The sequence below is a fragment of the Mustela nigripes genome, chromosome 7 (assembly GCF_022355385.1).
Source record: "Mustela nigripes isolate SB6536 chromosome 7, MUSNIG.SB6536, whole genome shotgun sequence".
NCBI classification, from domain to species: Eukaryota; Metazoa; Chordata; class Mammalia; order Carnivora; family Mustelidae; genus Mustela; species Mustela nigripes.
In genome coordinates this window covers 4,134,625-4,204,945 of record NC_081563.1, presented here as the reverse complement: position 1 = coordinate 4,204,945, position 70,321 = coordinate 4,134,625, and the positions used below count along the sequence as shown (strand labels likewise).

At 49.8% G+C, this 70,321-nt stretch overlaps 3 protein-coding genes across 3 annotated transcripts in view; 1 reads left to right on the top strand and 2 right to left on the bottom strand.

Annotated features, from left to right (window-relative positions):
* RNF144A (ring finger protein 144A) overlaps positions 1-16,909 on the bottom strand; it is a 107,127-nt gene extending 90,218 nt beyond the window's left edge. Inside the window, exon 1 of the mRNA XM_059405102.1 lies at positions 16,802-16,909. The gene's annotated coding sequence lies outside the window, so the exon portion shown is untranslated. The remainder of the gene's footprint in view (positions 1-16,801) is intronic.
* Positions 16,910-30,301: 13,392 nt separating this feature from the next.
* Positions 30,302-47,285, bottom strand: RSAD2 (radical S-adenosyl methionine domain containing 2). Its single transcript, XM_059407529.1, has 6 exons — positions 46,671-47,285; positions 40,307-40,468; positions 37,669-37,898; positions 35,092-35,241; positions 34,297-34,329; positions 30,302-32,134 (listed from the first exon to the last, which is right to left on the bottom strand). Exons 1-6 carry the CDS (start codon positions 47,023-47,025, stop codon positions 31,970-31,972), a joined length of 1,095 nt encoding a protein of 364 aa, XP_059263512.1. The 5' UTR covers positions 47,026-47,285; the 3' UTR covers positions 30,302-31,969.
* Positions 47,286-51,544: 4,259 nt separating this feature from the next.
* CMPK2 (cytidine/uridine monophosphate kinase 2) lies at positions 51,545-64,537 on the top strand. The gene is made up of 5 exons (XM_059405101.1): positions 51,545-52,346; positions 53,706-53,820; positions 54,866-55,067; positions 61,196-61,429; positions 62,840-64,537. Exons 1-5 carry the CDS (start codon positions 51,675-51,677, stop codon positions 62,955-62,957), a joined length of 1,341 nt encoding a protein of 446 aa, XP_059261084.1. The 5' UTR covers positions 51,545-51,674; the 3' UTR covers positions 62,958-64,537.
* Positions 64,538-70,321: the final 5,784 nt, after the last annotated feature.

Genomic DNA, 70,321 nt, shown 5'->3' with positions numbered 1-70,321 from the left:
AAGAATTGCATCGCACTGTGAAAGTTTTTGTACTGCTAGATTTTTTAATTTTTAATGTAATATATATTTTTTATTGACGTGAAATTCACATGACATAAAATTAACCATTTTATGTCATTCCGTCTCTATGGTTTTACCTATTCTGGATATTTCATAGAAACAGGATAACACACTAAGTCACCTTTTGTGTGTGGCTTCTTTTGTACTTCACTTTTAAAGACTATCAGTTAAATCGAATATTTCCTGGAAATATTCTATCCAAGTCACTCATTGTAATTTTTTTTCAAAAATATTTGAAGGCCTAATATCTATAAACCAATTATATCATGGCCCATAGATGATAGAGAAATGAAACAATCCATGCAAAGATTATCCAGATAATCATTTTCTGCTTACTAGGGCAAAGGTTATCAGTAGACTGAAAATTCTGAACACACAATGGCTAGTGAATATCCTGCAAGCTATTGTAAGTCATCAAGAAGAAAACATTGGAGCCAAAGCTGGAAGGGACTGGAGGGCTCATTACATTTTACTTACAGGTTAGAAAGTCAAAGCCTACATGCACAGAATTGGCCTGCTTCATGCTATAGAGAGAGCCTATGTCCACTACTATGGCGAGGCCTCCACAGGGCTCATAAGTGGACAAGAGCAAGGAAGAAGAGCACACATGGGTATAAAATGCAGGGTGGGGGGGCCCCTGGGTGGCTCAGTGGGTTAAAGCCTCTGCCTTCAGCTCAGGTGATGATCTCGGGGTCCTGGGATCGAGCCCCACATCAGGCTTTCTGCTTGGCGGGGAGCCTGATTCCCTTTCTCTCTCTCTCTGCCTACTTGTGATCTCTGTCTGTCAAATAAATAAATAAATAATCTTAAAAAAAAAAAAAAAAAAAAGGAATGAAGAATGCTTTTGTCAGGCTCACCAGAATACTGAGCACATCTGATGGAAAAAGCAGTGAGCCTGAAGAGAGTTCAACAGAAAGTTCCCAAACTAAAAGACCAACAGAACAGAACATCCAAGAACTGTAGTAGGATAATTTCAAAATACATAACATATGCATAATGGGAATGCTAGAATAAGAGAGAAGAGGGGGATTTTTTTTTTTTTTTTGAAGTGAGAATCATGGTTGAGAATGTTCCAAAATCAATGACAGACATCAAACTGTGGATTCAGGAAGCTCAGAGAACATAAATCAGAATAAATAACAAAAGAAAAAGAAAAAGTACACCTACTCATACAGTGGTGAGTTGGAAAAATTGAAGACAGAGTGCAATTCTTTAAAAAAGCCAGAGCAGGGGGAGGTGGAGGGTAGAACACTGTACCAAGACAGGAGCAAGAAAAAGAATCAGGTCTGATTTCCCTTCAGAAACCATACAAGCAAGAAGAGAGCAAAGTGAAATAGTTAAAAACTGAAAGAAAAATACCAACCTAAAATTCTATTTCCAGCAAAACTATCCTTCAAAACTGAGATAGAAAAACACTCTCAGATAAGCAAAAACTGAGGCAGTGTGTTACCAGCTGTTCTGCACTTCAAGAAATATTAAAAGTTATTCAGAGAGAAGAAAAGCGATTTGTCAAAAATGCAGATCAACGTAAACACAGGAAAAGAAAGAAGGAATAAATGAAGTTAAAATAAAATATGTTGGGGGCACTTGGCTGCCCCCAAGTAGGAAGAGAATGGGACTTTCGATCTCAAGGTCATGGGGTTCAAGCCCCATGTTGATTGTAGAGATCATTATAAATAAATGAATGAATAAATAAATAAACTTAGAAAAATGAAATAAATACTTTATTTTTCTTATTTTTAATTGATCTAAAAGAAAATTGTTTAAACACTAACAACAGCAATGTATTGGGTAATTATAGCATATGGATAAGAGAAATGAGAAAGTCATAAGGGAACAGAGAGAAGACCCCACAATACTGTCTAAAGATAACATCATTACATATCAAGTGATATAGTATTATTTGAAAGTGTGCTCAGTTTACTTAACAAACATATATTGCAAACTCTGGGGCAACCACCAAAAATGTGAGAAAGTTAGAAAAATGTTAGAAACTACCAAAAATGTGTAACTGCTATGTTAACAGGGGAGATGAAAAGGATTTATATACAATATTAAGAAGCAAAGAAGTCAGTGAAAGAAGGAGAAAAAAGACCAGATGTAATGACCAAAACCAATTATGGGACACCTGGCTGGCTCAGGGGATGGAATTTGTGACTCTTTACTTAAAGATAAAATCTTTACGGTACCTGACTCAGTCAGCGGTAGAACATGTGACTCTTGATCTCAGAGTTGTAAGTTCGAGTTCCACTTTGGGTGTAGAGTCCTGGGATCGAACCCAGAGTCAGGGTCCCTGCTCAGCGGTAAGTCTGCTTCTCCCTTTCTCTCTGCCTCACTTCACTACTCATTCTCTCTCTCTCTCTCTCTCTCTCAAATAGATAAAAAAAGGTCTAAGGAAAAATAAAATAAAATCTTAAGATAAATAAACACATAAAAATAAAATCGTAGGGACGCCTGCCTGGGTGGCTAAGTCTGTTAAGCAACTGCATTCAGCTCAGGTCATGATCCCGGGGTCCTGGGATCGAGCCCCGCATCGCATTTCTCCCTCTCCTCTCCCTCTGCCTGCCACTCTGCCTACTTGTACTCTCTCTCTCTGTGTCAAAATAAATAAAATATTATAAATAAATAAATAAATAGATAAATAAAAACTTAAACAATTATGAGCACTATGGATATTAATTCAACTATATCAGAATCACTTTAAATGTAAACAGTTGGAAAATGTTGGATTAAAGTTAAAAGAGGGGATTTTCAAGGTGAATAAATAAGCCAGACTCAACTATGTTGTTTAAGGAAGTCCACAGTAAATAAAAAGGCTCCATTTAAAAGTGAGAGCTGGAGAAGGATACAGCATGCCAATGCTAATCCATGAACCAGAGTAGCTATGTTAATTTCAGACAACACTAACTTCTGAACAAGGCAAATCACTGCAGATCAAGAGGGACATTACATAAGGATACAGGGGTCGGTTCTCTAAGACACAGTAACACTAAATGTATATGCAACTAACAACAGAGTATCCAAATACAGAAGCACAACCTGGCAGACCTGCAAGGAAGAAATACACAAATCCACAGTCCTATGGGACACACCATTCCGTTCAGGAACTGACAGATCCAGCAGGCAGGCAATCAGTCAAGACACAGCTGAGCAAAGCAGCACCAACAAACAACTTGATTTATCTGACACATAGATTATTCCAACTAAGAATAACAGAATATACTTTCCTCTAGCTAACAGGGAATGTTCTAGGCCATTAAGCCCACCTTAACAAACAAACAAAAATAAATAAATAAAATCAAAATCATTAAGCTATGCTTTCACATCTCAATGGTCCTAAATTACAAGTCACTGACAGAAAATTGGAACATCCCCAAATATCTTTTAGATAACATTTGGTGCAAGGAAGAAGTCTCCAAAAAAAATAAGTAAATAAATAAATTAATTAAATAAAAAAACAAACATTTTAAGTGAATGAAAATAAAAATAAAAGTTACCAAATGAGTACAATATACCAAAAGCAGCACTTATACGGAAATTTATAACATTAAATGCATAGATTAGAAAAGCAGAAAGATCTAAAGTAAGCCCTCCAAGCTGCCTCTTTAGGAAATGAGAGTTAGAAAAGCCAATTTAAGCCCAAAGCAAGCAGGAAAAAAAAAAAAAAGAGAGAGACACAGTAAAATACTGGTGCAGAAATCAATGAAATCATAAACAGGAAAACAATAGAGAAAAACAACAAAACCCCTGGGCTGGTTCTTCAGAAGATCCATAAAACTGATAAACATCCAGTCAGGCTAAAATCGTAAGAGTAAGATGGGTAAGATGGGTCCAGATGTCCTGTGCCTACCGGCAATGTCACATTTTGGGGCATCATCACCGAAAACATACAGCAAAACAGCAATTAAAAGAGGAAAGATAGCAAAAAGAGGAAATATGGCACTATTTCACTTAGGTTGTCCTCATTTTAGCTGAAAAGTTCAAGAGTAGACATCTTGATAGGTCTGATGGTTTTGGTTTTCGAAGACCAGAGGGCAATATTTTATTCGACCAGGATGTGTTTTCCAGAGGGAACTGGGGTACAGCAGGCAGCATTCCCCACTCACTCACGTCTCACTCCCGTGAAATGTCGAAGGGTTACTTGTGAATCTGCCTTTTGGTTAGGCCTTCCACCGTTTCTCTAAGTTTTCTTATTCACGATCTATTCAGTCCCGAAAAGGAAGGAATCTGAGTACTGTTCCCTCTCTTTAGATGAACAAAAGGAGAAATTTACAGACAGTCTCAAGGTTTGCAGAAGACCTAGTGGGATCTGAAGCCTGGAGCAGGATTTGGAGCCCCCAGCCCTGCAGTCTTGCGACCCTGCCCTCAAGCTGGGACCACACCTGCTCGGCGGTAAGGTGCTCGGCGGTAAGGTGCTCTGCTGGCCCCGCGGTCCGTCATGCTCCTGACGTTAACTGCCCGTGGTCAGATGAGCAGAGCTGGGACATAAAAGTGCCCTGAAAGAGGGCCCTGCAGGAAAAATGTGGCAGTTTGGATGGCTTGTGTTATTTATCAGTAACAGGAGCCTTCTCCGTGTTCGTTACCCATTCCTCTTCCAGCCCCCAGCAGCCATCAGCCGCTGCAGATATGGTTCATTTATCTGCTGGAAGATAGCTTCGTTGTGCATGCATATACACAGGATCATGACCTGATTATATAAATAATAAAATGTGTGTGTGTCAGCGGGCAAAATTTATAATTAATTGAATTTTAGAACGAAAATCATTTAGTTCACTGTAAAATATAACTGCAATTAAAAAAAAAAAAAAAAAAAGTAGGGGCACCAGGGTGGCTCAGTCAGTTAAACGTCTGACTTTGGATCTCAGCTCAGGTTACAGCCTCGGGGTCTAGGGACTGAACCCCATGCCGGGCTCCATGCTGGGCCTGCAGCCTGCTTAGGAGTCCCTCACTCTCTCTGTCCCTCTCTATTAAAAAAAAAAAAAATCAAAAACATTAATTGCCACAATCCTTGGGACTTAGGATCCCTTTTCCTCAGCATATTTTCTAGGTTTGAACCACTTGGCATATGACAACTGGGTCTCACAGTTGTTTTCGCTTGATGATATAAACATTTTCCCATGTCCACAATCTCCAAAAATCTTATCTAATTAGAGCAGGATATTTACTTAACCATACTTAGATGTTTTCCATTTGGGACTGTGTAGATGTTTTTCCATTTTCCACACACTCACACACTCACACACACACACTCACACACACACACACAGCATTCGTTCAATGCTTATTTAAATGCTATTTCCTTCTTTTTCCCTACATTGAATATCATATCCTTGAGCTAGATTCCCCAAAGCTCAACTGTCAGCAGGATTTGTGGCTGCAAATAAAAATCCAGCATTGATCCATCTGTCCTTAAGCCATCCTCCCCCTCAGCCGGCCCCGGTCAGGCCTACAGACGTTTTCCTTCTGCGGAGCCAACTTGATTTACCCTCGACCACTTCCTGTTCTGCTGGAGCCTTCATCAGATTAGCGTCCTATTAGCCAATGTTCCTTTTACCTAATTCCTCTTAGAAATCCTTTCAAATAACAATGTCGTGTTTACCGAGAAAAATCTTTCTTACTAACCAAGGTACTTATGATGGTGTCATGGTAGTTACATTGTAACCAGACTGGCTGGAGATAAACAGAATGGTATTGATAACGTACAGAGGGCCGGTACAAGGAGAGAGCCATACACAATTTAAACTAACATCATACAAGCCACGTTTGCAGCTTCCAGATGCTTATTCTTGTCAGCAGCTCATTTAAGGCGTTTACCATTTGGGATCAGCTTATAGATGTCATCGGGTTTAAAAACCACCCTGTGGGGATGCTTCAGAAAGAAGAACACATAACACTTCAGGCAGATCTGAAAGTCCTGTATTTATTTATTTTTTTAAAAGGATTGCGTTGAGTTAAATGTTTAACACCCTGAAGCAGTGGGTACCAGGTCCTGTGTTGGGGACAGGAGGAAGATGTGTCCTTCCTCCAGGACCCCAGACTGCCACAATGCACCCTAAGAAAGCGTGACAAACCGACGTGGACATCTCAGCCTCTGCTCTGCGGCCCAGGAGAGCGGCACAGAAGCATGGAGGGCAGTACTTCGGTCAGAGAGGTTTTACTTCCCGGTAAACAATGCCGTCTTTTCAGGTTAAATGTTATTTCTATAAAATTGTGCCTTGAGTTTCTCTTGACTAAATGGCAGTTATATTTTGTTGACATAAGAGGACACATGTGTCGACATCAGTTCTCTGGGTTTTGGGGGGTATTTTTTTTTTTTTAACACTCTGGAGCTAATACTGGCTTCCAAGATTTAAAAATATTTTGTTTTGCAAAGCTCATAGGCCAGAGGCTCAGGGCCTGCTGTGTCTGGTGAGTAAAAGGATGCTCTCTCCAACCACGTCATCCACAAAATGCCAGAGCAGCTCAGGGACTCCATGAGGCCTGAGGGGCCACGCGGAGCTCCCAGGAAGTGGCAGAGGGAGACTGGCAGGGTGCCTGGCAGAGAAGGAAGCAGGATGTGGGAGAAAACAGGTGATGTGGGGGCACGGGTACCCTGGGATGCCCTGGACCATGGGGGCAGGTCAGGTGACAGCCGGAAATGCAGCCGGCCAGGGACAACTGGCCAGAGAATGGAACCGGCCAGCAAAAGACACAGGCTTCCAAGATGCTGGAGAAACACGAAGCAGCTATGAAAGCAGGGGTTCACGGATGAAGGCCCCCGTCCAACAGCCTTCCCTGGGCCTGAAGGTGCGGGGCATGCGGTGGCACACTTTACGTGATCCCATTTCCCACGGGGGAAAATCAACGGTGGGGGAGGGGGCGGCTGGGAGACACACAGGGGCAGCTGGGGGAGGGGGGATGCGGCGGGCCTATAGCGATGCACTCGGTGCCAAGGTCAGAGTCAAGGCAAATCTCAAAGATCAAGATGCTGTTTGTCCAAACCGACCTCCTCACCTCATACACTGAAGAAAGCACAGTCCAAGGAGATTTCTAACTGAATTGATACCGAATTGAGCTCAGTCCCTTGAAGAGTCGACGCCGAGTAACACAGGGCGCGGAGGGGGGTGTAGGGATGGGCGGGAACCTCAAGCATCAGGCCTCAGCTCTGGACACCCGGGGGGCGTGACACCGAGAACACGGCCGGAGCAGCACCAGGCGCGCTACTGAGCGGCCGCCAGTGGGTGACCCCCGCCGAGGCTTCTACCCAGGGGTGCGGAGGCTCGAAAGCCCAGTGAACCCCCAAAGAAACATGTGGGGACCAGTCCCTCTAGACCAGTGCTACGGCAAGGAAATAGATACAGCGAGGAGATACAATGTATCTGTGATTTTACATTTTCTGGCACTTTTTTTTTTTTTTTTTTAAGATTTATTTATTTGAGAGAGAGAGAGAGAGAGAAAGCAGGGGGAGGAGCAGAGGGAGAGAGAGAAGCCCAAGCCGACTCCCCAGTACGCAAGGGACCAGACACAGGGCTCGATCTCAGGACCCTGAGATCATGACCTGAGCCAAAATGAAGAGTCAGAAGCTTCAAGGACAGCGCCACCCAGGGGCCCCCTGCTCCATTTTTTTAAAAAGTAAAAATAAGCAAGAGAAATTAAGGTTAGTAACATTTTATTTAAATAAATAACATCACATCAACATGCAATCAATATGAAAGTTATTACTGAGGTATTCTGCGTTTCTACTCCGTGTTTCACACGAGATCCCGGAGACCTGGTGTGCTTTCTACATGCACAGAAAGCTCCCTCAGGACTGGTCACAGGCTCAGGAGCCCAGGTAGCCAGAGGTTATGGGCTGGACAGTCCCGCGCCCCCCACTGCCCCGGTGCTCTCCCGCTTCTGCCCGGGCTTGCTGCTGCCGCACCAGCAAGAGGGCCTGCCTTCCCCAGATAAACCTGGTCTTGTAGACAGCAGCCTTCCCTGCCGGGCTGGCGGGACACAGCCCCAGCCGGTCCTGAGCTGGTCCCCACGAGCCAGCCTGCGCCCACAAGCCTGCACGTGGCCAGGAGCTGAGAGAAAACAAGGTCACCGCCACGGAAGCAGGGCACTGGGCCACAGGAGAAGGAGTCGTGGGAGTGATTAAAGTATTAACAGATAAGAACTGTCCCCTCGGCCACTCTGCGGCAAGGGGACTGCTCATTGAAGAAGGAACTGAAAACATTTCCTTCTGAAACATGCTCACGTTTGCCTATTCCAGAGCCCAGTCCCTGGGTGAGGACTCCGTGACGAGTCAGCATTAAAAACAAAAGAAAAAACACACACACCTTAAATTCTGAGCTATTGCACAAATGGGAAAAAGCAGAAGATGAGTGTCATTGCCACAGGATAAGGGACTCCTGGGTGTCCCAACTGCTGTTTTTCCTGGAGCAAAACCGGAATTTACAAAATTCCAAAAGTCTAAGAGGGTCACACCTGCCGGCTGATTACAGAACCCCGTCCCCTGTCTCGTTCTGGAAAGACCTCCCCAGCCCCCTCCCCTCCCCCCAGCCCCTTCCCTCCCGCTCTCCTCGCCCTCATGGCGTACCCTTCCCCCGCCTTGGAACCGAGGAGGTTTGCCGGAGGAAAGGGCAGACCAGACGAGAGGAGGGAAGGAGGGGCGCGTGAGCTTGCTCCGGGACTCCAGCGTCTTCGGAGCGGAAAGAGGCCTACGCAGTTCGACCAATACTCACGGAGCACCTACTCGGTGCCAGGCACCGGGCCGGCTGCCAAGGGGCACAGAGATGAGCAGGACAGGTCAGTGATTCCCTGCTCCTTGCCGCGCCCGGAACAACAAGTAACTCTGGGAAGGTTCGGATGTGTGCACGCGACACGGGCAAGACCCCGAGACTACATGAGCCACATGCACACAGGCCCCGACCTCGCCGGAAGGATTCCCGCCTTTCAAAGCAGAGCGGATGAGCCAAGCAAGCGAGGGCAAACCCACACGGGCAGCGGGCTTCGTGCTCCGCGCTGTCCCGACCGCTCCAGGACCGTTGTCCCGGCCCCCGTGGCCTCTCCCTCCCCCAGCGCCCCGGTTCACCTGCAGCCACGGTGTGCTCTGAAAAGCCCGTTCTTCTTGGACAGAAGGACAAGTGTCACCACACTCCCGCCACCCTCTTGCCACCTGAACAGGGAAGGGAGCCTGCAGCGCGCGGTGCCATCGGGACCCCGGGGCGCCCACCAAGTCAGAGGGTGCCGCGCCAAGGACAGAGGAGCCACAGAGCAGAATGTGGCCCTCGTGAGCAGCCCCGAGCTGCCAAGCCGGGGCCAGCAACGTCCCCGCCCGCCACCACAGAGGAAACACGAGCCCGTTGCTCCAGTCCTTGCTCCTGAGCCTTCTGCGTGAGCCCAACACACGGGAGCACACAAAGACATAAAATTAACATGTTACAGGTAAAATCGTGTCCCCAAAAGGCATGCTGGGCTCCTCAGCCCCCAAATCTATGGCTGTGACCTCACTAGGGTCTTTGACAATGGGGGGGAGCCGACACTGGGACAACGGGTGACCGGCCGCTGCTGCCCACCTGCACTCACCGGAACTGCCACGGTCACCGTCCCAGCGAGCGGGTAGCTTCTAACCAACAGACGTCTGTTTCTCACAGTGGAGAAGCCTGGAAGCCCAGACCCAGGGGCTGGAAGACTCGGTGTCTGCTGAAAGCCCCATGTCCTGCGCTGTCGGCCGACCATCCACTTACTGTGCCCTCACCGCAGGGGCGCTCAGGGGGCCCTCCGGGGTCTGTTTGTCAGGACACCCACCCCATTCACGAGCGCTCCCACTCCTGACCGAAGCACCTCCCAAAGGCCCCACCTCCTCACCCGTCCCACTGGGGATGAGGTTCGGGGGCGTCCGCTGGCTGCAGAGACAGCCCCCGTGGGGGACGGGGGCGAGTCAGGAAGGCGTCGGTGCCCAAGCCTGGAAGGCAGACGCTCCACCCCGACACGGAGGTGGTTTCTTAGGGTCCCGCCAGGGGAGGGAATACAGACACCTTCCTTCTTTCTTCCGCTACATCCGGCCCTCCCGGCCGTGCCGCGGGCCTCCCACAGCCACACTGTCCTGATTCCCAGGGTCTCCGGCTGACGCTTCATTGAGACGCGGAGAAGAAAGAAGCGACTGTGATCTCCGCAGAGCGCCCGGCCTGTCTCATCCACACCAGGCACCGGGGCTGCCGCGCCTGCCAAGCCAGGAGGAAGGAGACACAGTTTTAGCCAATAAATCCGCACCCCAAGGCACCAGCTCCAAACGTCCTCTTTCTGGAAGCTCTTTCTCTTCCACGGATACCGAGCGCCGCTGCGTGTGCTCCCAAGGACCACTGCGTGGCAAACGGGGCATTGGGAAAAATCACTTTCTGGGACTGTTGGTTTCAGGGGCCCCGGAGCTCCCCGTAAGCCTTCGTACTTCGCGAAGCTCCGGGAGCACGCGGCCTGTGTGAAGCGCGGGAACGGGAACTGGAACCAGAGACAGAAGGAGAGCGTAAGGCGCTCAAGAAACAGAATCCACTGGGTACGCGTTACCCCGCACACAGGCTCTGGGATCTTTGCAGCTGATCGTTCTGGTTCCTCTGTGGGGAGAACCGCGTGACTCAACGGCCCACAGTGTGTCTCCCCGACCCTCTTTCTAGGAACCCCGACCACCTCTCCACCCAGAGCACCTCAGTCTCCCACTGGAAAAACCCAAACGGTAAGGCGGAAGGAGCCCACCTCAGAGGGTCTGACCACCCCCGGGAGCTCAGGATCCTCTAGAACAAATCTCGCTGGGCCCGACCCCGCGCCCCTCGGCGTGCCGCACGGGGGCTGCCTTGTCAGCACTGTCGGCCCTCCAAGTCTGCGCTCACTCATGCCCGTCTCCAGCGTTTGCGTGACACACGCTAGGAGCCACACACTGTGGTCCTCGTGCACACCCACAGAGCAAGGCCCACGTCTGCCTCATGGTCCCCAGTGTGACAGAGTGCCTCCAGGCAGCCCAGCGAGCCCTTGTCTGAAGCTGGAATGGACCTGGTCTGCTGTCAACACAACCACAGCTCAGGACTGGCGAGGCCTTCTGTGCTGCACCCCTGACCCACCGGGCCGCGTGCTCCGGCCTTCCTCCTCCCGCCCAAACCAACACTCCCGCCTCCTTTGTGCTCAGCGTCTTACGGTCCTGCGGGGCACTGTTTAGTGGACTCGGCTCCGAGAGAACCCTCTGGAGTGGCTCAGATCAGAACGTGAACTCGAGTCCCATTTCTCGTTTCCCTAGTGAGCCACGTTTCTCCATCTTGTTTGCAACCACTTAACACACATGGACTTAGCAAGTGCAGATATGCACTAGGGGCAGGCAAAAACGAGTAAGCTGTTATCCTTGTAGGGCTTATGATTTAGCAAAGGAAATCAAACAGTTACATAAACCACTAAAATTAGAGGAGAGAGTTTTAAGTGCAGTCACAGGTTGTGAAGGAGAAGTTGCTATGGAAGCACCTGGAGGAGAGAATGTTTCAGCACCTGACGGGAGAGGGACAGCCAGGGCTTGGGAGGGAAGGGGCTGGCCAGGACCCAAGGCCTGCGGTTCCGGCCTGTGCTCCGGACAAGTCCAGTGTCCCATGACAGGATGCCAGCACCCAGGGAGTGGACCCACCTCTAGCCCCACGTTAATGACCCTACAGCTTTGAGAGAAAGGCGGTGCGTGTTCCCAGACTGGAAGGACCCCTGGGAAGGGGGCACACGGAGATGGCAGGAGGATGCCCAAGACCCCCGTCGGAAGCCCGCTGGGAGAGCCACCCCGGAGAGATGGGCTGGGGCCGCGCAGTGAAGCATCCCAAAGGCTCCACCAGGAGGCACACTCCATACCCAACAAGCAATGGCGGTAGCTGAGGTGGTCCCAGCAGCAAAGTGATAAGAGGTCCACGGAAAGACGAGGAGGGACTCCACTGGGGTTGACAAAATACTTCCCAAGAAAGTCAGAAAGTACCTGTGTAGACCTGGCTTCAGAACAGCTGTTGAAGAGAATGTTTTACCTCAAGGAAGAAGAGGGTGCCTGATACAGGGGTCTACATGCTTCTGGGAAGGGGACCTTTCCCATCACCCACAAGCTGGGGGAGAGGGCCGGCCTCTCTGCCCCGCCGGCTGCCCTTCCTGCTGGAGAGACCGGCATGCCTGACGGGGGGGGGGGGGGGGGGGGCGGCGGGGAAGGCGAGGGGGGGGGGGGGCGGGACAGCCCGCAGACAACCCAGCCACGGGGGGCAAACGGAGAGGATCAGAGCGCACCGGTCAGTACCGGTTAACACATGTCCCAGAGGAAGACCATAGAGGAAGGGCTCCCGCACGGTCCAGAGACCAGCAGGAGGGCAGTGGAAGTCTGGGAGGCATTCTCTCCATGCTAGAGGCAGCCTGCACGGGCCCACCTCCCTCCAGAGAGCCTTAAAATGCTGCCCCCCCTAAAGTCACACATGCCCTTTCCAAAGAACTGCTTGGAGCCTGACCCTTTGGCAGCCATAAAGGGTCCCAGGAAAATCACGTAAGTAGGAGGTGTTCCGAGGACAGACACAAAACCTCATTTAGCCAATAACCCAGCTAGAGACAAAGTCAATGAGGAAGCTCCCCTCTGTTCTACTGGGCCTGGGCACAGGCTCCCCACGCCCACCCCACAGAACTGTGCCAGTTGGGGCAGAAGCTACGGGAGCCGGCAGCTGCACTGCTGGGCCCGACTCCCAGCTCTGAGGCCCTCTGCAGCAGGCCATAGGCCACGACAGGCCTAGGGAATCACAGCGGCCTTGCTCAGGGTACAGCAGTGCAAGAGGACAGGTTTCCGGATGGTAAAAATGATGGCTGCCGCCGTGGTTCTGCTCACCTTCTCGGAACCCAATCTCCTCCAGCGGACCTGGGGCGGGGGGCGGGGGTGTCACGGGGTCACGGGGGGAGGAATGAAAGGACAGAGGCTCCAAAACCAAACAAGGAAAACCCCACACTGGCAGGACCTTTTAGAAGACACCAGCCATGAAAGCTACTGTTGACACTCGGGAATGCCGGTTGGAACGGCGATCAGAGACAGCCAGCCTCCTGCAGAACAGGCCCGTGGCAGCACGGCCGGCCCTCAGCTCCCGGCACACCCTGGCTGCGACTTGCGGTTTCCAGGCCCAGAATCTGACCTTGACCCTCCCATGTGGTCCAGCTAACGGGGACTCTGGCACCCTCAGTTCCAGTAGACAAATCCCGCACTGCGGCCCGCGGCTCTCTACACACCAACCCCCCCAAAGAACAGTCTGAGAACATGCAGGCCTCCCCCACCCCCAAACTGTGGCCTCCATAAGGTCACAGGATATATATATGCTTTCCTGAGTCCCATATGGGCTTCAATAGTTACCATGTGCCTGGCCTTGGACAACCCAACCACTCTCTGTTTCACCTCCATCCCCTGCAAGGTGGGGACAGGCACAGTGTCCGTCGTGGAGGGCCCTAGAAGAACGGGGGCCACAGCCAGGGCCCCATCAGGCAACAGGACCTGCCAAATGACTGCTAACAGCTGTGTCCTCTCTCCTGCGGCCAACGCTAGGTGAACTCAGAAACGTTGGCTGCTACACTACTTCCCACCCCCGACGAACTGATTTGTCCTGGTAACACTGCATCTACCTTGTCAACTTGCTTCTCCAGGGGAAGCCCGGATCTCAGACTCCAGGCCATTGAGGAAATATGCTCCAATTCAGATTTTAGATTCCAGGAGGGAAGGCAGATGGACAGTCTCACCCCCAAGAACCACCACCTCCAAAGCCTATCTCGCAACACATCATTTGTAGGCAAAAACACTCTTCTTGAAAAATCCCTAAAATTGATTGCATTTGGTAAGTTACCCTGTAATGCTGATTCTCCTGGGAACCACCGTTAATACAGCACATCATTATTTCTGGATCTTGGAAATCACTTCAGCCAACACCTGAGTTTTACAGTGCAAGATCTGGGGCCACGCGAGAAGGCTAAGACCTTGCCATTGGTCCCTGGCTGGGTCAGAGGCTGTACAAGCTCCGTCCTTCCGGACTAATCCCCAGCAAGTATGTGAACAGTTGCTGCAATTCAATTTCTTCCTCTAATTAAGAAAAGCTATTCATGTGTGTCAGCAACGCCGAAACAGAGGACAGAGGAAGCCGGTCCTGAGAATGATCACCTCAGATAACTTTCCTAGCCGTTAAGGGAAGGCACCTTCAACTTAGTTCTTGGATCTCCAAGGTAGGAAGCCACCCAGGTGAATACAGAGAGGTTCTGTCCTCCTGGGAAGCAATCCATTCTGCTCACAGCCTCCTGGCTCCCTCTGGCATGCCACACCCAGAGATCCAGGGACAGGGGGCGGTCCCTGCGTGGTCAGATGCCCTGCTAGTGTCTGAGGCCTCAGTATCCCCAGGAGTGACTCCAGACCCCCAGACCCCCGGAGCAGCTGACACATCCCCATTCTCACTAGCCCAAGCACAGAGCAAGAGAAAGAACAGCTTGCAGTCAGGATCGCTGAGGCCAGGCCCAGGCCCACCACAGCCCTGTGGGGGGGTGCCCAGGCTGGGGTCTCTGGGGTCTCTGACCTCTCTTCCCTCCAAATCCCAGTGAGTGGCTGGGCTAGGAATCCGCGGTGACCATCTAGCTCTGTGATTCTCAGTCTGCAAGGACGTGCCTCCTCCGGTCTCACCACCAGAGAGAAAGGCTCTCAAGAGGAGGGGGAATTTGAACAAAAGAAGGCAGCAGAGCCAAATTATGAACCACAATGGGAAAAACAAGCGACGTGGCTCCCAGCTTCTGGCCAAGCCCCAGATTTCCCCGCTAGACGTCAGCAGCTTCGACTGAAGTGTGTGTGGGGTCCCGTCCAAGTCCCAAACCGCACCAAGTCCACAAGAGAAGCACTGGCCTCTAGGGCAGATCTTGCCCACGGGAATGACGCGCTACCAGACCAGGGGCACTCCGTGTGCTCCTAAAGCACACGCGTGTCAACGTGCTCTGCCGGTTGTCCACCCTCCCCCTCCATGCACGGTCTGTGGGTGCCGGCCCAGGCGCTCCTCTCTGTGGCTCCGCCCCCCGCCTCTGAGTTCCTAGCTCTCCCCAGCTACTAGCTTTAGAATCAGGGCCCCTTTAAACGTGTAAACCTCCAAACTCCAACTGTGATGGATCTGGAAAATTCCCATCCCATTAAAATTAGGTTATTTGCATCCCATTTTCTCCTGAGATCTGCAAACCACGCCTGACCTCTGGTCAGGGGTACAGGAAGCGCAGGTCCCAGCAGGTGGGAGATGGGGAAGGGGTCAGGCTCTAGAGGCAGCACTGGCACAAGGCACGGCAGGACACCTCCTTCATGACACAAAGCAGGGTTCAGCTCACTCATTCTCCTCTACTCTTCCACAGTCATCCAGGGCTCCCACAGCCACCGGATCAAGACCCACGTCAGCCTGCAGTTCAAAGACAGTAAGTTGTCCCCATCAGAAGTTTCCACTCACATTTCCTTTGCACTCTTGACAAAATAATAAAAACAAACATTATCAAGTCACTAGAAAACCACAAGGGACCAGGTCCCTCATCTCAGTATTGGGGAAGGGAAGCTCAGACCCACAGGAAAGGTCCTGGCCCCACACACCTCCTGTTCCCAACCCCTCCTCCAGCACGCAGTTCCCTCCCAGCAGGTGCCCTTACTAGGACACCTCCCCTGCCGCACCTTCCAGCTTTGACTCAGGAGCCCGCCCTCACGGAGCGGCCCTGACCCTGTCTGCACGGACTTACTTTGTGTCCTGCCCTTGACCTCGGAGCACAGCTCCTCCGCTGGCTGATCTGGGGCGGCGGGGTGGGGGTGGGCGGGCACCCCCTCCTGTCCCCCCTTCACTAGAATATCTCCTTACCTATCGCCAGGCCCCACTCCCAGGGAAGAAGCTTCCCAGCAGAACTGTGCGTCAGGGCACAACTGTGCATCGCGGCATGTCCAAGTCGGAGGTCTTCCTAGTGCAGGGGCCACACGCCCCTTCCCCGGGGCAGGGGCACCCGCTCCGGATATCCCCTGGGGACTTTCTCTAACCCTTTTTCAGTCACCCAGACTTCTTCCCCGCACAAGACAAGCACAGGGTATTTGTTGGACATTTTTTTTTTTTTTTAATTCACTGAAAAGAAAGGCAGGGAGGGAACTTTTTAAGTGTCCATCCTAGAACTGACCATGGAGATCATGAGGGTACAGTTAGGAGCCCCTTCCTCCCTGTAACCCGAGCCTTGCCCAAGAGACCAGCGCTGGGCGCCCAGGACGGTGCCAGGACCTGGGGCGGCGCCAGAGGGCGGATGCAGAGACCCCGCAGGAGCGGAGGGCTCCGAGGGAGGGCAGCGGCCGCGGCCACCGGGCTGCGGGGATGGGCGAAGCGGGGGACGCGCGGCACCCGGCCGGGCTGACCTTCCCGCCGCCTCCGCGTCCGGGCGGTTCGCGCTCTCCAGACCCCGCGGCCCGCGGGCCTGCGTTCGCCCCCCGCCCGGGAGACACCTCCGCCCGCCCGGCCGGGGCGCCGGGGTCACAGCGCCGCAGAGCGGCTCCCGGCCCGGGAGGCGACGCGGGACCCGAGCTTCCCGAGCGGCCGCGGCGCTGGGGCGGCCGAGGGGCCGGGCCGGGCCGGGGTGGCGCCCTCGGCCGGGAGCCCGCGCGGCCCCGCCCCGCCCCCAGCGCCCGGGACCCCGGCGCGGCCCCGTCCCTCCGTCCCCGCTCGGCCGCGCCCCGCTCCCGCGATGCCGACACAAAGCGACGCGCGTCACCCACCTGGTCCCGCGCGGCCGGGGCTCCGGGGACCGCCGCTCCCGCTCGGCCGCGGGCGGGGCTCCGAGCGCTGCGCCCAGGCCGGGTGTGCGGGGCCGCGTGCGGGGCGCCCTCCCTGCCCGCGCCGCGCCCGCCGGAGCCGCCCTTTCTGCCCAGCCCGGCCTCCAGCGGGGCGCGCCGCCGGCGGGGGACAGTGGGCGGCGGCGAGCGGCACAAAGACGCGGGCGCCCAGGCTCGGCCCGCGCCCCCGCCCGCCGCGCAGCGCCCCCTGCCGCCCGCCGCGCGCCCGGCCGCCGCCCTGCGCCCTCCGCCCTCCGCCCTCCGCCCGCCCTGGGCGGCGCCTCTGCCCGCCCCGCACGGGGGACTGCGGGGTCGCCGCTCGGCGGGGCCGCGGGGACTCGGGCCGGGACGCCAGCCCTCGCCGTGCGGGAGGCGCCAGCCGGCGGCGCAGGAAGCGGGCGGCCCCCGGCGCTCCCCGCCGGCCGATGGGGTGCCCTGGGCCGGGCAGCGAGGCCGGGCTCGAGTCCCCGCGCGGCCCCGGCCTGACCCGAGCCCGCAGAAGCGCAGCCCGAGCCCGGCGGTCCGAGGACCTGGCTGCGGGGCTGTCCAGGCGTCCCGGAGGGCTCTTCTCCCAGCACCTGGCGGCTCTGATGGACGGAGGGAGCCAGCCGGACGGTCGGGGACCCGGGATCCGGGCGCAGCAGCCCACCTCCTGTTCTAGGCTTCCCGGCTCGGTGCAGTCCGAGGCTGTGGAGGGCAGAATTCCTGCAGGATTTATTTTTGCCACTTCCTCTAGGAGCTAGAAGTTGGCCAAGTGTTGAATTGTGTGCCTCTCGGGCATGCACCGCTGAACAAAACTTGTTGGCGTCTATGAAACAATGCCGCCTCCAACGCCTGGACTCGGCTCCTGAGTGACGGGGACGCAGCCGAGCGGCCTTCCTCAGCACCGTCCCCTCCTCTGCGGGCTCTGAATTCGAGTGCCCCCACCTGCCAGACCCGCTTAAGCGAGTTATGTCCCTGTGCTGCCCTGTTTCTGGCTGGGAGACACAGGTGATAAGAGGGCGCGGGTCATCACCTTCTGGGGAGGGACCAAGGAGGTCAGACGCGCACAAAGCCACATCGACATGGCGGATACACCAACTCTCGGGACTCTGCGGTCCTTACCGATTATCCCTCCCATTTCCGTCCGTTATACAAGGTTCTCAACTACCTGCAGGCTGTGAAGGAGTTATCTTCCCCTGCTACATACTCATCTTTCCTTAAAGCATAAATGTGTCTCTTCTCCACTGAGAAGTTGTTCTGGTCAATATCTCCCCTCTTCAAAGACACGAACAGGCGCCTGACCTTGAAGGTCTCTCAAATTCTTCACAGAAGTGTTATTATTGAAGAAAAAGGCACCATGAGGGGCACCTGGGTTATTCAGTTACTTATCCCGGAGTCCTGGGGTCCAGCCTGGGTCAGGCTCCCCGCTCAGCAGGGAGTCTGCTTCTCCCGCAGCCTCTGCAACCCCCCCTCACCCCCAACTGGAGCGCACTCTCTCTCTCTCTCTCTCAGTCTCTCTCAAATAAATTTTATTTTTTTTTTTAAATGAAAGAAAAAGGCACAGTGAGAAAAATCCTAATACTCGGTTGTTCTGACCTCTCAACAGGAGATGCAAGTGGATCCTCACAGAGCCAGTATTCGCCCCTCCTGGAATGTGGTCAGGGCACCAGACGGGACCCAGCGATGAGTGGGCAGATGGACAGATGTCTGCAAATCCACCAGGGATGGAAACAAGCCACGGACTCCATGCCGGATGGGTCCATACTGGGTACCATTTCTACCGCAAACAGGGGCATAGGGTTTCTAAGGGAGAGAGGGGGCGGGGATTGGTAGGGAGTGTGCTCTCCCTCAAGTGCATAACTGAGACCGGGGTGTGCTCACGAGTTGACCTGTGTCTGACTTCATTCCCACTGTCTTCACTAATGACGTCAGTCAGGGAATGAGGACACCATGAGTGATCATTAAATTTACATACAATACATCTCAAGCAATTGTTTTCTATGATGACCTCGTCCCCTATCTCCAGATCTCTGAACTTGTCAAACATTAAGCTTGTTTCTGTGTCGATCACGCCCTCTGTCACACTTCATGTTTTGGATATTTACTGTCTGGTTGTTAGACCTCAAGATTCTGTAGAAGAGTGATGAAGTCATTTTTCTATGTGTCTCCCATAGGGCCCTGGACAGGCTAAGCACTCAATAAATAAAGAGTGAGATCATCTACTGTGAGCTTTGCCTTGGAGCGACCATCCTGGTTCTCTCCAGGGATGAGCTGCCTGTGTCTCTCCAGGTCACGTCCACTCCCCAGTCCATTGCCTTCACAGGTCATGAGCTGGGGCCATCTTCCCCAGAGGACTTTTAGGTTGAGCCCATTTTAAAAGATACCCATTGTTCCTGTTTGTGACTCATCATTCCCTCACAGAACAAGTGTCGCTTTGATTACCTAGTAGAGGCAAGGTTCTGTGCCCGATGGTTAAACAGACTGCCACCATACATGGTCCCAGACCGGAGAAATGGACTTCGGTTCTCAAGTTTCTCCTCTCCACAGAAAATGGGGGGAAGCTCCAGCTTCACACTCACGGCCTAAAATAAAAACATTTTAGACAGTTTGTATGAATATATAATCACACGTTCTGTAAGTACAGAAAATTGGTCGTTCCTTTTAAAGTCCGTTTAAAGCACCTGGTTGGCTCAGTCCGTTAACCGTTGGCCTCAGGTCACGCTCTCAGCATCTGCCCAGGCTGGAGCCGTGGTCGGGCGCTCTGCTCCTCCCCTGCCTCCTTCCTCTCCTTCCATCTCTCTCTCTTTCTCTCTCAAAATGGATAAATAAAATATTTCTACAGAAATCAAATAAAATCAACTTAGATGCAATCCCTTGTTTCTAGAGAGCCGCCAGCCACTAAATGCCGGTTATTGTTCGGACTCTCTTGGCTGGGATACCCAGGAATCAGGAGGGTTTCATGGTTCTGGAGATGAGGGATGTGACCTGTATTCACCCCCAGCATGTGGCCATGTCCTCCGGCAGTCTCCTCCAAGACACGCTAGCCCTTTTGAGCAGGCTGGCCACAGTTTCTTGTCAAAGGGCTCAGTTCCCCAGGAGGCCCAGGGGGCCTGAGAGGGACAGGGCAAAGCCAAGTCTCTGCCACTCTCAGAACTTCATGGGAAAGCTCCCCAGATCCGCACTCCTGCTTTCTGCCTCTCAAAGGCCTCCTTGGGGTGTCCGGGTAGCTCAGTAGGTTGGGTATCGTCCTTCAGTTCAGGTCATGATCCCAGGGTCCTGGGATCCAGTCCCATATAGGATTCCTTACTCAGCGGGAAGCCTGCTTCTCCCTCTTAATCTGTATCTCTCTCTCTCTCTGTTTTTCATGCATAAATAAATCATATATATATACACACATATATATATGTATATATATAATCTCAAAGGCTTCCTCTTTCTTTCCCAGCCTACACATCCCAAATAATCCCATCCATGCACAGAACGTCCACATAAGACAGGATGAAGAAGGATTGTCCCCAGGCAGCTCTGCCATCAGCTCTGCAAACACCCCTGGAGCTAGAAAAAAATGCAAGGTTCCAGCAATTTTCCTAGGCAGTTCAGAGAGAAGATTCAAAAAAAGGAAGCTTACATTACTATCACATGAAATATGTGGTCAAAACAACCAGAGTAATAGCTTGAGGAAGAAAAACAAAACTTCAAGGAAGAAAATACAAGTGAAGAGAAAAAATGCAGCCCTGCTGTCGTTTAAGAGCAGTGCTGTGGATTGATTTGAGTGCCTCCAAGGTCTTAGGGTGAAGTTCTAACCACCTCATGGTACAACCTTTTATGGAAACGGGGTTGTTGCCGAAGTCCTTAATTCAGATGAGGCCATCCTGGAGCACAGCGGGCCCTAATCTAATGTGATTTATAAGAAGGGTAGACAGACATACACCTACAGAGGATGCTCTGTAAGCTTGAACCCAGAGGCTTGGTGATGCTTGCACCAACTGGGTCTCCCTGAAGTTTGCCAGCAAAGCACTGGAAGCTAGGAGAAGCCTGGGAAAGATGGTCGCTCCCAGCCTCAGAAGGAGCCAACCCAGCCAAGCCCTTAATCTCAGACTTCTGGCCTCCAGAGCTGCTAGATGATCCATTTCTGTGGTCTAAGGCTTCTGGCCCTGGTTATTTTCTTTTGACAACTCTAGCTGACTGATACATGCAGCTGAAAATATGCCCATGTGTGACTACAATGTAGGGAATAAGTGTCATGACAAAATTAAAATGCAATATACAAAGGCAGTAAAATAAACAGTACTGTGAAAATTAATAAGGGGATACCTCACTGAAGGGGCGTCAGGAGGAGCTCTCAGACCCTCTCACTCCTGGTCAGTCACAAATCCAGCAGGAAGAGAGGGACCTTGCAGGTGGAGGCTGCTCTACTACACACGCAGGAGGAAGGAAGGCTCTCCTTGAGGCCAACAGCCCAGCCCATGAGAAACGGTCACAGCTCAGCCAAGGAGGAGTCGCCACATCCCAGCTCTCAGTTTACGCCAATGGACCTTCTGTGGGTAAGAGCCTTCCCACCCTCCCGGTTTCCTTCACAAAAGAGCGTTCCTCTCCTTTGCTGGGTGGACTTGTCTGTGGCTTTTGCCCTAGCTTCCTTGTCCCAGATCGCAGTTCTCTGCTATTCCTAATAAACTCATTTTGCGGGTAAAATAACCAGCAGCCTTGTTTTTAAGATTAATAGTCATAAAGAGGAACGTCACTATGCCAAGAACAAAGTAAGATCACTTTTCTTGGCATCTTTTCCAGAAGGTAGAGACATTTTCTGCCCTGTTCACCACCACACTCTGCTCAGGCAGGACAAGTTCTGGGCACTCAAAGAGTATCTGTTGAATGAAGTAAATGCATCGTGTCTTCCACGATTCTTGCAAACTAGTTCTTCTCTCTGGCTCAGACGGAAATGCCGTAGATCCTCAATAGATGTTTAGAGCAGAGAGAAGGCTGAGTTTAATCTTTTTGTTGCACATATAGAAACACTGAGGTTTAAAGTGGCCTTTGACAATTCTAAGATCACCGCTAGCTAGTGGCGTAAGCGCTGCTATTACTCAAGGTTCTTGGCAGATTCAGAGGTCTTCTGACATTTTATTACACTGCTTTTCTATAGCAATCAATAGAATATGGCCCTTGTGGCTCAACAGAATTTAGAGAGCCCTTTTCAGTTCTGAAGGGATGATTAAATTATATTCAATGTTAGTTGGACTTAATTGTGGGCAGACATTTAATGCTCACTAAATATCCATGTGTTTCTCCACATTTCCAAGCTCGTTTGCAGTTAGGCAGTGACATAAGACTCATTTTCTTCAACAGACTGTGGGTGAGGCGGGACATCACTTCGGGGCTGAGGCAGAGAAGTATTTCAGAACCTGACTCGGCCAGCCCTATCGTAGTGATTCTCGAGCCGCTCCCTGAGCTGTCTGGGTCACAACATCAGCCTGGGTCTCTAAGGTGCCTCTGCGTAGGACAGTTCCCCAAAGAATAGAAAACCCAATGTGTCGAGCTCCCGAAATTGCTAGATGTACTTGTTACTGCAGCTTCATGGAGTCTCAGCCATCGAAGGCATGCATTATAGACACGTTTCAAAGAGCAGGGAAGAGAGTCAGTGTGCATTGCCAAGTAAGAACTGGTTGCCAAGTGTTAGACATGAAAGCTCCCCTGAGGCAGGTAGCAAAGGGCCTGGAAAATAAGGGGACCTGGAAGGAATCCAGTACCAGGTCGACAGGAAACACAGTGTGCAAACCAGGAGTGTGTCAGGACAGGAGGTGGGGGGCCCAGAGCACATTCATCGTGCTGTGGCCGCATGGTATCGTGGGTTAGAGCTGGAAAGGATGGTGGGGCAGGGTATGGTACCATAGCCACGGATCAGGCATCGGGTGAGGTGTCACAGGTGTAATGAATGAAATGCCTCCTGCAGACCCATCCACAGAGTCAAGGCTCTCCCTCCCCCAGCTGCTGGGAGTTTGGGATGCTGACAGCTCACCTCCCAGGCATTATCCTCTCCCAAAGGAAGTTCCTGCACCAAATTTCTACCCCCTTTCTAGAGGCAGCTGCTTCCAATAGCTGGTCTGTCGTCCAGGGTTAAAGACCAGCTCTGCCACCTTACCCGGAGCCAGACCTGAAGGGCCCCAACCCACAGCTCCCCATCCACAGATGATCCACGGCAAATACATCCCAGACCCCTGCTCGCCACTCTGGTCTGACAGCATCCTGGCCAGCCAACAGCCACCTCAGAGCCTGCTTCCCAGGGCCCCAACCACTGTACCTGAAGACCAGAGAAGAGTTCTAGCTACCACGATGGGGAAAATCAGGTAACACCTTCCCCAGGAAAGATTGTCTGGCTCGACAGAACAGAGGGTTTGTCTCTTAGAAATGAGGGTGGCCGCTGGGCCTGGGCCTCGGTTCCACCTGGGAGTGGAAAGGTCTGGGGGGACCATGGAGAGTCAGAAGAGAACTGGGTCTATGCAGACCGTTTATGGACCTAAACAGATATAAAGACCTCTTTAGAGACTGTTTTGTTTCTGTTTCTTTCTTTCTTTTTTTTTTTTTTTTTAAGATTTTATTTATTTGAGAGAGAGAGAGAGAGAGAGAACACAAAGAGAGAGGGAGAAGCCAACTCTCCACGGAGCGCAGCGCTAGACTCGGACCTCGATCCCAGGACCCTGAGATCACAACCTGAGCTGAAGGCAGACCCTTAACCGACGGAGCCACCCAGGTGCCCTGTCTCTGTTTCTTTCTAAAAACTGTTCTGATTGTAGTTAACCTATTCTGGTATGATTTTCAATGTACTAGTCCTGGATTATTCAATCTCCTTAATTACAGACAATTCATAGAAATCTTTCTTTCTCGCTATGAACACACACACACACACACACACAACACCATCACCACCGCTAACATGGCGAGGCACACACAGGGATTCCCTCCTCACCTGGTAGCCTGGCAAGCCTCTGCTCGTATTTCAGACTCAGTCCTTGATGATGTCTTTGCTAACACTTCTGTGACTCCTTCGGATGTTTTTGTTTTGTTTTGTTTTGTTTTAAGACTTTATTTATTTGAGAGAGAGAGAGAGCAAAGGAGAGAGCACAAGCAGGAGAGAGGGAGAAGTAGGCTCCCCGCCAAGCAGGGGGAGTGATGTGGGGCCGGATCCCAGGACTTAGGGATCATGACCTGAGCTGAAGGCAGAGGCTTAACCGCTGAGCCACCCAGGTGCCCCCCTGCCTTTGGATTCTTTAATCTCTTTTGCTCCCTGCACTTCTGCAACTTTTTCTTTTTATCTGTGTGTCTGGCACTGGATGGGGCTGAGAGCAAATTTAGGCTGAAGAATGCGGCTCCTTCTCCATCTGGCGCGCATCTGAAGGTCCATCCGTCCACCTTCCCTCCCCACCTCCTGTCCCATAGCTGGTGTGAATGTTGGACCGACTGGGCCACACGGGAACCTACTCTTCTACCTCTCTCTTCGGAGAACCTACTCTTCTCCCAAGGATGTAGTCTGGGGATGTTGGTGAGGTCTGGAGCCCATGGCCAAGAAAAATTCTTGAGACATCTTTGGTGCAAAAAATGTGGTCTTATTAACGCACGGGGACAGGACCCGTGGGCAGAAAGAGCTGCTGCATGGGGCTGCTGCTGCTTGAGCCGTTCCGAACGGCTGATGATGCCCTTGGGGGCCGGGGGCGGTGAGGAGAAACGGTGGTGTCCAAAAGGGCTTTCATATGCTCAAGAAGACTTGCAGGATGCTGGGGGTGTGGCTACGGTCAAGCTTAGAGAGTTTTTTCCTTCCAGTAAAGCGTTAGCATTAAGGACTGTTATACATTCCCTATCACAGGTCCTTGTCAATGGGCTGCAGGTCGTAAGGAAATTTGATTTTATTTATGTTCCCTTTTGCCTCTGTTTCCCACATCACTGTGGAGGCAAGGGTGACGTCCGTGCTCCAGGAAACTGAGCTATGGCTTTCTGGAAGTTAGGCTATTGTTAAGAATGTGTTTTCCGTGTAAATCACTGGGATGTTGGTGACCTGATGCAGGCTCCTGCGGAGCAGGACTGTGATCTTGTCACCGTCAGTTAACCATTTGTTCGTCCTTCCCTTTGTTTTAGGTCCGCCAGGGGTGCCTGGGGAATGTCCCATGCATCCCACTCCAGAACTGGGGGCTGGAGGTTGTGGGGTGGCCTCTGCTTGCCTCCTGTTCCCTCATCACCAGGACCACGAGCTAAGGACAGACCCCGGTTCCCAAAAAGAAGACATGCATTCACAGTATCTAACAGTCAAGAGGCGGCTCCACAGCTCAGCATAAACAAACCAAACCTTTAGGCAATATTAGAGAGGGCACGGATTGCATGGAGCACTGGGTGTGGTGAAAAAATAATGAATACTGTTTTTCTGAAAATAAATAAATAAATTTTAAAAAAGCAAAAACAAAAAACCTTTAGGCAGCTGTGGAGTCTGGGTGTCCTGCAGTTGGGAAGGAAGAAGGAACAGCTCTCTGCTCCTCTTGGCCCTGACATGGTCTGAACTCCAAGCAGCCCCGAGGCTGCAGAACGGCGGTCTCTGCCACGTGAGGACAGACCAGTGGGGATTTTACCCGTGTTAAAAAACAAGGTTCACAGAGTGAATTTGAAGATCAAATAGGCTTTCTTACGTGATTCATGAATCCGGTAGCACGCGGAGAGCCGCTAGGCCATGCACAGGGGAAGGTGTTTGGGGAGGGACGGTGGGCAAGAAGCCAGCAGCAGCAGCAGCAGGAAGAAAGGCTTGTTTCAGGCCAGGGCGTCTTCTTTCCAGGGCGAAACCACAGCAGGGGTTCATCCTGCAGATGGCCTCACCAGAGCCCATTAGGACCTTCCAGAAGGACGTGTAAAAGGTCACGTCCCAGGGAGAGGCTGAAATTATCCTCAGTCTTGTCAGCTGTACCAGGGACAAAATGCCTCCGTTGAGGGCTTGATGTTTCTTTCTTTCTTTCTTTTTCTTTTTCTTTTTTTTTTTTTTAACACCCGGAACCAAATCAGCCAGCACCTTGATCTTGGATTTCCAGCCTCCAGAACCGGAAGAAACACGGGTGTGTGCTGGACCTAGTCTGTGGTGGTTTGTCGTCCGAGCTGAGTCGGGCCAGCTCCGTTCAGACAACACTGGGAGGCTTACCCTCTGTCAGGTTTCCTGGGAAAGGTGACAGCTCTGACTCAGGATGTGAGGGGCAGCAAGTTATCCCTCCTGTAAAGACAGGGCTCTAACCTCACAAATTCTGTTTTTCTGACTCCTCAGTAACTACTTGCTTGTGGGAGAGAATTCTCAGGAAGTTGGTTACAGCTCAGACCTCAAGAGAGAGCACTGATTAGAGGTCAGAGGAGCTAAGCAGGGTCTCAGGGTGTGAGACTATGATTTATAATGAGATGTACCTTTTGTCTTTGCTCTACTTCCTGGCAGAGAACTCCAAAGACCCCTGCAATTTCCTAAGTGATAAGAGCAAGTGGATGTTGTTATGCTAAAAGGTGACTTTGGAAAAGCCCTCAGGATGCAAGCTCATTGCCAAGAGAGACAACCTGGTGATTTGAAACTTGCATTCCTACCCCCAGACCTCTGGGAGGGGAGAGAGGCTGGAGATTTTCAATCACTAATGTCATATAATTTACTCAATCACCCCTCTGTAATGAGTCCTCCATAAAAGCCCAAAAGGTTGGGGTTCAGAGCGTTCCCAGGTTGGGAAGAAATCTAGATTTGGGGAAATCATGCCCCTGGAGTCAGCATGGGGCTCCTAACCTTTTCCCCATACCTGGCCCTACACATCTCTTCCTTCTGGCTGTTTCTGAGCTCTATCCTTTTATAATAAACCTCGCTCTGTCCTTTTATAATAAACATCTAGAAAGTAAAATGTCTGAGTTTTCATGAGCCTCTCTAGAGAATTAATTGAACCCCAGGAGGAGTTGTGGGAACCTCTAATCTATAGCTGGTCCGTCAGGAACACAGGCGATGCCCCGGGCTTGGGACTGGCATCTGAGGAAGGGAGTGTGGGGCAGTCCTGTGGGCTGAACCCTTAGCCAGGGCACCCGCCGCTATCTCAGGCACATCCATCAGAGTGAGGTGAATTATGGAGCACCCACAGGTCCTGGAGAATTGCTCCGTGGTAGGAAGAAAGCTTGCATCGAATTAAGAGCAAAATCAGTCAGGGCCAAGTCAAGATGGCGTTGAATGAAAACATAAATCACTTTTGGGCCCCATTTCTCAGACTCTCCAGGAATGAGTTTGCACAGAGAAGCTTTATTATTATTATTATTATTATTATTTGGATAAAGTGGATTCTCAGAACATGAGATATAGTCACATTCATCAACAAATGTGTAAGCAACTCAAAAACCAATGCCAGTGATTTTTTTTTTTCAAACCAACTGTGGTTTTTAGAAGGACATTAAATGTCTTCTCATCTATTAGTGTGAATCGTGAGGAACTGGCTGTTCTCATTAAAGTATAAGAATGCTAATTGGCTTTAAAAACCTTCAGATGATTTTATGTGGGTAATAAAATTGAGAATGAACTCAATTCTGTTAAAAAATATGCCTGACCAGAAAGACGTGAAGTAAATTAACAGTTACCTCTGGGTGATACGATTATGGATAATTTTTATTTTTTTCATTTTGCTTTCCTCTGTTTTCCAAATGTATGCCAAAAATGTATTATTTTTAGAATCATGAAAAAAAAAAAAAACGTTACAGTCTTTCGGGCTTTTCCAGCCCAACTCAGTAGCATCTGAGCCGGACTTGCTGTGTGGGCTTTCTTTGTAATTCACCCTCCCCCCAGCCCCGACTGGATAGGGCACTTGGCAGCAGGGGTTGTGTACCCAGAGGTGGCCCAGACACAATGATCAAGGACTCAAGCTGCCTCCTGAAGACTCTTTCCCTGTCCTCAAGGCCCTGATCTGACCCGTTCTCTGGGGCTGGCGCCCAGCGCTGGCAGGCATCCAGGAGGATGAGGGTAGCTGAGGTCGCATCTCTCCCGGAGAGGTGAGTGCCCTAAGCAGAGGTCAGGTGAAGGGGCATGTCTGAGAGAATGCTGCATGCCCAAGGGGACCTATCCAAGTCTGGAGGGCATGAGGTGAACACTGGGGCCAGGAATGCAGAGCTCTTGGCTCTAGGAGCCAGAAACTGCGAGCAGAATCAGACAGGAACAAGTTGAGATGCTCTGAATGAACAAATAAATCAGTTATGGGACGGATGAGAGGGAGGAGTGTTCGACTGCAGCAGGGGGAGGGCTCGCTGTTCCCACACTCGTGGGGCCCATCAGGACAGGTGGATGGAGGTAAAGGAAGGGCTCGGGAACTGAACCCACAGCTGGGAACCAGGGTGCCAGGGTGAGCTCTGCACCTCCTTGGACTCCAGTGCAAGGCACCTGCCTGCCCCTTGGACGTCTGACCAGTTCACACTCAGAGCGTGGAGCTAGGGCCCCCGGTATGGAGGCCAGTGCTATCCCAGGCATGACCAAGTTTTAGATACCCGGTCCCCCAGATGCTGGCTTTCATTTTAAAATAGAAAGGGCATTTCCCCAGGGATTCATCTATACTCTATCTTGTTGCTGATTGGGTTGCTTAAATATACTTAATTATTGATAACCTTGATTTTTAAATTGTACTTGCCTTTAGCAATGGCATTTTGTAAAAACACACAATTCCTTTAATTATGCACGAAGGAGGGGCTTCATTACATCGACCCACCGAGAGAGAGGGTGTTGTACAAAAATATTTTAATATATTATAGCATCTTACAACACATCAGACCGGTATTCAGGAACATTACATAGGAAGAAGAAAATACATTTTTCCCCCAAATTGGGACCTGTATACACTCAAGACAAAGACTTAAAATCTCACAGCATGGCGAGTTTCCCCCTAACCCCAGCTGATTAAACGGTCTTTCAACAAGTGGGCAGCCAAGGAGAAGTATTGCCTGACGGAGCCTCATCGAGACTTCTGCTAGTTTTAACATCACGGTTCTCTCTACCAATCCTACGGCTCGAGTCCAAACACGGGGAGATAGAACAGGAGCCCGAGTTCCAGATGATTCAGCTGGATGGCCTCGCCATCTTCAAACTTCAGAGAAAATAGCCAACTTTCATGTCCTTTATCACTAAATGACAGCGATGCTTCATGCTTTTTAAACCAATACAGTGTTACTCGTGTCTGACTTTCATGGGTTTCTTAAGGCAGAATTCTGTTCTTATTATTACGGTGTAAACTTACTTAAAAACACCACAAAACCTTTGCACTCAACACTTATGTTGAGATGCCTCAGATAAATTACATTTGATACTTCCCTTTCTTTTTTCATTAATTATGATGATTTTCTTAAATTCCAGGTAACCCAAAGTGTTGTGTTAGTTCCTGCTGTACAATAGAGTGACCCAACACTTCCATCCACCCCCGAGCGCCCATCACGGTGAGTGGCCTCTGCTTGCTTTTTCAAAAAAAAAAAAAAAAAAAAAAAAGTGTTTCACAAAACTGCAAACTCCTATTTAGAACTGAAAACATAAAGCAAAATGTTAGTTAGGTAATCCAAATCTGAATTTTACCCTAATGCTATATGTCCATATCTCTCCCCTCTAAGAAAAAGAAAACTTTTAGGTATTTTAAACATTGCAAATCCTGAGTGGGCACGAGACTGTGGAGCACTGGTGTCCAACTGGTTGGAAAAATATTTAAAATATTTCTCAGGTGCCATTGTTTTATTTTTCTATGCTTTAGACTTCCCTTTGGGAGAAGAGTTATACAATTCCCCGCATTTTGAATTTGAGTGAATTTGAGAGAAATTCATTCCAACTCAGAGGATGTGGGCTTCTGACCTAGATTTTGTTTCAAATAATGACGACTGAGGCCCCGCTGTCTTCCAGTCAATGTCTGCAGGGCTTCCACATCTGTGGTCTGTCTTTGCTGAACTCGCTCTTGCTGAGTAATGTGAGTATCAGCAAAGTGTGCTTATGTTACATTAAAGAAAAAAAAACAAACAAAAAACCTTTTATATTTATACAGATTATATTAAGGTAATTCTAGCTTAGTAGCTGTCAAAACCCAGACAGGAAAAAAGCTTTCTAGTTCATTTTTCTCTTAAAACATAACATAAAGTAAAATGGAAAAATACATGACGACCTATCCTGTTTTTAAAAAGGCTTTAAAATTAATTTAATTTAATTTAAAATTAATTAATTAATTTTAAAATTCATTAATTTTTTAAAAGTAAATGAAATTTAAAATTAGTTAATTAATTTTAAAATTTCATTTCATTTATATATTTATATATTTATTTTACCCATTTATGTTACCTTGTTTGAAATGAGACACAAAAATATCTCAGTTGAATTATAGCCTTAAAATTAATTAATTAATTACTTTTAAAATTAATTAATTAATTCTAAAATTTCATTTATATATTTATATATTTATTTTACCCATTTATGTTACCTTGCTTGAGATGAGACACAAAAATATTCAGTTGAATTATAGTGACTTAAAATATGAAGTATAAATATGTTTTCTGACAAACAAACAAAAAATTTTCAAAAACCAAACTTTCAAAACCACCGAGTCTGGAAAGTAGATTAAGTGGGATTGTGTGTCGCTGCTTTATGGACTCAGGCGACATTTACTGCCACCTAGTGACCCGTACTGGTATGGCAGCTAGATTGAAACTTGCGCACTTGAGCAAAAAAATTTTCCATGATTTTGCTTTTCTGAAACAATGATAGGAAATTGTTGTTTTCCAGGCAAGGAGATACTGTCTAAATTACATAAACCAGCTGCACTGATATTTCCACAAGGAGACAACTTTGTTCCCTGACCCAGTTTAGGTGACATTTCCCAAAGAAGCTGAAAAAGGAAGGCCCTTCTCCTACTGACTGAAATTATGTCCTTCCTGCCAGTGATTCAGAGTTAGTGCAGACCTATGAGATGGTGCCCTGGCTTCACTGACATAAAATCCAGGTACATTCCAGACGCTTCCATACGTGCCTTCCTACATCCCAGTCCAGTGCTTTTCCTAACACAACAGGTCCATCTAGTAAGATGCCCACCTCCCCCCCGCCCTTCCTCTCTTTCTTTTTCCTTCTTTTTTTTTTTTTTTAGATTTAAAAAAAAAATCACTTTGAGAGGGAGAGAAAGGGAGGAAGACAGAGAAGCAGAGGGAGCACAAGCAGGGGGAGCGGCAGGCAGAGGGAGAAGCAGGCTCCCCGCTTAGCCGAAGCCCGATGCAGGGCTCGATCCCAGGACCTGGAGGTCGTGGCATGAGCTGAAGGCTTAACCATCTGAGCCATAAGGCATCATTTCTCAGAGATGTGCGGACAACTGTCTATTCCAATGAACTCATTTGGCAGAACTCACTTGGCAGACTCAGGTGGCAGGAGTAAGAGGTTCGTAAGGCAACCCAAGCACGGACCCTGTGTCAGCTTTGTCACGAAGTGCACAGGGTTTGCTGCTTTAGCTGCGACTCTTGGGAAGGAAGGAGAGCAGCAGAGATGGCTCACATTCACAGAACAGTCGGCGTGGGCCAGGGTCGCGCAGAGCACGGGAAGACCGACCATCTCCTTCCAGGTACTTACTGGAAACTGGAAAGGTGATCATTGCCTACTCTTTGAAACATGTGCTGACCATTTCTAGACCTCTGGGTAAAGAGTCCAAGACTTCAGCGGTAGAAAGGCAGAAAGGAAAGAGCATTACAACAAGCAGAGCAGTTGGGGGAGAGATTTTGTACTGGCTCTAGGTGTGAAAATTGGCATCTTCGTATTTAGCAGAAAAACAAAAAACAACAACTTGACTCTATGAAATGAAAGGATTGGAAACAGAACATCAAAACTGGGGAACCAGGAGTCCCAGAAAACACTGCTCAAAAACCAAAATTTCAAATAAGCAAATTAACTAAAGTTAATGGCTTGGCATTATATGTGGGTTTTGATGGCCCAAGTGATTCGTGTGTTCAGGTACCACAGATAATCGGAGAGCCTGCGCAACAGAAAATCAGCTCTGGGGCCATAGCAAAACGCCGACAGGAAGTGCCGCTCCTGGAAGTTGCCACACCTGGAGTCTGAGAGTCCCCACCGGTGGGGGGATGTTGGCTCCTTGTCCAGCTCTACCAGTCCAGCTTCAGATCTGCCTTGCTCCACACATACTTCCCTCCTCGCTTCAGAAACATCTTTTCATCAAATCCACTGAATTTGATAGCTTCTTCTACACCAACATCCAGGATTGACTTGGAAGGGTCCTTCCGTCCATTCCTACAGTTTAGGAAGCGCATCTAGAAAATTCAAAGACAGAAAGGAGATATTTTTGTATAATCGATTCCTTGAAACTCAATTCTGGGAATTAATTCAGAATGATCTGTGATAGTGCTGTCATCTCAACAGACATTTATTGAAGGCTGTGGGCCAGATACCATGTGAGGACGCTAACCTCCTTGAAGACACTTTCTCTGCCCCAGTAGCTCACTTTAACTAACAAAAACACATCTGACCAATTAAGTGCACGATCAACCGAATTTCACGTGTGCCACAGCTGGTGCGTGTGCCTCCAGGCGGGAGGGAGATGTTCAGAAATCGTAGTCTGGAGAGAACAGTGGTATAGAAGCACAGATGCATGAAACAGGATGGTGTCTTCAGGAAACTGCAGGTAGATGATGTTGCTGGAGTGAAAATCGTTTATAAATATATGGCATAACAAGAATAAAAATCTCTTTTGAGAAAAGGAGAAAGACAAATAAGAAAGGAAGTTCAAAGGCAGGTATGAGGCCAAGAAGCGTCGTAGACGCCTACTGAAGGGTCGCACTTTTCCTCCTACGTTAAACACCTTACAGGCAAGAATGAGGTCTTCACAGGTCTTCTGACCCACCCTGTCACTACGCATCTTGTAGGAATACCTTGAATATTCCTAAATTACCAAAAGCAACTTTTGCAGTCAAATGCTCTGCCACTGAGCTATACCCCCAAAAAGCAACTTTTGGTTCACGGTTTGTGGCAACTGTGTGGACAGCCGAGAGTTTGTTGAAGAGAGAGTTTGGTCAAAACAGCCCGTCATGCCGCTCCAAAAATAAAAACTGGGGTGCCGGGGTGGCTCAGTCAATGGAGCGTCCAGCTCCTGACCTCAGGTCGGGTCACCATCTCAGGGTCGTGAGATGAAGCTCCGCCTTGGGCCCTACACTCACCGCGGCGCCCAAGATTCTCTCTCTCCCCCTTCCTCTGCCCCTTGCCCTCCGTCCCCTCCTCGCACGCATGCTCTCTAAAAATGAAATTGAAAAGACAAAAATAAAAATAAATTGTTTGACCTTTCCTCTCTACCTCAAACCCACACGCAGAGCGTTCGCGTCACTACCTTTCTTATGAAGAATGCTCATATTGAGAAACAACGAAATGGTTATGAAGCGTCATTGATTAATTTGAAAACACTAAAATACCAAAAGTCAAAGCAAGTATTTCCCAAAACACCAAACTCCATGTATACACTGAATCATTTTTCTGTTAGAGCTCATTTCTTTCTTTCTTTTGTAAAATAAATAAATAAATATAAAATAAAAATTATTTTTATTATTTTTTAAAATTTACTTATTTTTTTGAGAGAGAGAGAGAGAGAGACGCAGGAGCTGGGGGTGGGCGGGGGGGCAGGGTGAGGGAGAAACAGGCTCCCCGCTGAGCAAGAAGCCGGACGTGGGGTCGGATCTTAGGACCCCCAGATCGTGACCTAAGCCAAAAGCAGGCCCTTAACCCCTCAGTCACCCAGGTGCTCTGAGCTCATTTCTTAGAAACATCTTTGAATGGACTGGTTCATCCTATCCTAGAACAATTGGCAATAGTTTATGAATCTGGCCCTTTCCCCCCCAAAAAAAAAGACAAAGGAAAGAAAAAAATGATTTGTCTTTCAAATTTGAGAAGGGATAGATTTTCTTTTTCTTTCTGAGGCAGAGGGTAGCAATATAATCCGGGGCTTTGGGAGAGGAGCTGTAATGGATTCTTACCTGGACTAAGGCTTTGCTGTCAGAGACAAGGAGCATCAGAGGTGTGAAAGGTAATGGGAAGTGTGATAAGACCTTCCTCCAAAGTTCCCTGGGTTCCCACTGCCAGGAAACTCCCAGCCCAAGACTGTGTGACACAGGACTGTGCTTTCACAGTGTCCGATTTAAGGTGACATCCAGGGACCCATCACCTAGGGTCGGTGCAAACACGGGGCCCGCGTTCAAGCAAAGCCCTGCCCACGTGCGTAGCTCGGAACCCACCCAGTGCAGGAAGGGCTCTGCACGGACGCCAGTCAGTGACCACAAAAGCAGGACGTGCTGGCTCAGAAGACAAATCGGGACCAGTCAGGCTCATGATAGCACAACACTGACATGGCGGCTTAATTAATTTTTCATTTTAAAAATTATTTTTATTTAAAAGTTTTCAAAGTTTATAATCCCTTACTAATACTTACATACTCATCCAGAATAAGGTAGGAATCCTTCATCTGTGAAAGAGAAATGGAACACAAATTTAGTTTCAACTGTATTTCTCAGTGCGCGCACTCAACGTTCTGTCCCTCAGTGTCTGTATGTTTGTGCTCTACTACTTCAGTGGCTTTGGGTGTGTCCCTTCCAAGACAATCCATCGGCTGGCACCCCTAGCCCCCCTAACATGCATCTGTGTCTGTTCAGATTCTAGCAGAGGCCAGGCTTCTCTGGGTTTTCCACCCCAAGCTGGAAGCATCAAATGGCCTCCACTGACAGCTCCTCTGACAACCATCCCCAGGAGAATTTCCCCATTTCCTCAAGCTGTGGGAGGGCCCTGCTCTTCACTTGGTATTCCCAATGGCTATTCCGACCCTACACTGAATGTCCCCCTTTATTCAATCTGTAAAGCTTTAATGTTATTCCCTGGGAGCTTCCCTGAAGATTCTACTGTGACTTCATTCCCTGTAACTAGTTATACCTTCTCTAGGTATGTGGAAGGTGCACCTACCCTCCTATAGGAAGCTATCCCTGCTCAAGGCCGTGTCCTTGGAGCAGCTCCCATTGTGGGAATAGTGGGGGATACATGGTCAAGGATGGGGAGGGGGAAGGGCCACTGAAGCTCCTCCAGAGGTCCCCCAGCGGGAAGGGGACAGCACTCCTCCCAGCCTGCTCTAGAACCCTCTACAAGATCAGTGTGTGAATCCCTCCGGGCTACAGCTCCTGTTTGGAATCAGTCTCAAGTTGTGGTGATGAACCAAGCCATGTTTGCGTCATACAACCTTCTGGTTGGACTCGGGCACCAGACAGGACACCTCGTTGTGGCGGTCTAAGAATCCTTCAAATTCTTCGTCGCTGATAACGAATTGTTGCGCTTCCCTCAGAGCTTCCTCTCCGGAATTCTCGCCCTCAATCAGGAGGCACTGGAACACCTGGAGGACAAGGATGGTGCCTGCTTCGCCAACAGGCTCCCACCGTTTGCGCCCGAACCCCATCCCCCAGACCCAGCGCCATCTCTTCTAAGCAAAGAAGACTCCACGGACTCAGGAACAGTCTAGAAAGACATTGCTCTGGGGCCTTCAACATCAGGAAGTACCAACTGTCTGAAAATATAAGTTTTCAGTGTATGCTTGATTTAGTCAGACACTCTGACTATTCAGACCACCAGATAACAGGTGTTCATTGCAGGGAATATGGATGACACAAAAGCATCAAGAAAATAAACAAATCACTTGTGATCCCCAAACCAGGAAATGATATTTTCAAAACGTTGTTTTTGCTGACTTCATTATATTCTTATTAAGGCCTCTCGACTATGGGGTTTATTTTTTAGTTATTAATATACAAGGACAGTTTCCAAAGGCATTAATAATAGTCTTCCAACATTCTTTTAAGTCAATAATTGTGTGTGTGTGTGTGTGTGTGTGTGTGTGAGAATGTATCATTCCCTTGTACGGAATACCATCATCTGAGAAGGAACAACTCTTCTCCAGGGACCTGCTCAAGGTGAAACAAGACGGTTGCTGATGACACATACGGGCGCCCGCAGAGCCCGGGGCTGTGGGGTTTTCATGGGAGGGGATCATACATAGTATTTAATTAACATTTTAGTCAGCTTAGATCTAACTGTAAAGTTCCCTAACATTGCCTTCTTTGCTCACTCTATGTCCACCCCCTTCCTCTGTGCTCCCCGGTCCTCACAGACCCTCGTCCCACAGCTTTCATGGTTGTCTTGCTCAGTAGGCTGGCTTCTAGGGAGGGGACACCCCTCACTGCTGTCCCCACGGCACTGGAGCCCAGTCCAGGCCACAGGGTGAGGAGAGTGGCCTGCCAGGGAGGTCAGGGGAGGTGTCCGCACGGGTTGGAAGCCCACGCTGATTTGAACATCCGGCAGGGGAAGACTTTGGTTCTAGAATCCACAGCTCGAATGGAGCTTGAGAAGCAGAATGGGGGGAGGAGGGTGAGATAGGCTGAGCCAGGTTAGGAGGGGCCACTCTCTTGTCACTACGGCCAGCCTCCAAGTGACCACAAAGCCCTCTGTGGAGGAGTCCCAGGAGGTCTACTCCGGCCCGTGCATGGTCGGTGCTGGGTACTGCTGATGGGCTGCGAGCCCAGGCCCTCGCGTGGAGGAGGCAGCCTGGGGGGCCACACACCGAGCCACGGACATCGATGGTCATCCGTTTGCAGCCTGCAGACACCCGTGATCTGAGCCGAAACCTGCTCTCCAAAGAGGCAGCAGCTGATCTGCTCCCTCCAGAAAACTCGGGGTTTTGAACGGGCAGTTCTGGAGTGGATCCGTGCGTGGGATCGGAGAAGAGAGCGCTGAGGTCGAGAGGCCACGAGGAGGTCCTGGCAAACCGGCGTCAAGAGGAAGAATGTGTACACCGACGCAGGGACGCTGAAGAGAGTATGAGGAGCAGAAGTGGGACGGGGTGAGCGTTGTCAGGGAAAAGGAGGGGGTGGGCGGGTGGTTCTAGAAGGAGGATCTAAGAACCCGGAGTCTGCCGCAGGCCCTCGCCCTCCCCCTTCCTGGACCACAGCCTCTGTTCCTCCCACCGGCCCACCTCCAGTGCCTTCTGGGCAGGGGGTGCAGGTCCAGGAAGGTGCTTTTTAAACAGTTCCCCAAGTTGATTCTGAAGGACAGCCAGGGGCAAGAATGACTGACCGTATTTCTGAATCCTGCTCATCGTGGGCCGTAAACACGCCCTGAGTTTGAACTTTAGACTCTGTCATAGCGGACCCAAGGGTCAGTCCTAAAGCACTGATCTTGGCATTAAGCTTTGCCGCAACCTGGGAATACTGTTGCTCCGGTAACTTTAAATAATTCAAAGAAAAATGTATTAACAACAGAATTTATGAAGAACATGTATCCATTGATGACTAAGCCGAGAGTTTTAAAAAGAAATCCAGTCTTAATATATTTAATAGATATGTCCAGGTTAGGTTTTCTACGGGCATATTCTTCAGAACCTGTCCAAGCACTGACTGTATCTTTTCTTTTTTTTTAAGATTTTATTTTGAGTCATCTCCACACCCAACATGGGACTTGAACTCACAACCCCAAGGTCAAGAATCTCGTGCTGCACTGACTGAGCCAGCCAGGTGCCCCCTAACTAGGTCTTTTGACCTCTACCCTCTCCATATCGCAGAAGGGAATCGGGTCCAGTTCTCAGAGGGGAGATTGGGACAGAGAGGGTGGAGGCAGGTTAAGAGAGCTGGAGGAAGGGCCAAGGACCTGGTTTCCCGGCCGGCTCGGTCGGAGCAGAGTCCTCTCTCACCTAGACATTTTGGGTTTCAGTGTCAAAGTCTCTCCGGAACATTTTCTGAACTCCCCTCCGCAAAGGGGACCCGGTACTTACTTTCCAGCGGACAGGATTCAAGGCTTTAATGGGCTCCCTCATATCCTCATCCACGTTGAATCGATTAATGACAGAATTTATCTTGAAGGCCACTCTGTAATCGCGACACCACGCCCTCAGTTTCTGAAGATTTTCCACATGGTTCTTCTTTCCTTGACCACGGCCGATGAGGACATTGACTTGTTCATCGAAGCTGTCACAGGAGATGGCGAGGATGTCCAGATACTCACCTGAGGAGAAGTGAGCACCTTTAAGCTTTTCTGTTCAAGGACAAACACTTTTAGACCATTTATCTCTCTTTAGGATAAAACACATCTTGCTTGTATCTAAGTTCTAATGCTTAAAAAGACTTTTTTTTTTCATACCTACAACATTCACAGAAATGTCAACGATACTTGGTATTTGTTTAAATAATCTTGGAAAAAATATGCGTATCATGACGTCACGGAGACGATCTGGAGGAGACGGCCCTTTGCCCATCCTAGAGCCACACTTGCATGTGTGCGAGCGTGTATTGGTATATTTAAATGAGGTCCTTCGTTAATTGCTACATCTGGATTATGTCCCCTCTTCCTGCTCTCAGACTGCCTTGTAGGAGCCCCTGTGAAGACAGAGTTAGCGCAGCAGATCTGTTCGCGGACTCCTTGTGAGTCTCTGGAAGGGCACGGAACGATGATGAGGTTTGGCCAGTCCCTGCATGTGTGGCCTCCAGAACGCTCTCTGTCTCCCGTTGATGGTGTGTCTATGTCTGAGCAATGGGGCACGTTAAGTCAGCTTGTCAAGAGTCGCTGGGATCGTTGCACAAGATTCGTGATGTAGCTGGTTTTGCAGCTAGGCCCTACATAAAGGCCTCAGACCCTAAGACTCACGTGAACATTCCTCAGCAACAACGTTCCAGAAATGTCCCTATATATAGCTCACCGCGTGAGAGAAAACACATCTTCTACATCCTAGAAGGGAAGGACTCAGAAGCCCGTGTCTCTGGCCCCCCGTGATGCCCATCCCTGCTGTTTCTGCACCACGGCCTTTCCCTGATGAACCTCAGCCGTGAGTCTACTGGCTGCTGAGTCTTGTGAGCGATCCCAGAAGACTGTCAATCTCAGAGACGTGGCGGTCTCTCCAAAGCGGCTCTTGCAGACCCCGCGGTCACACATAAACTTTGCTGTCGTCTTCCCTCATGACGTCCGGCAATATTCCAAATTATTTGCAAATATTTCCTTGGGAGATTTCACATGGAATGTAGGTTTCTGAATTTGGCAACACCAACCCTACGTTCCCACAGAGGATAGACGTCCACGGAAGCTCAGGGCTCACGGGCCGCCCGTCCGTCCGCCAGGACAGGGCATGGCGCTTCCTGTGCCTCATGGCCTTCCACCTGCTTACGGTCTCCCTACGACTGAAGCAGGTTTTTCTGCTGTAGCTCCACAGTCACTCCCTCCCACGGAGTCTCCCACACCAGCATCTGAGCTTCTGACCCTGGACACTCTGAGCTTCTGACCCTGGACGCTGTGATCCTTCGTGCCGCACGGGGCATGGGGAGCCAGTGCTGGAGGGAGAGCATGGCTCGGGGCCAGCGCCAGCAAGCCTGACCGATTCTCCCTGCTCATACCGTTCCCTCAACCCTCCCTCCCTCTCCGAATCCGGCTCCCAGAGTTTATTTGGAAACTTCTGACCCCATTTCACTCAGTGACTCCCTTCACAGTCATTTGGGTTCTCACAGGTCGTCTTCCGGCCTCCCCTGATCTACTTTCCCCAGAGACTTCCGCGTTTGTCCTCCTGCTTCCCCCCATGAGACAGGCTGCCCTGCCCTCACCCACGCATCCCTCCCCACACGCCTCTCTCCGCCGTCTCAGCAGGGGTGTGTGGTCAGAGACTTCCCGTGAGCGGCCTCAACAGAGGGGAAAGGCAACCCCTCTCGCAGTGATGTCCAGGCTCCAACAGCTCCTACAAAGTGAGGACAGAAAACTGTGCTCTGAGAGGCTATGACTGTCTACGAAAATGACAGTAGAAATAACAGCTAACATTCTCCACTGCCTCCCCTCGTTCCGGTGCTGCTCTAGCCCTACGGAAACTCCGCCGTAAGGTCTTAGGGTCTGTGGTTCGCCATCCTGCGTGGAGGGGAATCCCTGGGAGCCTCCCAGGTTGGTCTGTGACACAGCACGAGGTTCTGATGTAATTAGTCCGAGCTCCAGTCCCCACGCAGATATTTTACTTAACTTTCTTCAGCAGCCAAATATAGAGCCAAAGATAGGAAACACAGTTTTGGTCCAGTTGCTTCATTCATGAGACTAATGAAGTGAGGGTTCCTTCAATATTTAAAAATAAAATATCAGTGGCAAACAATGAGGTAGAGGTTGCAGAACGTGTCGGTGCTCCCCGCTAGTGGCTAAGCTAAAGCCATTGGCCTCAGCACCTGCTGAACATAGTTGCGCTGACTAACATGCTGTTACCTGTCCTGCCGCACCTGTTCGTCAAGGAGCACAGGGCTCTAAGCGTAGAGTCCCGCAGAAGCTTGCGGGCTTGCAGAGGGATTCGAGTTTGGTGTCCCCTCCCCCAGCAAGCCCGGCTTAAGGACCACGGTGTTTGGAACCACCAGTCATTGCGGTGGCGACCACAGCGCAAAGGGCGGGAAGCTCACCGTAGTTCTGGAACCAGCGCTCGCGGATCAGGCTCCCGTTGCTCACGATGCTCACGCTGGGCAGCCGCAGCTCCTCTTTGCAGAACCTCACCAGCTTGCCCAGGTACTCGCCGCGGTCGTGAATAAACGGCTCTCCGCCCGAAAAGTTTATCTTCTCCATCCCTGTGAGAGGCAGAACGTGAATCCTTCCGTCCCCCACCTCCATTGCACAAACACCCCTTGTCATTATTTTAATGACAGAAGGAATGTTTTCTCAAAGTAACAAAAAAATGAAGTGAAAGCCTCCCATTATCCCCAGCCCCCACCCCCAACCTTGGCTCCCCATGCCCCCCACGGGGCTTGGAGGGGGGGGGGGAACAGACCATATACATGACCCGGGGCCAATCCTTCCCCCTGCTTTGAAATACATACACTTTAGGGCACCTGGGTGGCTCAGGCTGTTAAGCATCTGCCTTTGGCTCAGGTCATGAACTCAGGGTCTTGGGGTCGGGCATCAGGCTCTCTGCTTCTCTCTCTACCCCTCCCCCCTGCTCATGCTACGCTCGCTCAAAGAATTAAGTAAATGAAATCTTTGAAAAATAAAAATAATGAAATAGATGTGCTTTAAAGTAGGGAATCAGTTACAGAGATGGAAAGACAGCACAGGGATGTGCAGAAAACCCCCTCCGCCGCCCCCAGATCGGTCTTGCTTGGGACTCTAGCCTGAGACAGCTCCATGCACCCAGCCCTACGGCCCCTCCCTCTCCCACGTGCTCGGTGCCTCTTGGGCTGGAATTCCTGCCCTTTCCTCTCTTGATGCACTCCCTGGTTTTGGAAAAGCCCTTAGCAGTTTCCTGGGGGGGAAAAATGCACAATATGAACCAAGGTGAGATCTTACTTATATGTTTCAAAATTCATCTGTGATCACTGGTTTGGACAGGTATAGTATTCTGGGTGAAGTCATTTTGAGCTTGGAATGTTAAGGGCATGCTTTGCTCTCTTCTAGGTTTTAATATTACTGTTCTGAAGCCTGATAACACTTTGATTTATAACCTTTTAAACAGCATAACTCTCCCTTCCAGAAGTTTTCTTTCCAGTGTCCCCAAATTTCAAGGTGAGGTGCCTTAGCCAAATCTGTCTCTACTCATTGTTCTGGCCACTTGGCAGGTCCTTGTTAGAAAAAGACCGCTTCTTCTGGTACGGCAAGTTTCTCATACCATGTGTTTGAGAGCTCCTACCCCTCCACCACTGTGCAGATCTCTCTGGAGGTCCTATCCAGGGTTTACTGGCGCTCTGGCTGGTAACCACCCGCCCTTCCTGCTGTGTCTCCTGCATCCCATTTTCCCAAGACCTTATCTTTTAGTCTTTGTATTAAAATTTTAATTTTAGAAATCCCAGTTTCCGTTCCCCAGACTTTCCCACATCTTATTTTCTTAGTACCACATCGCTATTTCTTACATGGAAATTTTCCCTTATCTCTCTGGGATTATCGGTTAAAGAGTTTTGAAGTTTTCCTATATTCTCTTTGCTTATTTTGATGTCTGCCTTTTACTTCAGTGTTTCTATTTGTCCTTTCTTATTTAAGTGATGCTTCAAAGAGCGGCAGGGGAATTCCTGTGATTGAGGAAGAAACCCCTCACTGGGAGGGTTCTGTTGAAACTGACTTCCTCCCTGGATTACGTCCCACATGCTGGGAGCCTTGGTCATGCCTCTGGGCCATTCTGTTCTGCTCCTGCTATGCCATACACCCAGGTGTCTGCACCCCGGAATGTGGGCTCTCACACCCAGCAGGCAGACTCTCACTCCCCCATCTTCACTATGGTGCTTTTCTTCTCCCTGCTTCTCCTGGGGTGGTTGAGCCCAGCCTCCTGTCCAGATCCTTCTGAAAATATGCCTTCTATCATGCGCAGGAGGAGGGGCTCTCCTTGTGGTGGGGGCAGCAGGGGATCTGCCTTGGACCTGCTGTCTCGCTCCTGCCTCACTCCCTCCTTGATCAGTGCTGTCCTTCTGTGTGATACGCTGCATTCCACGGGGCAGGCTGGAGAACCCGGGCAGCCACCACCCTGTGCACACAGGCTGAAGATGCCCAAGTGCCATCCACCAGTTCCAACAACTGTGTTGACTTCTTTTTGCGTTTGTTCCCCTGTTTTCAGTGATGCTACTGGAATTTCAGTGGAGCGAAGGAAAGATTGGAGGGAGTGTGGACATGAACTAGAAGGTCCAGAAGTTCATGAAATACAGACTTTATACAGTGACATTAACCTGGTGGAGTTCATTTTGAATTCAGTTCAGTTCAATTCGGTTGGCTGAGTGAGTCTTTCTTAGATGCCCGGTGCTAGTGGCCACATCAGAGTGGGCCATTTCCAGAATGAACTCGTAATCAGGAAGCAACTGCCTCCGCTAAGAGAAGTGTGAGATGCCCACTCCAGTGGATGTTGAGGGTGTCGAAGGCACGGGCACCGGACAGCATGCTCAGATCAGAGACAGACACCAGGCGCCTCAGAGCATGGCAAGGAAGGACCCGGGCTGATGAGCCACAGAAACAGAAGCACATGTGAGGTTAAAGGGGGAAGCACGAGACTGGTAAGAAGTGCAGACAGATCTGGTCATAGGAATGAAATAATTAGAGACACCAGCCAGGCTGGCAGAGAGGGCTGGGGAACTTAGTAAGGGGCAAACAGCACATTATGCCGTAAAATTCCCTGAGAATGTTATTTGTTGAGATTTGTTCAATAAACTTTGTACCAGCTAAGTAACAAACACTGTGCGTGGAAATCTAAGCTGTGCAAATTCCCCGTAGCGCAGCCTTCGGAATGCTGCCCTGACTCAGTCTCCAGGTCCCGGCTGAAGGGTGGTCACCTCTTCTTGAGCAACACCCCAAGCTCCTGATCTATGAGGGTCTCTCTCGGGGCCATGGTCCTCTCTGCCCTCTGAGTCCCAGAGCCAGGTCTCAGACAACCGGGACATCCCCGGCACCCAGGGCTCGCTGAGATTGTTCAGACTAGCCTGTGCTAAGCTGGCTTTGCCTCCCTATCAGTTCCTGTGAAAACCACATTGATGAGGTCACATTTACAGTCCCCTCCTGCCCTGACCTGGGACTTCCTGTGAGGCGAGGGCAGTCCTGCCCCAGGAACAGTGAATAGCAAATTACACGACTCTTTCCAGTTTTTCTCTCTTGATCTGCATCTGGCCTCCCCAAACCTCACCCAAGGTAACATGGTTCAGGCAAGCATTTAATCCTGAAACCCATTCAGCAAGGAAGAGATTATCATCCTAGTTTTTAGCTGCTGGCATCAAAGCTCAGGAAGGTTCAAAGGTTTATTCAGGATCATAAGACTAGGGAAAAATGGGAGTGAGGATGGGTATCGAAGCTCCACAGCCTCCGTCTCTATCAGGGGCACTGCCCTTCTGCCAGCGCGCCCAGCACAGCCCCGCTGTGTGGCAGACCAAATGCCATCTGCTATGGCTTTCAACACCGTCTTTCTCTCTCAGATGGGTCTGTGACTGGACAGTGGTCCACTCCGTCATCTCACTATTGGAATCCAACACGCTGGGAGCCTGCCTGTGTGACAGTGACTATCGTTCGGTAGAAACATCATTTTTCCCGACAGTGAAGTAGGATCAGATTAACCAGAGAAGGTGAGACGGCGTATTGGCCAGCGGCCCTTGAAGAGTTTGAGGGGAAGATGTAGACCGGATGAAAGGAACAGAAAGTTGAAGGAACAGGATGCAGGTGCGTAGTTCAGATCATAGACGAGCAACGACTACTTCACAATGAAGTCAGCCTACGAGGAGCGATCCTACCATAGCACCGATCAATAACAGGTGCTCACAGAGGCCAAATTCAGCTCGATCTTCTCCGTGTGTACGTGAGAGAAGTAAAAAATATGTTGTAAAAGCACCTCCCACCTGAGTAGCTCATTTTAAATATAATTTACATTTAGCTTTACATTCTTAATCATCACCAAAATAGATTTTCCTCTATTAACCAGAAATCTCACTTAGAAGTTATATGACCTATGTTATACCTTGATCATTTTAGTTGACTTTGACTTTATTTACTTAAAACTGAGAAATCATTATATAAAAATATTAATTATAACCATAATAGTTTATACTCGCTTTAAAAACCCCTGAACATTCACTTATTTGTGCCATGTGGCAACTTTTTCAGGTTGGTATGGGCGTTATCCTTTTTTTTAAAGATTTTATTCATTTGAGATTGAAAGTTTGAGAGAGAGAGAGAGAGAGATTGAGAGCAGGAGCGGGGGGCAGCAGGCAGAAAGAGGAGAAGCAGGCTCCCCACTGAGCAGGGAGCCTGACGTCCAGCTCCATCCCAGGACTCTGGCATCAGGACCCGAGCTGAAGGCAGACACTTAACCAACTGAGCCACTCAGGTTATCTTGATTATCTACATTTGAAAGATTGTTAAACTGCTACTCAGAAAATTTAAATGTCTTCACAAGTCTTTTAAGTGTTAGGGCAAGAGCTCAAACCCTGGCCTTGTAAGTCAGGAGTCTAGGTTCTTCCCATGACACTAGACCTCCCTTTGTTCATTCATCTATTAATCCATCTCTCCAAAAACATTCATCAACCCCCTTTTACACTCTAGATATCCTGGTAGCCACAAAGATACACAGAATGCTCAAATTCTACCTTGAAACTCAAACTCTTTGGGGGATCCAAATTTTAAAAACAAAACAGCAAAACAAAACATAATGGCATAACTTTAAAAAAAACTACAATAGGGGCACCTGGGTGGCTCAGTTGGTTGAGCGTCTGCCTTCGGCTCAAGGTCACGAACCCGGGGTCCCGGGAGCGAGCTCCATGTGGGGCTCCCTGCTCTGTGGGAACCTACTTCTTCCTCTGCCCCTCCCCTGCTCATGCTTTCTCTCTCTCAAATATATACATAAAACCTTTGTAAAAAAGTGTTAGAATACATATTTGTAATAGGCTCCAAGGGGTCACAAATGAAGGAGAGAGCATTCCAGAAACCGAGGACAGCATGATCACAGCCTGGATTGATGCAGCTGTTGGGAGAGAAGGGGTGTAATACACTGTGCCTAGAGGCACTGGGGTGCAGGAATTGATGTCCCAATGGGGACCTCAGAGACAGTTATATGAATTGCAGCAATCCAGGTGAGAAATGGGGAGACCCTGAGCTGAAACCCACTGGGACCAGTGAGGCGGGTCTGTACTTGGATGAACAGCTGTGGATGATTGTGCAAACGTAATGGAGAACCAAATAAGTCAGATCCAAGGCAGTGCAATGATGTAATTTCATTATATAAAGTAAAAAACCAGGCAAAAACTACTGTCTGTTACAAGACAAACTCATGGTTACCTGGGCAGGGCAGTGGCTGGAAGGGAGATGTTTCTAGATGCTGTGATGTTCTCTCTCAGCATCTTGGGCTGTTTATGTGGGTGTGGTCACCTTGTGAAACTCGCCTAGCTAAACCCTCAGGATGTGTGCAATTCTGTGCATGCATGGTATACTTCCGTAAAAAAAGTTAAGCAAATTGAGAAAAAGTTGGCAAGGCTGCTAAGTTACTAGCTTGGTTGGAGCTCGAGGAAAGACAGGAGGAGAAGGTGAGAAGGGACAGGTCTGGTGCGGAAGATGTTGCCAGGCTGAGCTCTCCCGAAGATGCCTTCACTGTACTGCTTCGGGGAAGTTCAGCAAACAAGCCTAGAGCAAAGTCATTGCCATATTTGTATTGTAAATAGCTTCTTTAAAGTTTCATGTTAGGAGCACTTACATGATTCAAAATAAAAAACTCAAACATGGTAATTCTTTTATTTTTCTTAAGATGTATTTATGTATTTTAAACAGAGAGCGAGTGAGAGCATCTCAAGCAGAACAGCACCCCCCCTCTCCCCGCCCCCGAGCATGGAGCCTGACGCGGGGCTCCATCTCACAACCCTGAGATCATGGCCTGAGCAGAAACCAAGAGTCAGGTGCTTAACCGACTGAGCGACCCAGGCGCCCTTCAAACGTTACAGTTCTTAAGTCAAAGTTTGTGTCTTTGTTTTCAACTTTCCTCTTTTACTCTTTTTGGAAAGCTCCACTCTATCAGCACTTTGGACCAACTCAGAAAGTGACACGACTTCCCATCCTGTCCCTTGGCCCACGCTGGGTGCCCTGGAAGCCTGGCAGGTGCACAGACTTCTGCTTACTTGGTGGCTCCAGGAGGGACGGGTTGGCATCTCTTACCGTCTGTGCCAGCCAACTCTGGTTCCGAAGGCCTAAGCTCCCACCCCAGTTCACCCTAGTACTCCCTCGTAAGATGGGCTGGGGAGCATCTCAAATTCTGTGTGAGCTCTCGCACCTGTGCCTGCCCCCAGCCAGCGGCTGTGCCCTGATTCCCTCCCAAGACTGGGGACTCACCGGCTGCCTGCAGCATCCGAAGCCCTCGCTTGGCCTCCGCCAGGGGCAGCACGAAGGACGTCTTGGCCGTGTGGAAGCAGAAGCCACACTTATAGTTGCACTGGCGGGTGAAGTGGTAGTTGACGCTGGTCGGGGTGGTGGGCAGGTCTGGGCCCTCCTCCTCCTCCCCTCGGCTCTCCTGCCGTTCTCCCTGGCCCCTCGGAGGTGGCAAGCGGGTGTTCTTGCCCCCTGCCAGCCAGAGTGCTGACCTGAGCCAGAAGAACCAGGGGACCACGCTGCCCCACAGAGAGCCTAGTGGCTTCCGGAGGGCACTCAGCAGCTTTCCAGCAAGAGCAAAGGGCGCCAGCATCCACATGGTGGCCGTGTGCCCCGGGGCTGCACGGCACCCGGGGATTCTGTTTATATGCACTGGGCCAGCCTATCACACCGGCGAGAGGGACACACCTCTGACTGAGTCTCAGCTGAGCTCAAGTTTCGATTTTCCTGCTCATGAAATTGAAAGCTGGAACAGCGCCAAGACGTGCGGCTCAGGATCAAGGCCGGCAGCTGCCTCTCTCGGCCTCACCTTTCACCTATCTTCTGGGTCACCGGTGGCTTCTAATTGGATACAGACCAAGGCCTTCGGTCCATCTGTATCTCGGTCCCGCAGACAGCGGCAGCCTGGAGAGATACCGTCCCCACTTCGGATGCATTGCTCATGCATGATACCATACGTGGGGGCTCCGCCCCGGCGTCCTGCCCGAGCAACCCCCGCCCGGCACTGACTGTTGGCTATGAAAGTCAAAGAATGCGAAGTATGACTGACCTGTGCAGGCTGAGGACAGACCCCACACGCCTCGGGCCCCCTTTTGGATCACAGTCAGAAAAAGCACAGGCACATAACATGTATCCTTCATCTGCCTGTAGTTATTCATCGTCTGTGTTTTCATAGTGCCGAAAGGTAGACATTTATGTTTTCCTGCATATTTACTTATGTTATTTTTTAAAGATTTTATTTATTTATTTATTTATTTGACAGACAGAGATCACAAGTAGGCAGACAGGCAGGCAGAGAGACGGTGGTGGGGGGAAGCATGCTCCCTGCTGAGCAGAGAGCCCCGTGTGGGGCTCCATCCCAGGACCCTGGGATCATGACCTGAGCTGAAGGCAGAGGCTTTAACCCACTGAGCCACCCACGTGCTCCTATTTATGGTTTATTTTTAAATAATCTCTACACCCAGCATAAGGCTCAAACTCATGACCCCAAAATTAAGTCACTCCCTTCTCCAACTGAGTCAGCCAGGTTCCCCACTTCTATTTTATTTTTTTAAAAATATTAGGAAGGGACACCTGAGAGGGCTCAGTCAGTTAAGTGTCTGCTTTTGGCTCAGGTCATGATCCCAGGGTCCTGGGATCGAGTCCCGCATGGGGCTCCCTGCTCGGCGGGGAGTCTGCCTCTCTTTCTCCAACTGCCTCTCCCCCAGCTCATGCTCTCTCTCTCTCTCCTCTCTCAAATAAATATAGAAAACCTTCAATAAAGAAAATAAAAGACCATGGGAAAATCAGATGCTTTTCTAAGATGGTTATTGTCAAGAGGTGCAAGTGGTTTCTTTCTTATTTTTACAGTCTCTTAGAAAGGACTGTCAAAGTTTGTGCTGAAACTTATTTTTCCTTGAGTTTTGTTTTTTTTTTTTAATCAGAGCTGAGTTTGAGCAGGTACTTTCAGGTTTTCCTGAGACCTGTGGAAAGTTGCAACAGTCCTAGTGGGGAAGCTTCTGGCACCAGGAGCCCAGCTCACCACTTGCTAATGAGACTTTGGTAACTTGTGTTATTTCCCTGGGTCTCCATTGCCTCGAGGCAAGTACTGGTGTCTCATGGGACTTATTGTATGGAGACTGAAAATTCTAATGGATGGAGAATCACATAAATTGGGACATAGTCTAGCAGACTGTGAGTGTTCAGTTCAGGATAGCTATTGTTTTTCCAGTAGTGTTATGTTCTGAATGGAAACAAAGATGACTTTCATTTTACTTAGAAAGGAAACTGAAAGTAAATCCAGCAAAATAGCAAGGCAATGCGTAATGATTTCCAATTATGCACTGGTGGATAGAATCCAAGTGGAAATCATCTTAGCCAAAAGCATTGTGAAATATCCCTGTGATATGATTCAAGAAATGCCTTTTGTTTCTCTTTCTTGTTCGATCACATGAATGTGAAGAAACAAAATCAAGTCAGTTCACATCTTGAACTGAGTATCAGGTATGGCACAGAGGTGAGCTATGCAGGCTTTTCAAGCCAAACATTATAAGGTATGAATCCTAGTTCAGCCAGAAATGTTTAATTTGGGGTAAATTTCTTTATCTGCCTGGTCTGATTAACACATATGGGAAACATGGATATTAATATCACACTCACACGTGGCATTTTCAGGATTAAATGACATAACCCTATGTTAAGCCCCGAGAGTACTGCCGGCATAATAAATGAGCAGTGGCTCGCATGCCGTCCAGCACTGTGGACCAGGCACTGCTCTGAACTTTGCGTGCACTAACTTCTTCCATAACTGGGGAAACTCATGTCACAGAGGGAGTAAATGTTTGAACTTGAATTTAAACACCTGCCTCATTGCTCAATGACTGATCATTATTAGCACATTATTTTATTTTTCATAAAATATTAATATTAATAAAATAAATAAGTCAAAGTCTTTTCCAGCAAAGAACTCACAGAAGTCATGGAACAGATGCTCTATTCCTTCACCTTGTCTTTCCCCTCCATTTAAGAGTGAGGCTCGGGACCGGGAGACTGTCTTACTCAAAGTCACGGCTTGCACAGGCCAGGGAGGGATTTCTTCTTCCAACTGCTCAGACAGGTGTAGGCTGGAGGACGTACAAGGCAGCCCCCCTTAGGCCTTCTACTCGGGATTCGGCCAGCTCTAAAGACATCCAAATTGCAGCTGGAAACCAGCCAAATGTGATCATCATTTTTCTTTAGCCAGAGACTTTTTCCTCCAAACGACTGCACATCCTTAATATACCCCATGCTCCCTGAGGCGGACCCTTTCCTGCAGGATGTCCCAGGAACCCACTAGCAGATGGTGGAATCCGTTCAGTTATTTGCAATCATCATAACATTTCTGTGCAAATCTCTTACTGATCCCTATTGGACATCGGTGCCTACCTCAACTACCATACACGCATAGAGGGGCACAATCCGCACATGCACAGCACAATCAGCTCTTGGCAGAATGAACACATGTATGGAATGAGTGCCTTGATCAAGAAATAGAACGTCACCAAGAAGTCTCCAAGACACTGAAAAGAAAAAAAAGTCTCCAAGACCTTCCCCCAGGCCCTGAACCGTGCCTCTGCTCCAAAGATAACCCTGCCCTGTTTTCTGAAAACCATACTCTAGGTTATCACAGCACGCCCTCGCTCTGTTAGGCTTCTCTCCCTGTGTTGTGCTTGCAGACTCACCCACTCTGCTGTGTCTAGCAGCAGACTGTTCATTGTCATACCTCACATTTGTTGATTCCATTGTTTGAATACACCACCGTACATTTAATTGTGTCATTAGGATGGGTATTTGGAATATCTTGCTATTGTGCCACGCATTTTCTTGTACGTGTCTTTTGGTTGACATATACGTATGCATTTATCTTGGGTGCATACCAGGATTGGAATCACTGGTTCATATAATGTTTCCAGAGAACTTGAACCAATTTGCACTCCCACCAGAATACTACACATGTGGGAACATTTCTGCACGCTAAATGCCCCAAGTCTGATTGCTCACTGAGGGTAAGAATGAGCCTGTTCTCAAAGAGCTAAAAACAACTGAATCTCTGAATTGCTCCTTGTCTATTAGCCCATACTTCAACATGCATCTATAACAGTTCCTGTTGGTCTGAAAGTGGTATTCCTTCCAGAATTAAAGGCACACCCTTGCTAACTCCAAATTGCTTAAATGATAATATTTATTTGCCTTCAGTTCATCTAATGTTTTTCATCTTTATTCTAAATGTTTGAGTTTTCTCCACAGGATTTTTGTTTTCAGTCCCCTTGGCAATCTTTTTTTTTTTTTTTTTTAATGAAGATTTTATTCATTTGTCAAAGAGACAGAGCTCACAAGCAGGCAGCATGGCAGTCAGAGAGAGAAGCAGGCTTCCCGCTGAGTAAGGAGCCTCAATCCAGGGACTGGATCCCAGGACCCTAATGACCTGAGCTTAAGGCAGAAGCTGCACCACCGAGCCCCTCCCCTCCTGCTTTGCTGCTTTCCAGTCCTCCTCCAAGGTGTCAGCTAATGAGCGACAACCAACCCCCGGGCAGCACCGCCGCCGACGCGGGCTTCAGGCTGGTACATCCTGCCCCCACCAGCGAACTGGGCCCGAAGGCAGGACTTGGCTTGGCGCGCGCGCCCATCTGGAGAGGAGTCCTAGTTTGCAAGTCAGCAAGGGTGGGGGGTGTGGCTCCAGGAGGAGGGAGAACGTTGCCGGTTCAGCCCGTCAAAGCAGCTCCTAGGACTTCGGTCAGAGCGCGGGCGAGACAGCGGGTCAGCGGGGGCCTGAGGCCCAGGATGCGGTCCCCGGGTCTGCAAGTCCTGCGGCGTCCGGAGCCCGCACCGCCCTGAAGAGCCGGCGGGGGAGGGCGGGGGCGGCCGGAGCGTCCCGCTGACACGCCGAGCGCGGGCGCGCGCCGTCGCCGAGACACACTGGCACACCCGCGCGCGCACCCCGGGACGCAAAGCTCAGCCGCGGGCTCGGCGCGGGGCTTGGGGCTACCCGCCCCCGCGCCCCGCGGCCGCACAGGGCGCCCGGCCGAGCGCACCCTCGGGGTGGCCGCCGGGCCCGCGCGCCCCGCCTGCGCCCGTCCCCCTGCCCGCCGGCGCCGCCGTTCGGGGCGCGCCCCGGGAGCGGGCGGAGGAGGCCGCGGAGGGCGCCCCACCCCGGCCCGGCCCCGCCGGGCCCCGCCCGCCGGTCACTTAGCTTTCGTTTCCCCGGTGGCGGGGGCGGGACCGGACAAGCCCATGGCCTCGGCCCTCCGCCCGCGCTCCCCACTTTCGCTCGGGCGCCTCCCGGGGCCGCGTCGCAGGGCCTGCGCTCGGGCCATGGCGCCGCCGCGCCGCTTGGCGCTGGAGCTGCCGGGCTGCGCGCTGGCTCACTTGGCCGTCGGCGGCGACGCCCCCGACGCGCTCCCCGACCCCCGCGTGGCCGCGCTGCTGGGCCCGCCCGGCCGCAGCTACTCGCTGTGCGTGCCGCTGGCGCCGGCCGGGGACTGCGCGGCCCGGGTGAGGGCGGCGCGGCTGCACCAGCGCCTGCTGCACCAGCTGCGCCGCGACCCGCTCCGGCGGTGCCAGCTGCGCCGGCTGCTGTGCTACGGCCCCGGCGGCGGGGCGGGCGGCGTGGAGCACGGCTTCCTGCTCCACGACCCCGGCGACAGCCCGGACACCCGGCGCGCGCTCTTCTCCCTGCTCGGCGAGTCCCCGGAGGGCCCGCGTCTGGGCGAGTTCGTGGGCGACGCGCAGCAGCAGGTGTGGCAGCACCTGTGGGAGCTGCGGGACGGCGCGGGCTGGGAGCAGGTGGGCCCCCGCGAGCGCGTCGTGGCCGCCCCGGAGCCCGCCCTGCACCCGGTGGTGCCCGACCTGCCCAGCTCCGGGGTCTTCCCGCACCGGGAGGCCGCCCGCGCCGTTTTGGAGGCGGTAAGAGTTCTGCCCCTTCCCTGCACTCGGGGTGCCCCCCTCTCGGCTTCAGACAGGGAGTGGACTAGGCGCGCCCTCTCGGGGCTGGCGTACCCAGCCTGGCCTCCGTCGCCCAGGGAACTGCATCCCAAGACACAGGACCTATCAGGCCGTTCGAGTGCCAGACTCTGGCTTAGACACTGGGGATTTTTTCTCCACTCTTGGCCGCCAGGAACGTCCTATTCCAGGTGGGAACTGATGTCCCAACGCCACGCTCGGCCAGGCCTGCTCTGCGGGCGTGCTGAAGGCACCTGGGGAGGAAAGAGGTTGCTGGGACGGAGGGAGGATCATGCCATCTGGGAGGCCGGAGCGTGATTTTGGGGAGAAAAGAGCATGAGTTTGGGGTTTGAGAAACTCGTTCTAAAACCACAGCTGTCTGCTTACTGGCTGCCGGCCCAGGTCGCACGACCGCTCTGTTTGTTCTCCCTTTGGTCTGTGACGCACTCGCGAAGTTTGGGACAAGCGGAGACCTGGCACACAGCAGGTGCTCAGGGAAGGAGGGCGAAGTTTCTCTCCCAGCGCAGCCTGGCCGGACCCGGGATGTCCAGACTTGGCTTTCTGAGGCTGCACTGGGGAATTTAGTGCATTTTGCAAGCTCTCGGGTTAGTATTACGTGGCGGTTAAAAGGGCAGGACCGGTCACTTGGGTCTAAATCCCAACGCTGGCCTTTATTACCTGTGTCACTTTGTGTTCCTTAAACCCCATGAACGCAGTTTCCTTAGTCCAAAGATGGGAAAGATAGTGCTGGCACCGTCACCGAGATACCGTGAAGGCTGGCCGTGTTAATCCCCGAAAGCGCTTAGAGGATGAAGCGCACGCCATACAAACGTGTGGCCTCGCTGCAGAGGCATAGTAGGGCCTGCGGGCAAGCCCAGGTGAGAACTCCGCCCCGCACTCACCTGGGGTCCCCCGCGCGCCGCTCTCTTCTCCGCCCCCTGGCGGCTAGAACGGGTCGGTGCTGACCACTCCAGGAGCTACAGTCTTGCTTTCCACGTGGGACACACTGCGCCAGGCCTGTGCTGTTCCACGGTCGCTCTGCGCTTGTGGTTTTGCCTGTCCTTCCTCCTCTCGGGTAGCTGGTCAGTGAGGGTTGCAGGCCGAGAGATCTCAGCCGCTATCGCCCTTTTTTTTTTTTTTTTTTTTTTTTTTTGGCACTGCTAGTAAAAAATGAAGGAATTCAGCTCTTCTTCCCATGTTCAAAATGCTGTGAATTTAGCATGGCGTCCAACACAAGCCTTAGGGGCACCGGGCAATCTTGCAAAATTTTGCAAAAGCCCCGCTGCTTCGCGGCTGATGCACAGATTCACCATTGTTTTGCAGTGTATACCCTTCATTCCTGAAGCCCGAGCCGTGCTTGACCTGGTTGACCAGTGCCTGGAGCCAGTCCAGAAAGGGAAGTTCCCGGTCATTGCCATCGAAGGCCTGGATGCCACAGGTAGTATTACCTGTGAGTTATAGGCAATGCAATTAATTGCTCCCTTGCGGGAATAGATGGGTCTTAAGTAAAACTTGATAGAGTTCAATTCAGAAGCTTCATGTCCGTCTCTAGTGTGTGCCAGGCACGGAGCTAGGCAGGCCTGGGATGCAAAGATGAATAAGACGTTCGGTGGGGGCCGGAGGAGGGGGCTGGACCTCAGGCGTTCTGGTGACCAGTAGAAGGCCTTTAATGCAGCTGTGGTGTGGGGAACAGAGCTGTGGTCACGGACAGCTCTGGAAGAGCTGACACCTGGACGGTGTTTTCCATACGTATGAGAGCAGTACAGGTCAGGGAAGCAGGAGGGGTCCTTGCCGACAGAAGGACCAACGTGGACGAAAGTGCAGGGATCTGAGTCAGCCTGGGCTATCTTCGAAGCTCAGGCCCCGCTGAGGACCCTTTTGAAGCAAAACTAGGAATCGCTAGGCAGCTTTGGAGCTGCCAAACAGATACTGAAACACAATGGACAGCTCATGCTTAGCCCAAAACACGAAAAGTGGGAGAAGCGAGGTGCCAGGGGCAGCAGGATACAGCCAAGGACGAGGTCAAGGTGGAGCCTCGGGAAGAGATCACAGGGTGCAGCATGAGCTGGGGCTCTCTCCGGGGCAGGTGGGACTGTTTTGAGGAACCAGGTGGAGCTTTTCCCAGGCCTCGAGGTCTACGCCAGAGTTTATCATTAATTTGTGAACAGAGCACGTTTCACGTTTCTTAGAAGTGTTGTGATACCACATAGAGGAAACCCTGGTTCTTAAAGGTCTGGGTTTTTTGTTTGTTTTGTTTTGTTTTGTTTTTCTTTTTCTTTTCTTTGCTTTTCTTTCTTTCTTTCTTTTTCTCTCTCTCTCTCTCTCTCTCTTTTTTTTTTTTTTTTTATCCAGAATCATTGTAGGTAATGAACTGCTTTGATTTGCAGGTAGATAGAGTGTCTTTGCTCTTTGTGGGCTAATATGAGCATTTGGGACTGCTGTGGTGGCTGTGGTAACAAAGCTTCTGTTTGTCTTTTCCGCAGGCAAAACCACGGTGACCCAGTCAGTTTCAGACTCACTCAAGGCTGTGCTCTTAAAGTCGCCACCTGCTTGCATCAGCCAGTGGAGGAAAATCTTTGATGATGAACCGACTATCATTAGAAGAGCTTTTTACTCTTTGGGCAATTACATTGTGGCTTCTGAGATAGCTAAAGAATCTGCCAGATCTCCTGTGATTGTAGACAGGTAAGTAGAAAGATGCTGTGAGTTTGTCACTTTCTCCCAAACGTGTAAGCGTGTGTGCCCTTACACACAAGTGTACGCCTGTGTTTTAAGTCAAACTGTGTTATGATAATAATGGGAATAATGTCTATGACTTGTTAATTACCTACGTGACAGGCAGGCATTTTGCTAAGCACATACATGTGTTATACCGTATCTGGAACAATTACATGGGTAAGTGGATGCTAAATGTTATCCCTAATTCACCGATGAGAAGCATAGGTCTTACAAGGGTTAAGGAACTTGCCGCTGACTGAGCTAGAAACAGCGTACTGAGGACATTGACAAAGCCTCTGCTTTAGAAATCGATTCTTTCAGTAATTCATTTGTTCACCAGCTAATTTATAAAACATGTATTGGGTGTCTGCTGTGGGCCAAATACTGCTCTCAATTTAGGGGATTTTAGGTACATGAGCTGGACGATGGTGCTCTGTTTCACAGAGCGGACATTCCGTCGCAGCAGCGTGGTCTAGGGCGCACAGACGTGTGAACAGATCGGAGAATGATACACACCCTGACGGAGATAAATCACGGTGGGTTTGGCCGAGGACGGCCTCTCTAAGGAGGTCATGTTGATCTGAGTTCTGAAGGCTCCCAAAGAGATGGGAATGGAAACTGTGGAGTAACAGCATATAGGCAGAAGAGTCAGCAGGAGCAAAGCCTGCAGACAGAAAGAAGGTAGCATAGTCCAGGGCTAGAAGCAGGCTTTGTGATGAGCACATGGTGGACGAGGGGGTGCTTTCCAGAGGAATGAACGTGGCGGGGGATAGGACAGCAGGGCCCGGGGGGCCAAGACAGTACAGATTTTATTCTGAATGCGGAGGGGAGCCATTGGAAGGTTCAGATAATGGAGAGACAGAAACTGATTTAGATTTTAAAAATGCCGTACCTAAGAAATAGCTTAGAATACCCCAGGAATGATTGAAGTGTATGGCAAGCCAGTCATCCCTGGCTTAAGATCACTGGGCCCGGTGATAATACAATCATGGTGAGATCCCATTTTGCTCTCATCAGGTTGGTGAGAACCAATGAAAATGTGCTGAGACTCAGAGCTGGAGATCATGGGTGGGTAGAAGCTCTGCAAGGTGCTGGCGGGGCTGGACACTGGGCTCAGAGAGCGGACTTTAACGGGGCAGCAAAGTGAACACTGCTTCTGCCTCCTGAAGAAATGCAAGAGCTTCTTTTTTGTTGTTTATTTCTTTTTTTAAAATTTTATTTTTTTATTTAATTCATTTAACATGTAGTGTATTATTAGTTTCCGAGGCAGAGTTCAGTGATTCATCGGTCTTATACAATACCCAGTGCTCATCGTAGCGCATGCCCTCCCCAAAGTCCATCACCCAGCCACCCCACCCCCCACCTGCTTCCGCTCCAGCAACCCTCTCTCAGCTGTATTCATAATAGTGAAAAGTTAGAAAAACCAAAAGCCCATCAGTCGAAGGAAGCCCACGGAAGTAGTCGCGTATTTCTGAAATGGAGCACCGTTCCGCAACATCAGCCAGAGCAACATCCGTGTGCGTAAAATGCAAAGCCCTGGTTTCGACTGCGAAAATCAAGTAGCAGATAGTTGTTCAGTAGAACACGTGCCAAGTAATAACGAACTGTAGAGTACGGAGGGGAGAAAGGATAGGGAACGGATTTAACAGAGCGCTGAGGGGAGAGAGAGGAGGCTGATACCCAGTACAAGAGGCCCCCTGCTGCAGGTGAACGATCGCTTAGCGTTCGGGGGATGTGCACTGCTCTCTGCAATTTTACTAATTTCTGTAAAGATAAGCAGGGGTATCGAAGTATGACAAGTATTCAGGAAATCGCACTAATCATCAATGTAAATCTTGAGGAATTTCAAGCAGTAAACACATCCAAGTCCCACAGCCAGACTTGGAACGTCACCACACCCCATAAAGCCACAGGGTTTCCTTCCCAGTCCCTGCCCATTTTTCCCCACCCCTTTGCCCTCCCCCCTGTAGTAACCGCTGCCCTGACCTCCATCACCCAGGAACTGTCCGATCTAGTATTGACCTGCTTTCGTGTTTGAATCTGACTTCCGTCTTGCCCCATGTAAGACTCGCCTTGCTGCTATGAACATGTATATATTTTTTTAATAGAGAGAGTGTGCAGGGTGGGGAGGAGTGGGGTGGGGAGGGGAAGAAGGGGAGGGAGAGAATCTTGAGCAGACTCCGTGGCTCGATCTCATGACCCTGAGATCATGACCTGAGCTGAAACCAAGAATTGGGCTCTCCGCCAACCGAGCCAGCCAGGCCCCCCTAGGGATGTTATTCTGTACATGACTTTGGTGCGGGTACATATGCTGTTCTGGTCTGTAGATTTCCGGGAGTGGAATTGTTCATGTGTGTTCAGCTGTAGCAGGTATTGCAAAAAGTTTTCTGAAGTGGTCGGAACCGCTCACCGTGCCCTCTCCCCGCAGCCGTGCTTGAGAATTTCCTGTGGCTCGTGCTGTCGTCAACATCTAGCATCGCCCTCGTTTATTCAAGGGTCTCCGCTGGTTCCCAGTGGCTACGTTGATCACTGAAAAGCTAGCTTGCCACATCTGGAAACCTCTACCCCTTCCCTGAAGTGTTTTCCTTTGTACGCGTTTCTGTGTCTCTGAACTATTCCATGAGAAGGCGATTTGCAGTGTGGGTAGGGAACAAAGTGGGAGGTGAGGTGGTGGGTTGCCAGGTAAGAGGAACAAAGCAAAAAATCAGCGAGAAGGCCAGTGTTCTCATCTAAGCTGCAATGCCAGCAGGTAGTTTTAACACTGGGGATGGCAAGATCATCATTGCAAGGTTGTGAGTTAGAGGGGATCGTGGAGAAGGGTAAGAAATTCTATTCCTTTGTAGGACTTCTTTGCCTGTGGGATGTTTTTACCCTATTATTAATGGGTCTGGATCTACCGTATTTGAGATCTTCTTTTTAGACCATGTCCTTTCTCAGGGAGACAGACTGAACTTCTCCTAATATAGGGAGACTCCCTGAGGCACAGGATTTCTTCAGACATCCCAAAGTCCTGGAGCTGCACTGGCTTCTGCATGTAGATAGATACCTAGCCTCTCTGCTGCCGGTTTCCTAATCTGCCCAGTGGAGATACTCCATATCCCTTCCCTGCCCACCTCTGAAACTTTGATGAATGTCCATTGGGTTGGTGCAGGGGGGAAGTGCTTTGCAATAGCAAATTGCCATTAAGATATAAAGCATTATTATATAAGCTATGTACAATGCGTTAGCAAATTGCCTTTGATCTGAACCTATGTGGCTTGCCTGATGGCAGGAATGGAAAATTCTAAACGGTGGAGAGCCTGAAATTGATGGCCAGAGGGTATGATTATTTAAAAGGAGCCGCAGCATTGTCAGGGAGAGAACTCCTGCTGTAGAAAACGGCTCATTCTTCCCTTGCTTTATCTCCTTTGTGTCTGCGAATTGTCGGCAATTTTGTTCTTTAGAGAGATACTGTATCACCTTGTCAAATGAGAAGAAAAGAGCGCTTATTTGTTGTCTGGGTGGGTTTTGTTCATGTGTAAAGATTTTAATGAAACCCATTTCAGACCACACCGTCGTCTGGCAGAAGAAACGAGGCAGCAGAGTTGTCTTTGATGGTGACTGTGGTTAAGGTTGGCAACTTAATCACCCTCATTACCTTTAAAAATCTATTCTTGCTGATGGTTTTTCTACAAAAAGAAGGCTTTTAAAATGAAGATGATATCAGCCTCTGTATTCATAGCTGAGTGTTTAATTCAGTGAACACGGGACGCGTGCAAAATGCGGAGCAAATTGTAGTTTGGTTGCCAAGAGAGAGAAGCCTGAACTTGCAGGGATGTCTTCAGCTCAGGGGATGCGCCGCGTCTCACAGAGGATGGAAAGCGCATGATTGCAGGTGGTCAGTCAGGGCCTGACGGAGAGGAAGCTGGGGTTCCAGTGCACACCTCTGGAGGTGGATGAGGGCCTGGAAGAGTGGACGGTATCGGGATTGATCGCCTCCCCAGTTAATTGTTTTTGGGGGGTCTTTTTCAGTATTGTCTGCATTACCACATTTGAAAAATGCAGGTTTTGTGATAATCAGTGTCCAGTAAGAATAGATACTGTCTTCTAATGATGGGGTGATACAGTTTGTAAAGGGTTTGTCTTTCTTTTTCTTTTCTTTTCTTTTCTTTTTTTTTTTTAACAGCAATTGTGGAAGGAAAACAAAGCTTGCGTGCTTTTCATTTTCCAGGTGGGGAAATTGAGGCTGTAGTGGCTTAAATGAGTTACCTGTGTCCACAGAGCAAGTAGGGGGCAGGGGATAAATTGATCCGCAGCTTGGGTAATGCTATGAATTCATTTCATAGAGTCTAGTACGTCCTTTTCACTCTGCAAAGAAGTTCAAAAAGAAAATGATCAAGAATTTAGGATTTTATGTATTATTTCTTTTAAAAATTATTTATTTTTGAGAGAGAGAGAACATATGCATGAACACAGGGGAGGGGGCAGAGGCACAGGGAGAGGCAGAACCCCAAGCCGACTCTGCACAGAGCACAGAGCCCCACACAGGGCTCGATCTCACAACCTTGTAATCATGACCTAAGCCGAAACCAAAAGTCAGATGTTTAACGGGCTGCACCACCCAGGCATCCCCAGAATTTAGGATTTTAAAACACTGAAGGCAGCAAATTGAAAATACGAACAGGGGTGGGACCATAGGTTCTTCTCTTCATTGGGATGTTGATAATCATTTCATAAATATCCGTTGCAGGCGATATTCCTTTGCTACTGTATTTAAAGTTTTGCATTTAGTCTCTCAGACTTGGAGTATGATAGGAACAGGGCAAGATTCTAATAAGCTCTGCCAACTCATAAACAGATTCCGATTCGTTCATTTGCACACCCAAAGAATGCTTACTGCGTGCCAAACACTGGTTTCAGTTTTGGGAACGCAGAGGTGACTAGAAAAGGAATTTTCTAAGGGAGGAGTTGAAAGAGGTCATACTTACAGACAAATTGCTTTTCTTTATTCTTTGGTAGAGTCCACCGTGAAGGACATTGAGGGCCCAGAGGAGGGAACCAGGAACTCTACTTGGGGGTTCCATCCGAGTGGGGCTCTGCAGGCAGAGTAGGAGTTTGCTCGCTGAGAAGCTCAGCCCAGCTGGAGGAAAGAGCACGAAGACAGGCTTGTGTGATGCAGTGCACATGGGTGTACCCCGTGAACGTGGTTCTGTGTCTTGAGCAGGATGTTTCCAGCAGGCAGGGAAAAGCCATGCGGCATTTTGAAATAGATTTTCTTTTGCGGTGGTGATTTTCTTCTCTTCCTCCTGCCAGCATTTAAAAGGAGCCTGTCAAGGGGGGGGGGGGGGTGTCACAGAGTAGTGGAGGTCATATTTGGGTTTACTACCCCCCGACGGGTGCCAATGCACAGTGAGTGGCTGGACCCTGGGCAGGACAAGGGCCGCCTCGCCAGCACCCCCAGAATGTGGATTTCATCCGCAAACTCCACTTTAAAACAACTTAACACTGAATGGACCCGCGGATTTTTATCTGGCCACGACATGAGGTTAGATGCAAGGGGACTCGGGGACACGTCGCCCTCCCTTTTACAGAAGGCGACATGGTCAGGCCAGAGAGATGCAACCGTGTCACCTTGGGACACACGTGGGATCCGCCGAGTCTCCATCGCTCTGTGAAGAGCCCGCTGCATTCTCACTGTGGCTGTTGGCTTCGGTGTACTCTTCACATTTTATAAACACTTTAAAAATAAGATTTAGGGGCACCTGGGTGGCTCGTCAGTGAAGCCAAAAGTCTGCCTTTGGTTCCAGTCATGCTCCCAGGGTCCTGAGATCGAGTCCCGAGCCGGATGGGGCTCCCGGCCCAGTGGGGAGCCTGCTTCTTCCTCTGCCCCTCCCCCACTTGGGTTCTCGCTCACTCACTCTACGCTCTCTCTCAAATAATAATAAAAAAAATCTTAAATTAAAAAAAAAACAAGTTTTAGTTTTGTTAATTTGGAGTGTGCAACGCTGAGGACACTTGAGCCTTTGCTGGTTTCAGCCTCTTCCCCAACTGATCTTCAGGTACATCTTGACCTTGACCTCTGTGGGTGCAGAACTCACTCCTGCCCTCCTTCTCAGGTACTGGCACAGCACGGCCACCTACGCCATCGCCACCGAGGTGACCGGGGGGCTCCAGCACCTGCCCCCGGCCCATCATCCCATCTACCAGTGGCCCAGGGACCTGCTCAAGCCCGACCTGGTCCTGCTGCTCACAGTGAGTCCCGAGGAGAGGATGCATCGGATCGAGGGCCGGGGCATGGAGAGGACCAGAGAGGAAGCTGAGCTGGAGGCCAACAGCATATTCCGGCAGAAGTAGGTGTCCCGGGGTGCATGGCGGGGGTCCTGGTCATGGTGGTGAGCTGGGATCAGCTCTGACTTTAGGAAGGCAGAGAAAATGACTTCGTTCCCATTTTCCAAACCCACGAGACCGTATCCTCCAAGCTGGGTTCTGCTCCTGATGGTGTCGTTCCCCCAGGGCTTTAGCATCGTGGCTGTGGGACTGGACCCCAGACCTTCCTTCTGGTCCTGGCTGTGCCGGGAACAGTGTGGACCTGGCTGAGAGGCTGCACGTTCCTGGGTCTCGGCTCCCCAGCCGTAATCTAATGGGCACGGAGTGCTGGGAGCCCGCGGTGACTTTTCCTTAGTGTCAGGTTTTTGGGTTCCGATGCTCTGATCCTTGCAAAGGAACAGGAACCTCCCTTTACTGTTGACAAAACGGGGTTCTCAAAGGACTAAGTGATTCGTCTAGATTCGCGCAGCTACACTGTGGGAAAACAGGATTGAAATCACAGTCTTTCTGGTTCTCCAGGTAGTGGTTTTGTTGTCGTTAGAAACCGGGGGGAGAGTCTGGGCTGTCGTCTTGCCTGATGGCTGAGCCTGAGGCAGCCTGGGAGGGCAGGTTCAAAAAGCCAATGCGGAGGAGTTTAGATAAATAGACAATGAGAGCCATGCTATCCTAACACAGTCCTGCTAGACATAGCCCGGCAACAGCAGTGCTGTGTGCACACAAGCCACATCAGACCATTTACTTACACCGACGGAATTAGGCCTCGTGACGCACTCGCCAGGAAGGCATGATTTCTGTCCTCATTTTACAGATGAGAAGACAGAGGCAGAGGGGAAGGGAACGGGTGAGTTCACTCAGCGAGGAAGTGTAAACCGCACGTGTTGTAGACACAGGCCGGCCCGCTTCCGTCAGGCCGTCCGCACACTCATTCGCAGGCAGGGAGGCTAGCTCACACCCGAGGGCGAAGTGGAAACCTGGTGCAGTTTTAGCAGGCTCGGCCGTGGAAACAGTGCCGTGGCTGAGGACCGCTGGCTTGTCTGAGATCTTCAGTGCAGACCATGGGGACATTTCCCGGTTGTCCAATCAGTTAATCTCTTAGAGCCTCTGCTACTTTCTTTGCAAAACGGGGGAGGGCCTGGTTCCCTTCCTGAGCTTACCCCGGGTATGAAACCAGAAGAATCATGCAGAATGCTGACGCGTGGTAGGTGATAGGTATCAATAAAGGCTAGCTATGGAGCCTTATTATAAATTTATGATTTATTGAACAAAATGTATCCAGTGTCTCCTGTGGGCAAAGCCAGTGGCCGAGGGGAAGAGTGAGATAAACCAGATGGGGTCCTTGCTGTAAACTCCGTATATCACGGTAGGAAAATAGCATTTGCATGGAGAGCCGTGTTAAAAGATAAACCAACCCTTTTCATTATGCCTGTCCCCAGGGTAGAAGTGTCCTATCAGCGGATGGAGAACCCCGGCTGCCATGTGGTTGATGCCAGCCCCTCAAGAGAAAAAGTCCTCCAGACGGTTTTAAGCATAATCCAAAATAATTGTAATTAATTGTAATGACTCCAAAATGTAATTACCCATTTTGCTAGATTTGGTGTTGTTTGATGCATCTAGGCCCATGACTGGTTGCTTGTTTTTCCCAGATTTCTGTTGCATAAACAGAGCGTGTCCTAGAAAAATGGAGACCAGACATTTTGGTTTTACTTAAACCATTATCCTTCCTTCTGACCAATGGACCCATCAAGGTTGAGACGGTCATGCTCCAGCCAGAGATCAGTGGTTGCTTTTTCAAGTATAACAAACTTTTTTTTTTAAATATATTTTAACTACATTCCTACCAAATACTTCCAAGTTTTGTCTTATCCAGAAAGCATGAGGGACACAGAGGCAACCAGGATGATCTCCCAAATCAACAGAAGCCCCTTCAGCCTCTCCCATGCCTACACCTGGGCCACTGATGGGATCTTGATGTAGTAGGCTTGCCTTTTTCCCCATATGGCCACACGCCCTCAATGGGGACTCCGGCCTGATCCTTGAGCCAAGTGCCCCTGAAGAAAGGGTCCATGTGTCCTGGCTGTCTGAGGACACTCCCACAGAGCCATCTTGGGTAGGGGACACTTACAAAGAAGACCTGGGACTTGTGCCCTACTGGCCCTGAGATCGTACTCTTGGTTAGCATCTGTAAGATAGATAGAGAGACGGCCAACCCAAGATGCTCTAAGTACAAACACACCAGGCTTCTTTGAATTATGTTCTCTTTATTTATATTTCTTTCTTTCTCCCTGAAAACATGGTTTTGGATATAATGAGTGTTTTGGACTGAGCTGGATGCCTTAAACTTAGCCAATCGAGCAATATATTTGTATTGATATTTACATCATGTTTCTCCTCAGCGTAAGGGCTCTGCTTACTAATTAAAATTGAAGCCAAGAAGCTAAATGCAACGCTTGTTGTGTATTTTCATTACACAGATTTAATTGATCTCACTAAATAAGCACAGTGGATCCTGGAATGAGGTTTCTTAGTAAATTATCTTGCACTTGAATGTCTTACGCTTACGCATGAAATCAGCTTTGAGATCTGTTTGCCTAGGGAAAAAGAAAAGCTGAGGAAAGAGGAAATTCAATAACTCTGTGGCCTGGGAGAGTCACTTGACATCAATAGTCCATGTAACTTGATCTAAAAAGTGATAATAATTCTTTATTTGTCCTAAGGAGTTTGCTGAACCAGGTGATGACCTAAAATTCCTTCCAGTTCTAAGACAGGTGAAGTTTGTGAACTGAACATTCCCCCCAAATAATTACATTTAAGGCCTTATCAGGTTTATCATATAGAATTTTAGATTGTAATCGAGTTTAGTATTAATAACTGTATCATACTGTTTTTCAAGAGAATTAGAGGTAATTTTTACATAATATATTTACATATATAAATATGTAATTGGTTTCAGTTGAAAATGTTTCGTAAAGCTAATGAATAGCATCATGAAAGATGGCGTATCTAACTACGTCCTCGGTGTTACTTACTTAAACAGTTTGAAAAGTCTATGTTGGCAGCCTGGGAAAACAAACACTTTATGGTTTCTTTTTGCACCTTGCAAAGGAATAAAGTTGCTGTGATTTTCTAACTTATGATGTTGTCACAAGTGTATTTTGGTGTTCGGAGGTGCTGGTCTGGATGGGGACTTTTGGTCAAGGAAGTGGGCAGGTGTTTGCTCGTGGGCCAAGGGGAAGCGGTGGTCCAAGTGCTTTCAGAGGAACGGAGGGCAGTTTCGGTTTGTTTAAAAAAAACTGTTTCCGGAAACTAGAATCCTTTCTTCGTGGCCAATATTAAAAAGAAGAAATAATTCTTTGTGCTCTTGGGTTTTTGGGGACCCTAATAGGTATATGATTTATAAGCACGAAATAAGACGGCAACTCTGCCCAGCAACAGACGACAGGGAATCATTTGCTTGGCTCTGTTTCATGACAGGTTCAGTCTTTCTGTTCTTGTGACAGACCTTTCGTGGTCCCAAATATTTATTCTCCCTTTCTTCCACAGTAATAGAATGTTTGACTTGACCCATGGCTGCCAAGAATCACGAGTACATTTCCAGAGCTTCCGTATGGTGAGAGCGGCCAACTGGTGGCCATTTACAGGTTCTTCTGGAAATCTGTGAGCAGAGGGGCTTATGGGATGCCCCTTCCTCCTTTTCACTCTACACGTGGCGTGGTATTCGGTGGGTGGTGATAGCAAGCCTTCTGAGGACTAAGAGAAGCGACAGTCTGAATGAAGACTGTTTTCCTTATGAAGACTTGGTGTGGGCTGGCTGGGGATGCGTGTGGTACCCTGGGGAGGGGCTGTGAGGCAGACGCAGGACACGTGCACAGCTTCACCATCTGCCTCCTCCTCAGCCTGCCCCCCTCAGTGGCACCCGCTGGCTCACTCGAGAGTGGAAACTCCTTTTTTGCTGAGCCTTCTCTCTGAAGTCTCTCTCTTCTTGGAGCAATTGGGTGGCATCTTTTTTTTATTAATGATTTTTTTTTTTTTAAAGCAATCTCTATATCCAATGTGGGGCTCGAACCCACAAACCCGAGATCAAGAGCTTCATGCTTTACAGATGGAGCCCTCAATTATGACACATCTTTAAAGTGTTTAGGCCCTGGGACCTTTCTGGAATGTGTACCGAGGAAATAATCAGTGATACACATATAAATGTTATATATGTATAATGTGTTTCCAGTAATTGGGGAATATTTATGTATCTGCATAATGTACATTTATGTATAATATGTATTTGTTAAATACATTCGGGTAAATCCTTTTAATGGAATCCTGAGCAGAACACAAAGCACCTAAGAATGTGTAAAGCAGCAAAAATGCTTCCCTTTCAGTGAGAGCCAGTGATTTAAATTTCAGCCAAAAGTGAAGACATAGCTAAGAGTATCTTACAACACTTCGCTAGGTTGGCGGCTCCAGAACGGGGGCTCTGTGCCCATTAGAGCAATCTGATTGCAGGTGTGCTGAAAGACGGGGGTTTGGGCCTTAGGCTTTCTTCATATGCACGCTGCTCTAGGGGCCGGCCACTCAGCCACGCTTCACCTTGGCCAATATATCCACCGGCAAGTCCACTTGAACCTTCAAACTTCGGTAAACGTCGTTTGGTTCCTATCCTTCGGTGTTTTCCGTGTATGAGCAGGGACAGGAGAAAGGGTCGCTGGCCTCCCGCCCCCTCCCGCCCCCTCCCTTCAGATGCTTCATGAAATTCATTCAACTTAGAGCTGTAATCTACAGCTAGGAGAAAATGTTTTTCCGTCGTGTTGCCTATTGATAATTTGGTCTTTCTCATGAGCACCGTAACTGGGTAGTAGAGGGAAGATATTTACTCCTATCAGATTCAAACTTAATATAACACGAGCTTTTAATGGTCCTTCTAGGTAACGCCCACGCTTGGAGAGAAAATGTTCAGTGGATCAGATCCTCCCATGTTCCAAGCCTCCCCCTGGCCCCTCTCCAAGATGGCATCTGGGTGCCTGGGTGAGGGAGGCCATTTGGGCCACCATGGGGGTGAGGGGAATCGCCTCTCTCTAACTGGATGTGGTTGGCCCTGCTGGCACAGGCACGTGAGATTTTTTCCTTGTAGTCCTTCAGATGACCTTGGCCTCTGTGGGATCTCACTGGCGTTTGGATCTCCCGAGTCTGCCTTCCTTGCAGCCCCGGCCGTAGTCGGCCTCATGGCCAGTTCAGTTCCAAATCCTCCTCTCTGGGGGCTCCTGGACCCTCAGGGCATAGTCAAATGTCAAGGAGCAGTCAAGCAAGTAGATGTCAAGGCCTCCTCTGCTCAGCCATTCTGCACATTCTGGTTTATTCTGACATGACTTGAAGTTGGTTCAGAGACGTTTGAGGTACCAAAGGGAGACAGAGGTGCTTTCGATGTCCCCTCACTGAACCGATCTTCTCGGGTCTAGGGCAGAGCCTGGAGGCAGGAAACTGGAGGGCATGGGCCTCAGCACCATGAATCCAGCCAGCATAGAAATATTTGATTCTACTTACACATTAACTTTTCATCACCGTGGTTTTTAGACGACCGGATGGGAGAGCCTTTGAAGTCACAGTGTGTCCGACGGCGTCGGAGTCTTTCCCCCGTCTCTGCCTCCTCTGAAGTGGAGCAAGGCTTCTCGGGAGAGGGAGATGGCCTCAGATGCGGAGGCAGACACACACGTCATCACATCCTCGCCACACCTTCTGTGGCTGGTGTGGATGTTTAAGGCAAACCAGGGTATGGTTTATGCTGCCCGGGGGTGTCGAGAATCGTTTCAGAGAGATGGAAACAGACCTTCCCATGAAACAGGTGTGAGTACACGTTAAACTGGATTGACATGAACATGTCTTGCCAAACACTGTGTCTTGTTGTTGAGGGCTGGGTCACGTGTCTTCTTCAGTCAAATGCTTCGACCCACTGATTTTTTTTTTTTTTAAGATTTTATTTATTTATTTGACATAGAGCAAGAGCAAGAGTGAGAGAGAGATCAAGCATGGGCAGGGGATGGGGCAGAGGGTGGGGGAGAGGCAGACTCCCTGCTGAGCAGGGAGCCTGGTGTGGGACTCGATCCCAGGACTCTGGGATCATGACCTGAGCCGAAGGCAGATACTTAATGACTGCCCTTGACCCACTGATTTTTATACTTGAACTAACTTTAAGATTCTTCTGGGCACAAATCACATACAAACTATCTAATGTGGACCTGAGTATTCTAGTTGAAGGCTCTGCGTGGGTGTAAATCAATGTTGCAACTTTTTATTGCTAATCTTGAGTTTTTTTTTTTAAAGATTTTATTTATTTACTTGACAGAGAGAGATCACAAGCAGGCAGAGAGGCAGGCAGAGAGAGAGAGAGGGAAGCAGGCTCCCTGCTGAGCAGAGAGCCCGATGCGGGGCCTCGATCCCAGGACCCTGAGATCATGACCTGAGCCGAAGGCAGCGGCTTGACCCACTGAGCCACCCAGGCGCCCAATCTTGAATTTTTTTAAACAAAGTAAAATATATAAAATGGTTGGGCACTAAACTTGCAAAGCATTATGTTTGGTTTGATGCCTGCTTGTGACTTCGTCATGCCAGCTCTTTTCCTCTAGTTTGCCTGATGCAGACTTACAATTCCATCCAAAGCAAATATAGCAGGATTCCACTAGAGGGAGGAAAAGAACCAGTTTTGAACATTTCCAAGGGAGCTGGTCTTGTGCAGAGATAATCACTTCCCTCATTACACACAAACCTTGCTTGGAAAAACAACAGTGGTTTCTTTCATTTTTATTTAAATGTCTGCTCTAATGGGAGAACAAAGGACAAAACATGGAACATTTCTAGGTCAAAGTAGCACGTCTTTAAAAGTGGCTAATTTCTTGCTTCAAGAATTCTGAATACAGCCCCAGGGTCAGAAAAATATTCAAAGAAAGACCTAAGTGATCAGCGAACTCAATCTCTTTCTTTAACAGTCGTGGAAAATGAGTCCAAGAGGAAGACTTGTGCTGCCTCGGGTCGTAGGGTTCGTTAGCAGCAGAGGCAAGAATGGAAGGAAGTTTTCGGGATCTTTCTCCAGGGCTCTTTGTAACACAGTAGACGGTGTCAGCAACGCTGGTGTGTTGAATGTCATAGGCACCTCCATAGACATATTTGTGTACATCCATATGCAAGCATACATTTTCTTCCTTGTGAGGTTTATGATTAGAGATCTGGCTTTAAGGAACATTCTGGGGCTTTTATGTCCTTGTTTATTTGCTTTTAAAACCTCCCCTCCTGAGCCCCTTCCTTATATAACTCAAAATGCAACCGGCACTGTGCATGTAGGGTATGGCTAATGGATTCCACAAGGTCTGAGCTCTTGTAATGACTGCCCAATTACCAAAATACCATGGTTTAGAAAACACATCGTAAACTTCCCTGTGAAGCCTCCAAGATTTTTATTAACATACGTGATATTAATGGTTGTGCTTATTCTGCCATAATTGAGGGCGTGTCCCATTTCTCTGAGATAATAAGGCATTTGGAGGAACTATCAAATTTCACTTTTGGCTGAACCTGGTCTATAAGCTCTTCCAACTGTAATGCATTTTGTGTTCATCTTTGGGGTAGGAAAGATTATTTTCTGAGTTTTAATTGGAAGAAAAAAAAAAAAGCCCTCCCAAATATTCTAGTCAGCTGTTAAAAAAAGAAAAGCAACCCCAAAACGTGGACTTGTTTGAAGGCATGGAATATTTCTTTCAGCATTTTCTATAGTCAGAGCTTTATTAAGGAGTTTTCCGCATGCTGCCAAATATTCTGACTCGGGGCTCTGGTCTCTTTCTACCTGGAGAAAACTTGCATAAAAGACGAGGTTAGGGTTTGGTAGAAAATTCAGAGATGGGTTTCAGGAACAGGGGTCGTTCTTTCAATAAACCACGTGTGTGAGTAAGACGTGATGCGGGAGCGAACGGGCTGCGGCAGGTGTCGGAATCGGCCTCCACTGAGCGGCCACGTGACCTTGCGTAAGTCCCTCTGCTGGCGAAACCAGAGTTCAGGCTGGAAGCGGTCCCAGAGCTCGCCCTTCCCCAGGCCGTGACGTCATCATTGTGGAGTGGATGGAACTCTCTCAAGTCCTAACAGGATCCCACCGGGGTCGGCTCTTTCTATAGCACCTCCATACTGTTTCACGAACTTGGGAAGCACGCGGTGGGGAGGTAAGGTGATGCCAAACGCCCTTGCTCCCACAGAACTTTGAGGTGAATGAGTCTTTTATTTAAAAAATCCCTTGAAATTGCCTAGTGGAGTCTAGTGCGACATCGTGACTGAGGAGGGACCAGTTCTCAGGGGGCCATCACCACGGCCCCTGGAGCACCCATTCTGCGTGCAGCTGCACTGGCCTCTTGGCTGGCGCCCCCCCCCCCCCCCCACTGCCCCCAGTTGTCTACTTGTCGCTCGGCACCGATCTGATCCTGCAAGCCGCCTCGAATGGATACCACCCTCGGGGTCCTTATTTGGGTCTTCTTTCAAGACCGTTTGGCGTTACCATCGCTCAGTCTAAGATGCCATCCCCTCTTTCTCTTCCTCTTAGCGCTACCTGTCTCTACCCCTGACTGTCCATGCCTGTGTCTCTGTCCACATCTCCATCTGTCATACCCATCCGTAACTGCATCTGCACCTACATATCCACACCAAGAACTGTATCTACAACAACATTTGTAACCACACCCATAACTATATCCATATGTGTTCGTATTTCTATAACTCTATCTGTAACTTATATGTGCTTATTTGTACCTGTGTCCTAGAATGTACACGGCATGAAGACAGAGGCTTGGCTTGGCTCCTTGCTGTCACCCCAGTGCCCTGAACAGGGCCAGCATAGAACAGGAGTCCAATAAGTATGTGTCCAATGCAGGAACGGATCTCCTGCCTGTCAG

What these genes read in the sequence shown, in the direction of transcription:
- RSAD2 (XM_059407529.1), bottom strand. Translation starts at nt 47,025, where the DNA reads ATGTGGATGCTGGCGCCCTTTGCTCTTGCTGGAAAGCTGCTGAGTGCC. An exon ending in GCGCTGGTTCCAGAACTACG is followed by an intron (nt 37,899 to 40,306) that starts GTGAGCTTCCCG and finishes ACTTCTCCTCAG; the next exon opens with GTGAGTATCTGGACATCCTC. An exon ending in TGAATCCTGTCCGCTGGAAA is followed by an intron (nt 35,242 to 37,668) that starts GTAAGTACCGGG and finishes CTTGTCCTCCAG; the next exon opens with GTGTTCCAGTGCCTCCTGAT.
- CMPK2 (XM_059405101.1), top strand. Translation starts at nt 51,675, where the DNA reads ATGGCCTCGGCCCTCCGCCCGCGCTCCCCACTTTCGCTCGGGCGCCTC. An exon ending in CCCGCGCCGTTTTGGAGGCG is followed by an intron (nt 52,347 to 53,705) that starts GTAAGAGTTCTG and finishes ATTGTTTTGCAG; the next exon opens with TGTATACCCTTCATTCCTGA. An exon ending in CGAAGGCCTGGATGCCACAG is followed by an intron (nt 53,821 to 54,865) that starts GTAGTATTACCT and finishes TCTTTTCCGCAG; the next exon opens with GCAAAACCACGGTGACCCAG.